At 38.1% G+C, this 71255-nt stretch overlaps 5 protein-coding genes and 1 long non-coding RNA gene across 7 annotated transcripts; 3 read left to right on the forward strand and 3 right to left on the reverse strand.

The window, feature by feature from the left end:
- Positions 1 to 5768: 5768 nt before the first annotated feature.
- LOC139192315 (uncharacterized) lies at positions 5769 to 9250 on the reverse strand. The gene is made up of 3 exons (XR_011576373.1): positions 9038 to 9250; positions 8804 to 8865; positions 5769 to 6078 (listed from the first exon to the last, which is right to left on the reverse strand). It is a non-coding gene; the product is annotated as an uncharacterized lncRNA (long non-coding RNA).
- A 1872-nt stretch (positions 9251 to 11122) lies between these two features.
- LOC103425189 (uncharacterized) lies at positions 11123 to 13829 on the reverse strand. 2 transcript variants are annotated; one of them, XM_070814269.1, is made up of 5 exons: positions 13555 to 13829; positions 12415 to 13354; positions 12248 to 12301; positions 11847 to 12031; positions 11123 to 11464 (listed from the first exon to the last, which is right to left on the reverse strand). In XM_070814269.1, exons 2-5 carry the CDS (start codon positions 13280 to 13282, stop codon positions 11375 to 11377), a joined length of 1197 nt encoding a protein of 398 aa, XP_070670370.1. In that variant the 5' UTR covers positions 13283 to 13354; positions 13555 to 13829; the 3' UTR covers positions 11123 to 11374. The 2 variants fall into 2 exon arrangements, with proteins under 2 accessions (XP_070670370.1, XP_070670371.1); XM_070814270.1 differs by having other exon boundaries at positions 12415 to 13351; positions 13555 to 13811.
- A 7876-nt stretch (positions 13830 to 21705) lies between these two features.
- On the forward strand, positions 21706 to 32644 carry LOC103411895 (G-type lectin S-receptor-like serine/threonine-protein kinase LECRK4). The gene is made up of 4 exons (XM_070812909.1): positions 21706 to 21817; positions 21908 to 22085; positions 25697 to 25784; positions 31232 to 32644. Exons 1-4 carry the CDS (start codon positions 21706 to 21708, stop codon positions 32642 to 32644), a joined length of 1791 nt encoding a protein of 596 aa, XP_070669010.1.
- Positions 32645 to 35971: 3327 nt separating this feature from the next.
- Positions 35972 to 47853, forward strand: LOC103401681 (acyl-coenzyme A oxidase 2, peroxisomal). Its single transcript, XM_008340390.3, has 7 exons — positions 35972 to 36558; positions 37908 to 38023; positions 45451 to 46331; positions 46515 to 46694; positions 46784 to 46950; positions 47033 to 47156; positions 47349 to 47853. Exons 1-7 carry the CDS (start codon positions 36110 to 36112, stop codon positions 47502 to 47504), a joined length of 2073 nt encoding a protein of 690 aa, XP_008338612.3. The 5' UTR covers positions 35972 to 36109; the 3' UTR covers positions 47505 to 47853.
- A 645-nt stretch (positions 47854 to 48498) lies between these two features.
- LOC103425192 (protein ALTERED PHOSPHATE STARVATION RESPONSE 1-like) lies at positions 48499 to 52751 on the reverse strand. The gene is made up of 6 exons (XM_070813341.1): positions 52294 to 52751; positions 50994 to 52075; positions 50799 to 50876; positions 50114 to 50328; positions 49477 to 49700; positions 48499 to 49329 (listed from the first exon to the last, which is right to left on the reverse strand). Exons 2-6 carry the CDS (start codon positions 52006 to 52008, stop codon positions 48684 to 48686), a joined length of 2178 nt encoding a protein of 725 aa, XP_070669442.1. The 5' UTR covers positions 52009 to 52075; positions 52294 to 52751; the 3' UTR covers positions 48499 to 48683.
- Positions 52752 to 54189: 1438 nt separating this feature from the next.
- On the forward strand, positions 54190 to 56229 carry LOC139191882 (cyclin-D3-3-like). The gene is made up of 3 exons (XM_070812910.1): positions 54190 to 54414; positions 54501 to 54572; positions 56149 to 56229. The coding sequence occupies exons 1-3, from the start codon at positions 54190 to 54192 to the stop codon at positions 56227 to 56229; spliced, it is 378 nt and encodes a 125-aa protein (XP_070669011.1).
- The last annotated feature ends 15026 nt before the right edge of the window (positions 56230 to 71255 follow it).

The raw sequence follows: 71255 nt of genomic DNA on the forward strand, positions 1-71255 counted from the left end.
TTTGAAAAACTACCAATTTACCCTTCAAAGTTAACTCCATACACTATTTCTTTATGAAAAACTATCAATCTACTCTCCAATGTGTATCACATGCAAGTAACATGACTTAAATTGACGGAAAATTGAATATAGTAGTTTCGAATATAATATTAGGGATGTAATTGGTAGATTTTTATAATAAAATAACTGATTTTTCTGGAAAAAAATAGTTTAGGTACCTAATTTTCATTGAGGTGATAATTTAAGGCCCTAGTTTACCCATATTAAGATATTAATGTATTTTGATATTAGTTATTTTCTTTTTGAACTTGGTTTTGTAGTTGTCTATATTTATAATATTTTAAATAAAATACATGATTTGTAAGCTTGAAAATATTAAAACATAAAAAATTCAAAATTAATAGAGAAAATCATGTTTTGCCGTAAAAACAATATGTACATATAAAAATAAGAAACATATTGTATACATACACACATATACATACATATACCCCGGTAAGATCAACAACTCAAAGATAGCATGATTGATCAGGATAATGACTCACTCAAGTGAAACGTGATGTGAAAGCTAGAAGATTACTGGTTTAACATGAGAGAGAAAAAGGGTTTGCATGGTTGCATGGCATTCTTGGTTGGATGATTTGGGCTTCCCTAAGGGCAATCACAAGGCTTCTAATGGCCGGGATTTTTAGTGGAAGGTTGTGGGTAATACTAAGGTTGTATGGATGATGATTCTTGAGGCTTAAAGGATGTTTCTGGGCTAATGGGGTCTTCTGGATATGTTTCCTAGGTGGTGCTTCTTGGTTATGTCTCTCTATTCCTCCTCCCTTTTGATTAATCACTTCTCTCCCTTTTTTGTAAGTGAAAGGTTCTTCTTTAAGCTTCAAAGGGATCTCCTTTTGTGACTTGGTCTTCTATTTCCTTTCTCCCTAGCTCTCCTACTATTTCTCTTTGGGTGTAAGGTAGCTGCACTATAGAAACCTACATTATGCTTCTTCCCGAGGTGGAACTTTCCCAGGCCAGCCTTCTGCATGAGCTACTTCAGGTACCGCGCCTCATGGCTTTCGCGTGTTGGTTATCTGTGCAAGCTAGGAAGGGAAAGTCAGCATTAAATGTCTGACTTGTTGGGTTTAGAGTGCATTTAATGTTGGAATCTAGTTTAGTCCTAAATAAGAGGGTTGGCTTGCTAGGGAAAAAGGCAAACTAAACTAGTTCTCTCTCAATGCTTGCCTGCGTGAAATGCAAAGGGTATGGGCTTAGATCCTTAGGCTCCTAAGCAGCCCAAAATCTTTCATAACCTCGATTTGACATAGGCCCAGCAACCTTCCATAACCATCCACACCACAATAATAATAATAATAATAATAATAATAATAATAATAATAATAATAATAATAATAATAATAGACATTATGCTTAAAACATGATAAATTTCTTCGAATAAATTTTACATGGACACATTCTCAACTCAAACAAAAAAGAATGTACCTTACAAAGTAGGGTTTCTTAAATAGTAATTCATGGCTACACACTCGATATAGGTACCCTATAATGTACCACTATCATTAGTAATATATATGAGTATATAAGCATGAGATAGTAATTCATGGCTACTGTCACATCCTAGTCTCGGCTCCGTCGTAACACGATATTATTCACTTTGGGCCCTGGCCCGTCCTCACAATTTTTGTTTCTAGGAACTCACACAAGAACTTCCCAGTGGATCACCCATCCTGGAAATGCTCTCGCCCGAACTCGCTTAACTTCGGAGTTCCAATAGAATCCGAAGCCAATGAGTCCCCAAAATACCTCGTGCTATATGGAGGTGGGCATGTACATATAAGACATATCATCCCCTTTCCGTTGGTCGATGTGGAATGTTACAGCTACAAACTCGATATATGTAACATGAGCAATAAAATAGGGAACGAATAATCTTTTGTAAAAGAAATTGAAATGAGATAATCTTGTTAATTAGCTAGGAATAAGTCGTTCAAAATATTTAATTTAAATTAAAAAAAATTCCCATTAACAATTTTCCAACAGCCAAGGCTATAAAATTGGGAATGAATAAATACTATTTTTAAATACCAAATAAAAATTGATGACATGTAAAATATTTATCATAAAAATATGAAGTGAAAAAAGTCAAGACACTTTGATCAAAAACTATTTTCTCCACTAAAAATTAAGAGAGCCTTACTTATAGAGACAAAAATATATATCATATTTCACACAACTCCACAACATTTAAATTTCAAGGAGGGACAAAAAACCCAATAACATAAACCCAAGCCCAACCCAATAAGAAACGGACCGACTAAATTATGGCCCGTGCGCCTCTCTATAACCATTAATAAACGGACACATTATCCACTACACAACAAAAAATCATAAAAACGAACCGGTTTCCCTTATTCATTACCGCGAACTAACGGTTTCATCTTCCCCAAACCTATCATTTCAAACGCTATCACGCAAAAAAATACTTTTGTAGGAAAAAAAAAAGAAAAAACCTAAAATCTCCATAGATTCTGACTGTTTCAAGCTGGATTTTCAGTAAGTGATATACACGTTCAGCCGGATTTCTAGAAGATCAGTGTTTCAAAGGTTTTTCTACCACTCAAAATCGTTCTTTTTACATGATTATATTTCAAACTCTGTAAAAACGAATGCATTATCAAAGTTTTGGATGCATTATCAGGTGTTTTTGCACTTGTTTTTGCAAAAGACACTTTCGGAAAGTTGTCAAAATCACATGCATTATTAAGTGTTTTTGGCACTTGATTTTACAAAAAATTTAGTGTTCCAGTTCAAGAAAACATAATTTCAGTGTTTTAGATGTTTCAGTTTCACTTTTTTAGTTTATATGTATATTGATTCTTCAACAACTTTTGGAAAAAGAATTAATATGCTTCTAAATTTTGTGAGTAAAACATTAACCGTCTAGCTTGACGTTGTACTTTGTATTGATGTTGCACTTTGTATTGACGCTGCACTTTGTAAATTAATTATGGTTCTACTTTCTGTTTGTAAATTGGTTCTACACATAAATATGTTGTAGAAAAAGAAAAAAGGAATATGCATCAAGCTTGTTTTAAAAATAATTATGTATCTACATTGCGCGTTAACAACCAATTATGCATCTACCTTGTTCGCTAATTAATACTACATATAACTTGTGCGTTAAGTGATTCTGCATCTAGCTTGTGTGCTAAGCATCTGCCCTTTGCATCTAGTTTGTCATTTATACGACTTCATATTATTTGATTATTTATTATATTCATTATCATTTCACTTTTTTATGAAGATGTCACCAAAAGTAAAACATTTTGCAACAAAAAAGAAATCACCTCAAAAATCTCATGTCGTAAGGCGTCGGGCGACACATGATAACTATGTTCAAATAAGATTGAATCACATGGCCTTTGCAAAACTATTACAAGAGCTCAAGCCAAAACTTGATGAAAAACCAAAAGTCTTGGCATACATATATAAGTCACATTTTGGCAAACTTGTGAAAGCTTACTTAAAAGGTGAATTACAAATGAAGAAATCAGACTGAGATGTCATACATGTAGCGAACTGGTATGACACTAAAAAAGGGATGTTCAAATTTAAAAATTGATATTGCAAAGTAAATGCTGATGATGTCCAACGCATATTTGGGATACCAAACCGAGGCAGAAAAGCCCTGTAGTCAACAAGAGACTCGAGAATCCCAAAGCCAAAATAAAATAAATTTGTTGATAAATACTTCTCATAAATGACAAGAATCGGTAGAAGAGAAATTGCACAAGCAATTCAAGTTGCAATTGATACTAGGACAACAGAAGGGAATCAAGATGCAGCGTGCCTTATAATTCTATATTTGCTCAACACAAATCTGCTTGGGAGCTCAGCAAGTAAACTTCCTTGGAGTTTGGCCAAGAATTGTACATCCATCAATAACATAAATCAATACAACTAGGCCAAGAAAACAGCAAGATGCTTGATGAAATCAATTGATAGAACACATAAGAGGATAATAGACAAACAACCAACCGTCAATGCGATGTTGTGCTTTTACTGGTAATCAAACAAAAACTAATAAAAAAAACTTATATAAGTAATGATGCTAAAAACTTATATAAGTAATGATGCACACAAAAAAAATATAAAAGCAATGTTGCATACTAATTCTTGTATAACTAAAATAATAAATAATAAAATTTGATTCATATTCTTGATTCTCTTATAACTAATGCTGCATGATTACTCTGCTATAAACTGAAGCTTTGTGATTATAATCCATAACTAATGCTGCATACTAAATCTTTGTATAAGTAATAATTCATACTAATTCTTGATTTTGAATACTATCAGGAGGAAGATGGTGGAGAACAAAATGAAAAAGAATATCACTTTGACACACTAGTTGATAGTCAGAGTATCTTTGACACCCAAATTCCAAATGACCAAGTCTAGGATGACCAAAATGTTGTACAAGATACTGCCTATCAAACTATTGAAAATGAAGAAAGAAATGCGAACATCATAGACATGGACGCAACTGAAATTGATAAAGTAATCAGTAATGTGATTAATTTCCATATAGAATATGTAGTACAAAAAGAGGCTAAATTCAGTAATCAGTAATGTGATTAATTGATAGTGCATATAAAGTGGTAAGTCTAAATTCAGTATCGCTTATATTTTCAATGATTTCCTAGTACATTTTTCAAATCTACACTTAATTTGTATACAGATCAAAATGATTGAAGAATAGTACAACAACAAAGACAACTTATTCCATTTGCCATTGAATGAAATGGATAGTTCAACAAATGATTACATCCGAAGGAACCTTACAAATGCAACTTTTGAGATTGATGAAGATAAACAATGTCCAATCCAGCTTGGCTCATAAGTATAATTGTGTATTTTGATTGTTTTAATTAAATTACTGTTCTTGGTTACATATTTATAGTTAAACTAATTTTTGCAATGAATAAGATAGTAAAATGATTCTGACTAAATATCAATGTTGTTCGAATTCTTAAAATTTGTTGATTATGAATAAATGTTCAATGATAAAATGATTGTACACCAATCATTAGATTCCATATAATAATAATGCTACATACTGAATGAGTCTACTATAGCTGATGTTGCATACTGAAGCTATATATTCTTCCATAACTCAAGTTGTATATTGTCTGCTTTAACTTATTTTACAGAGATGATTGTAGTGTTTTTGTGTTGTACTACATCTGAACAATAGCAAAAGACGGAAAAATGAAAAAATCTTTAACCAAGCAGGAAGTCAACTGTCTGCGCCATGATATTTCATCTCAGATAATACATTATAGATTGAGCTGGAGCTTGAAGTTTGAGGAGCAAAAATAAGCAACTAAAGTAAAGGACAAACAAAAAACATCTTGAACCGAAAAAAAAAATGAACTTCTAACATTTCAGTTGTTATGAATTTTAATGTTTAAAATTACATTGTTAGAACTCACTTTTGCAAAAAAAAAAATTACATATGTTTTTCGAATGTTACATTTCTTTTTTAATCTATCCATTTCAAATGTTACATAGATTTTTTCAATCTGTTTATTCATTTTCTCCATGATAGAAAATTTTCAAAATTGGGAATAGCAAACTTATTCCAATAACTCCTTGTTAGTTATAAAATAAAAAAATAAAAAATAAAAAACATGAACTCAATTGCTAAAATTGATTATTCATAAATTGAGGGACCAAAAATTGCAAAATACAAAAATTGATGCTGCATACAAAACATATAACATGATTTTGCATAAAATCAAAAACTTATTCTACACGAAAAATAACAAAAAACTAATCTGATAACAAACTCCCAAATACAAAAAATCCAAAACTCAAAAAATAAAAATAAAGCCTGACATGTCTGCTTGTTGTGGTGAGAAGTCTGATGACAATGACTTCATTTTACACCTCTTGTCTTATTGTTAGACTTGTAACGATAAATACGTGGTCTATCACCTTGTTTCCTTGTAAGAGAGGGCTTAACATGAGCATTTAATAGATCAAAAATGGACTTGTTCAAGTCAGAACCTGGAACAATAGGAAACTAATAGCTTAGTTTATAAGAATAAACTTTCCAGTAATCATTCACAAAATCCTCAATGTCACGATGATCATGCAGAATAACTTGCAAAGCATGAGCACAAGGAAATCATTTATGCTTCCATTGAACACACACTAGTGTTGATCCAACATAACAACAAAAGAGTTCTTATCCCCCCGAACCTCAAACACATCATCAAATGAGCTACTAACAATCCAATGACTACATTCTTGAACAAAACCTCTAAGATCATCTTCTTTTTTGGGACATAACAAAGAAAACCACTTTTTTGAAACACGGATCATGTCAGACATCATGACAATCAACCTCCCCATAATCAATTCAATCAAATCAAGAATAGGTATGCGACGCTCTTTAGAAATCATTGCGTTAAACGATTTTGCAGTTGCATTACTCATTTCACCCCACTGATTTCCCCGAAAATGTATAATAGAATAATGCTCTTTTGGGAAGATCATCTAAAAATGAATTGAAAATATATTTGCCAACACTTCTCATTTTCTCAATATTCCTATCAAAATCTTCAACATTACATGCATATGCACAATTTTTGAAATACTAACACAACTGATCATTCAAAAACTTATTACCAACACATCGCCTCTCTAAATTTTCCCTCAAATGTATAATGCAGAAATCATGAAGTAGTAGAGAAGTACTTTCGAATAGCATTCAAAAGACCATGATGTTGGTCGATAATGAACGTGATCTTCCTTCTTTGGTAATTTAATATCTGAGCCAAATGTTCAACAAACCACATCCAATTATCTTCATTTTCTATGTCAACAATACAATAATACACAAGAAAAATCTCTGTATAGAAAAAAAATTAATAATTATATTAAATGGTGCATAAAAAGAATAAATTGAGTCATTAATCAGTTTGTAAAAAATTGATGCTGCACAAATGCTAATCAAAAGTTCAAAGTCTTAGATATATATTGGTGGGAGGGGGGCCAACCCCCCACCCATAACTTGATTCATAAAACATTTACTACTTCCCAATCCATTCCACATTAATAAACAAATGATGCACTTTAATAAACAAATCTATACAAAAAGAATAACTTGATTCTCCAAAATATATAAGCATTAAAATTCAAAACAATATCACAAATCTGTAATTTATAACAATTAAAAAATAACTTACTATTATTTGCATTTTTAGCACAATAACCAAGAAGAGTACCAATATATCTTCCTTTCAAAAATGTACCATCAAGGAACAACTTTGGTCTACACCATCGGAATCCTTTTACACAAGCTCCAAAAGATATGAATAACCTTTCAAACCAATTACTATCATTATCAAGTTCTAGTGCACAAAGGAATCCATCATTGGCACGCATAAACTCATCAACATACCAAGGCAAATATCCAAAAGAGAGAGCCTCATCACCATTAACCTCATTATATGCAATCTCTTTGTCACACCAAGTTACATGGTATTTAATATCAAGGCCATAACTCTCCTTCATTTCTCTCATAAGGATGGATTCAAACGAACATTGACAACCAACAAAGAGGACAAAACAGAAGGGCCAAACCTTTTATTCTCCTTTTGACGAGTACGTCCAGTGCAAGTATGAATATTATTTAATTTTTAATGATAAAACAACTACTAGGCTCTTGCAAAATCGCATGAACACACCATTAACACCTCTCCGACATTTTCTTTGAGTAAACAACAATAACACACTTGCAATCATTCTAATGATCTTGACATCAAAACCAACCTCAATAGAGTATTGTGTAAGTTTTCTACGAAATTCAACTACACCATCTTCATAACTTTGTCACTCATTTGTTGTATAATGGTGAGGTCCATAAGAGCCATACTTACTCAAATATTAGTTCTCATCTCCAATACTGACAAACATAGAAACCTAAAAGTTAATTACCCACACAAATTTTTATAACTAATATGCAGATAAAGCGGCACAACTACTGCATAATTTTCATATACACACTTCAACACTTTAACAACGTACATGATCTACACAAAAAAAAAACATAAAGTTAAACTGATGCTGCACATAAATAATTAGATATATATATATATATATGCGTTTTAAAATATAAATATAATAATCAATAAAAACTAATGCTGCACAAAATCTTTCAAAAATGATGAAACTCTTAGAATATTTTGCAAAAATTGATGTTACACAAATGACAATAAAAAAAATGTATAAAAACTGATGCTGCAAAAATATCTGTAACACAGTGCTACACAAAATACCAAAAATGATTAAATAATCCATTAACTGGTTGCTAATCAATTGTCCTTTCAATAAACCAATGCCAAGCGATTCTTTGTGATTATATAAAACTGATGTTGCACAAGTATTACGTTGAAAATTATTAAATATTTATGGAGGGTTCCCCCCTCCCCACCCCCAAAACTTATGTCAATTGATTCTGTAAGATTCTATGAGTTGATGTTGTACAAATATTGCGTTGAAAAATATTAAATGTTTATGAGGGGATCCCCCCCCCCTCCCCCCAAAACTTATTACAACTGATTTTGCACAATTCTATAAGCTGATGTTGCATCAATATTAATAACTGTCACCAAATACTAAACTAACTCATACTACATTCCAATTCTAACAAATATACACGATAACTATACTACAAAAAAACAAAAGGAACTTCAATGAAAACAACAGTAGTACAACGAAAATTCACCTTCGCCAAACACTCTGTCAAATAAAAACTGAATCAAAATCTTCAAAACTAAAAAATTGTGCCTGCAAAAGACAATAAAATAAAATAATAATCAATGCGATCAATAAAAAAATGAAAAATAAGAAACTTGTTTCAAAATCTAAACCAAAATAAATTCAAAAACACATAGTACTTCAAAAAAACTAAATCAGAACAGATAAAATTCAGAAAGAGAAACTTGAGAGATATGCTTACCTTCGAAGAAAACTTGAATGATTCGAATAGAAATTATGGCAAGAGATAATTGAGGGAGATGACGAGAGATAAATCGGAACAGAAAAACTTTAGAAAGAAAGAAAAATAGCTGAGAAACCAAAATAAAATTTGAATGATTCAAATAGAAGAGAGTAAATTCCATCAATCACCGCCGATCGCGTTTAGCAGAAAAAAGAAGGGCAAATACATAACTTCATTTCTTACGGAAAAACAAGACATAATGTCATCTTACGCACATTTAAAAAATGTCTTTCTTTGAAATGTTCAAAAAGTGTGGTCTCAATATATAATTAAGTATTTAAAGTATACTCTAAGTGTAATTTTTCCAAAATTTTATTTATAAATAAATGGCTTCCCTATTAATAACACTGAGGCCTATTATAATAAAATTTAACACTTACTAAACTGTGTATGTGATTAAAATTTAGCAAGTGTTAAATTGACACTATATCGGCATGGTTACCAGTCGGCCGTAGATCCGACGCGTAAATCTCCATGTTGCATGATACATAACATTCAACCATCTCAACCAATTTCTATTATTAGGCCCCCAAATACAAAAGAAAATACAGTTAACCCTACGATAGTTGACATTACGATTGTCAACGTTTACTTTATCACAACCTAACACTTGATCCTGTGGCTTTTTTCTCAACACCTCGAAGAGGACCCAATTTTGATGAAATAGAACCCAACACCTTTTCGAGTGGGACATGTAAATCTTAAATATACATGTTTAAATACTTGAAATCACTATTTAATACAATAGTCTGCTAATATTTTTCTTCATTTATAAATAAGAAGTCTTAAATTCAAAACTTGTGAAAAATGAATTCAATACAAAATTAAATCATTAGTGTAAAATTTATCGATATACTCAAAATAAATAAAAAATACTTGAAATCGGAGTGCAAAAGAATTAAAATGGGCAGGAATCGGGTTATGAAGGAATCGCGTTCCTTACGAATTACGAATGTAACACCTGCATTTGTGTAGGGCTCAAAGCAAAAACCTGAAATGGCAAGCAGCATGAAGTCAAGTTCGGCCAACCCAAATATAAATTCATTGGCCAAGGTTATCATTATCTTGAATACTAGATGATTCAAAGCTTCAAAATATTCCGAAACTAAACACTTTTGATTACTAATGTTTTAACACGTTCAATCACAAAGTCTCATTAACTCATTGTCACCAAAAGAGGCCTACAAAAGAAATGTATAAATTGAATTAGTATCCCATTTAGGAACACCGACACCAATTAGCATGAATCCAACAGAGGTAAGTGATCACAGAAGATTTACATTGTACACTCAGTTACTAGAAATAAAAATTAAAAAAAAAAAAAAAAAAAAGCAGAGTACCAAGGAAACTATCTTGAATTACATAGCAGCTCAAGAAGATTTTGATTTCCTACAAGCAATAAGATCACACACACACACCTCTGTAATGGATTCATTTGCATAGAGGCAAAAACCAAGAAAACTATCTTAATAGCATTCATAAACAAATAAATCAATAATGAATCAGATAAGTATGAAATCATAAGGGTAAAACGCACCTTGAAGGGCGAGGAGAGAGAGATGAGCGGCGTAGATGACAGAGGGGACGAAGGAGATGAGAGAGAGGGCAACGAGGAGGGAGAGATGAGCGGGGGACAAGGCGTTTGAGACTTTGAGTCTGGCGGAGAGATTGAAAATTTAGGGTTTTTTATTTTTTATTTTATTTTTATTTTACATATATTAAATTAAATGGGTAAATGAATACCCGTTATAACCGCTCATTTAAATTTCATGGATAAACGATTATACCCATAACCGTTTGTTCGTCTAAACAGTTACTCATAACCGTGAACTTTAAATGGGCAGGTAACCGCGGTTACCCAAACTCATGAGTATTTTGCCCACCCCTAATAAGCACAAGTAAGAAAAAGTTACTTCAATCAATAAAAATGAAAGGCAGTGAATAAGAAAACTCACCGCCCGTAAATTCCTACAATCCATCCCCAAGGCTTGTTCAAATGAAAATTCTGTGCCAAATAAGGTTGAGTGTAGACAGATGGCAAAGTGATAATGCTTCGGGACAGGTTTGCCCAAGCAAGGAATAATCTAAATGAATATTACACGAATTTGATGAACGTTTACGGCTTATTAAGAAAAATGGTAAGACGAAGAAAACAGGCCTCCTGGGTTTTGAAATTGGGGAAGAAAACAGTCTTCAAACAACATTACATGAATACATGGGTACACATGCACAAGTAGACAAACTAAAGTGACAAACAATCTGACAATAACACAAGCACCGGAAAGTGGAAACAGGCTATTGTTTCTCGGAAGGCATTCCACTGGTAATTTCAAGTTCCGTCTTGCAGTTGTCCCTCAAATTTTTTAGTGAGACATAACAGTCTTCCTGCCAAACAGAAACCAGAGAATAAATCACATTAAGATCCCCAAAAGGAAAAGTCACTAGTTAGCAAAATAAATCTAATCTGTAATACAAAGATTTTACAAAATTAGGCTGACTACTAACACTGCTATACCACAAATTAATTAGTCGAATCCAGGTTTTCCTCCACTGCCTTATGGCCAGCAATAGGATGTGGGACTTCATGTTACAGACTAAAGTTTCATTAATTAAGGTTCATTGATCAAAAGGCTATGGATCATTAACATAAAACTGAAATAGAGGCAAATGTGAAAGATTTCTCCAAGATAGGTAAAATAAAAACGATAAGAAAGTTTCTTCCCAAAGAAAGTGCAAGCCAGGCCATAGTAAACAAAGTTATACTCACAAGATGGTTGCTTTCATGAACAAGCACATCCTTCATGTTAAGAAAGAGTGATCTCCACTGACTCGAGAGATCATATTCACTTTTTGACGCTTTGTTTGGGTGTAGTTGGCCCTTAGTATTAATCTCCTTCCCCCTGACACTTTTCTCAACCAATACGCTCGCTTCTTTTTTACTCCTCTTCAATGCTAAAGATAAAATGTAAAATTAACGAACAATAAACTATTTCAAAGTAAACGAAAAAAACAATGTCTACTCTACGTAAACTTACCGTCAAATGAAAGGCAAAAATCGAATTAATGAATAGTAAAAGTATTGCAGAAAGGAAAGAAAAAGCAACTTCAAAAAACAAGTTAAGATGTTTCACAATAGCATCATTTCCTACACATTCTGCACAAACTCACCAGCAATTCGACCCTTGATATCCTGGTATTGGAGATCCGACAAGATGTGAGCAGCTGATTGTCAGATTGCAAAAGAACCAAACTTATTTCAGTCAACATTTGAACTTCCACCTCACAAGCAAGCAGGTATAAAAACTAACATAACAAGGAGTTGTAAATTGTCATACCTTTCAAGCAAAACGAACAAGAGCAATCTTTGAGCAAGTCATCACCTACATTCAAATCAGCACTGCCACCACCTTTAAGAGTCGTGCATCTTTCCAACTTTTTGAATTCGTGGGATTTTGAGCAACTTTGCGACCTAGGCAACCTCGACCACTCATTAGAATCATATTTGGTTGTTGCCACTTTACCACCTCCAAGATCCTTTTCGTTATTACCGCGAACAACAGTGACTAATCCTTCATATAGAGGACCGCTTTGATTAACTTCTGAAATGTGTCCGGGTTTATCATATTGACATTTCCCCCCACCACCACAACAGTCTTTCTTACTCATTCCTGAGCATTTTGAAATTGAAGCAATGGACGAGCAATTATCCATCAATGCATCACTGACTTCTAGAGCACTGCCCGCATTAGCTCCACTGTCACTGGACCTTTCCCCCATATCATTTGACATAGTCAAGGTAACAGAATCGCTGTTGTCATTCGACGAATCATCAATGTCACTATAAGTAGGCGAAAACACTGATTCCTGTGTGCCCTTAGGCGAAGACAAAGCTTCAGGGTTACAATCTGCTCCAGTTTTGGTCTTGCATTTCTCTCCTACTAAATCCTCAACCCCTAAAGACAATTGCTTTGCAAATTTCGAACCCCTATTTTCCAAATCAACAATTTTACCAAACTCATCTCGAGATTTAGCACCCGAAGCAGCTGAAACCATCGAAAGCCCCCTTTTTATGGGCCGGTTGGTCAAATCACTGAGAACCCGTCGGGATTTGCAAGACCCATCGGTTGAATTATCACTACTCATAGTGCAATTCGGTTGCAAAAGGATAAACAAAATCGAAATATAATCAAGCCAATTAAGCATTCAACCTCAAAATCTTGAAACCCTAAAAACCCCAATTCTCCTGCACGCCAAAAACAATGGATTCTCCAACTTCTGATCCAAAGGAAACAAAAAAGGAAAATCCGAAAAGCAAATTAGTCAATTACAAAGCGGAAACACCATAAATTTGAAAGAAAAAAAAAAGCTGCATATTAGTGAAAAATTAGGAAATCCCAACTGGAGATTAAACACTAGATATGAAAAAACAAAATGGAAAGTAGAAAACGTGATTAGGGGATAAACAAATTACTGACCTTTCTTTAATCTGGGAAATGTTTGGTGATTGAGATGGAAGAAATCTGAGTGAGGATCTGGAAATGGACAAGTGTGGGCGGGTTTTTAAATTAAAGAAGAGTAAGGGGAATTAAACTAAAACTCAAAATTTGTTGAGGCGGGAGTCGATTCAGCCTGACCCGGACCCGCCCTCCTAAGTTTGAAAACTTCAGCAAAGTGTCGCCCAACGCCACTACTAAATGGGGCATCTCTCTCTCCCCCCTTTTAAATTTTGAAAATTGAAAAAAAAAACAATCGATATGATATTATATATAATTCATCTTCTCACCTTGGAATGTCATTCTAACAACGTCAAGTTTTCCATCCAACAATATCATACAAGTTATTTCTAAAAATGAGTCATGTGATTATTGGACGACAAGCTTCAAAATGTTAGAGTGAGTTAATAGATCATGATTTTGAATCAAGGTGATGTATGTGTGTCTCTAAGGTGACAAAATAAAGTTAGCGTATAAGTGACATATCAAACTATTGTTGGAATTAACCCTAATAGCTAATAGTAAACCCTAGAACACAACGCATCAAGATTAGTGAAACCTTACCTGAAGAGCCCACGAACACGATGTAAAGAGACTCTTCTACTCACTTGGAGACCTGTATATTCTTATGGTGATAGTCCCAAATGAAGAATAGTTTCTCTGTGAGCAGAGAATCCTTTTTTAAATAAAGCAAGGTTACCCACATTCCATCCATCGTAGAGGTTGGTTATAGAGCCGTTGCTTTTAGTTCCAATTGTGGAGGAAGTAGTTCTAATACATGCTTCAAAATGCAAAGCACAATGGATGTAACTCCTCAATTATAGGACATGGTTTTACACGTATACAAAATCCTAACTGATTTATAATTTCAAACATGTTGACACACCTTTATCACTACTAGTTGAGTCCAATTATGATTCTTGCATTCTTCCACTTGGACGTTGACTAGTTGTGGTTTGAAACAACATGTTCATAATAAATCATTCCTAAGTGATCACCATGAGTTTCACGCAATCCATATCCTATACACATCTACCAGTAACCATTTGAAAATCGAACTCCATAATACAATGCATGTATCAATACTGCATGCACCCATGAAATCACGATATTAAGAATCGCACTGTATGATGTCAATGACATATGCATATATGTACAATCCATACTTCAGTAATCACTACAATTATCACACCTTTTCCTTACACACTCATCTATCCAGTGCACTTTAATCAGGCTTATCTTTAGAGCTTTTCATCCTTAAACACTGGACTTCGAGTTGATTTTCTAGCTTCCTGCACAAAACAAACTTATCCAATATGTTCTTTGGAACAATCATTGGCCACATTAAGTGCTTTAAATAAGTCTGAATCAATAACCATAGTGTCAATTGAATATAAGCTTGAATGAAACAACAAAACACAAACTCGCAGCAATACTAATACATAGTTATAATTCATGCAGTAGCACGTTTTACTCCCACATTCCTACATAATCAAAACTATCATGCACACCCATGTTTGCTACATGTTCTTTGAACACTCCCACTAATCTCGCATATCGAAACTAATAATAAAGATTTACGATAGTGGTACGTTTCTAGAAAATTGTATGCAACAAATCTTTCCAGAGACATATCAACTATTCCTTATGTGAATGTGCAATAGCCGTATAGATCCTTATTTGATTAGTCATAATCTCCATCCTTACATTCGCAAGTTGATCTCCTGTATCACCGTCAAACAGTCCTCCTTTTACTTTAAAAATTGAGGTCATGCACAAGTCCAAAAAACTTTCACAAAGTAGTACAATTAGCCATTATTCTAACTAGTTAGCCACTAAGTTTATTTATTGCACGGATTCTTTTAATCAAACCAGAAAGGATCCTTACGACGAAAGAGTACAATACAGAATAATTTGCAAGACGTAAGGCAAAACAAATATTATCACTCCTATTAATTTAAATAAGGAAAAATTAGTATCCGGTCTTTAGTTACTAATGTTTATTGAATAAAACCTTATTACTTTTCAGATTTTGATCCAAGTCCCTAGCATTAATGTAATGAATTTACATGTCAGTTACATAATGTTTTAAAATAAAAACTAATAATTGATTTAGGATTTTAATACTCACACCTTTATTAAACTCCTAACTAATTTTTAAGCCAAAACATTTCCAAAATAAATAAAAAATTAGAATAAGTTTGTACCCATTAGCTTTTTAGAAAATGTTTTCAATTTTTTAATCTTATATGTACCTATTCATGTAATTTTTTTCAAATTTTTAATCTTAAAATGTACCCATTCTTAAATATACCAATTTGTTATATGTAAAATGTACCATTTTTTTTATATAAAATCTATTCAATTTTTCTTCTAATTCATTTTTAATCTTATATGGGTACATTCTTTTTCTTTGATTTGAGAATGATTTCATGTAAAATTTTATCAAAGAAATTTACTAAAGTTATTAAGCCTAATATCTTCTTCTTCTTTTTTTGTCTGTGTGGTTTTGAAGAATGTACCCATGTTTTGGTACAATAATTTGTTTTGTTAATTTTGATGAATGCACCCATGTTTATACACACACACACACACATAGATACATAGAATAGTATAATTTATATTTTAATATTTTTAATCCCACAAATTATGAGTTTTTATTTAAAATCTCATTAACATAAAGAACTATGAATTTTTATTTTTATTTTAAAAAATATATTAACATAAATTGACACACCCCAACTGGAGTCGAGAAGTGATGGCCGTCACGTAAGAGTGATATAGCCAAGTGCACAACAAAAGTGATAAAAGAGACGTGAATAATTCAAAACCAAAACTAATCTTATTTAACTAGAGATACCATGTAAGTGTGTGAAAGTGATCAAATATAAGATACACGTATATCAGAGCATAGGTAAAACGAAAGTGCAGTCGAACTAACTAATTACTAATTATACAAACAGGGAGAAGATCCCTACTTTTATTTATGGAAATGTCAGAACCGCCGTGTAGTCCTCGTGAGCCACCAAAGACGAGCAGCTACCTAGAACCTGAAGGGGTGCAAAACAAAAGGGTGAGTGGGCAAAAACAAAACTTTAGAAAAACACATTTATCTTTGTGAACATATAACCCCTCTCCGTAAAACCCGTATAATATCCAAGAAATAGTAATATGCACATATATAAAAACAATGTTCAAGAGCAGTGAAAACATAATTATGCCATGTCATAACATTCAACACTAAAATATGTAAGTCAGGTGAAACATCGATATAAATTAGCATGCCAGCCGGAGTCACCTAACATAACCTATACGACTGAACCTATAACTCATCAACATATGTCTGCACACGAGTCGGAGTCAGCTAATGTGACTTGTACGACAGGCTGGGTGTAAATAAGTACGCTCAAGTGCTACGATCATGTGAAAGCTGTGCAATAAATCGCGGGTCACCTACGAGTCGGAACCACCTATTATGGTATGTATGACATGTCATCACCAAAACTTGGATCCAAGGTGAGCGTGCGGTGCGTGAGGTGAACAATCACGTGAAAGTTGTGCCCTGGCCTCGGGCGGGAGCATTAACACCAAGGTGCAGCATAATAAGCTCTAAATGCATAAATGCATAGCAATATGCAATGAAATAAGATCAATCACATGCCAACTCACCTGAAGCTTACCTGAACCTTCGCAACATCAAATAGTATAATTCACAATTCATACTAATGCAACAGTATAGTAGTAAGTGGAATAGACATGGCATACAAGGCATAAATTCATTTAAAAATGTTTTTGGAAATCGAAAAGTAGTTATATATATAGAGAGAGAAAACAAATGCCCACTCACTGATTAGTAGCAGGATTGTAGCCCCTAGCCTCGCTTGTCCACGCTCGTCTTCGAGGTACGTCTCACCTTCTTCTTCTCCGGTCACTCGCCAGTTTCTATTAGAAGTCCAAAATCAAATAAAAAATGGTCAAAAAGTCCCTGGACAGCTTTGGCCAAAACTGGAGTTCCTAGAAACCGTGTGATCCGACGTCAACGCAACCTCAAACCTACTCTAGAGTGTTAGGGAAGTTAGCGTGGGAACCTTTCCAAATCCTAAAACCTCTTAATCTTATCGGGATCACGTCGGAGAAACTTTGCTCCATGTCGAATCTCACGAGTTAACGGGTTACAACTCACCAACTCGAAAACTAAGGGTACCACTAGGTTTGTGAAGTCGAAAGGATAGTGATGGTGGTGATTTCCAGTTCGATCCGTGTTGATTCGAGGTGTAAGTCAGCGAGGGTGTCTCGAGTGCAAGAAGAAGAAGAAAGAGGAAGTCTCAAGAAGGAGAGAGAGAAGGGAGAGTGTGGGTGTGTATGTTCCGATTGGGTAGAAGAAAGAGATATATTTTAATTGGTCCAAATGAAATAAAAGCCCAAATAGCTAATGGAGGCCAAGGAAATAGGAATTAATATGATTGGTTCTTTATTTTGGCCCGTTACGCACTCTATATATATTCGTAACCATTTCATTATGCTTCCCATTCAAGTCTAACTCGCGTCATCACACCCGTGACGTTTGGTACGATTTAATTACAATGATAGAAATAATAATTTAGAACTGGATATGTACATCCACGTCACTTAGCCAACGAGGGCATATTCATCATTTTACACACTCGAGGAGAAAATATATATAATAATTTAGGGCGGGTCGTCATAGTCTACCCCCATAAGAAAATTTCGTGCCCGAAATTCCTACACATAAACAACACATCAATAACCATAAAATAGACGTGGATACAAGTCTCGCATACGCTCTTCAGTTTCCCAGGTGTCCTCATTGACTAAATGGTTCCTTCACAAAATTTTCACCATACGAACGGTATTGTTCCGAAGAACCTTATCTTTCCAATCTAAGATTGTCACTGGTTCCTCTCGTAGGTCAAATCCAAGTTAATCTCCAATGGCTGAGGAGGAATTACATGCGATGGATCATAGACATAGTGACAAACCATAGACACATGGAAAACGTCATGTACCTTTGATAACTCTAGAGGTAGCTCAAGCCTGTAGGAAACTTCACCAACTCGCTCGGTGATCTAATACGGTCCAATATACCGAGGACTTAATTTACCTTTCTTACCAAACCGTACCACACCTTTCCACGGAGATAACTTTAAAAATACCCATTCTCCAACTTTATATACTCTGTCAATGGTATGTTTATCGGTGATACTCTTATGTTGATCCTGGGCTGCTTTCAGGCTAGCTTTAATCACTTGAATATTCTGCGTGGTCTCATCCACAATCTCAGGGCCCACTAGCACTCTCTCACCAACTTCAGACCAACATAACAGGGTATGTCATGGTTTACCATAAAGCGCCTGAAAATGTGACATGCCAATGTTAGAATGATAACTGTTATTATAAGAAAACTCAATCAAAGCTAAAAGCTTATGCCAAGCATTGCCTGCAAAACTGAGGATCTCAGCATATCTTCTGGTGTCTGAATGGTTCTCTCAGATTGTCCATCCGTCTATGGGTGATAAGCCGTGCTGTAGAGCAATCTCGAACTAAGGGCTTCTTGGAAAGCTACCCAAAATTTAGAAGTGAACCTGGGATCCCGATCATAAATGATACTCACTGGAACACCATGATATTTGACAATTTTTGAAATGAACCATTCTGCCAACTGACTCAACGAGTAATTTTCTTGAACGGGTATGAAGTATGCTGACTTGGTGAGTCGATCAACTATCACCCAAATACCATCATAACCATTCCACGTACGAGGTAACTTGTACACGAAATCCATGGTAATATCTTCCCATTTCCACTGAGGTACATGAAGTGGCTGTAATAACCCAAAAGGTTTCTTCCTCTCTGCCTTGACTTGTTGACAAACTGCACAACGACTCACATACGTAGCAATCTCTCTTTTCATACCAGGCCAATAATATAAAGGTCGAATGGTGTGATACATCTTGGTACTCCCAGGATGCATTGCATATGCCGAAATATGTGCTTCATCAAGTATATCTTTCTTTAATTCTGCTATGTCTGGTACATACATCCGATCACCCTGCATAACCATACCATCGGGTCTCCGAATCCTGAGGTCTTTCTTTTTCCCTCTAGACACTGCTTGTATTAACTCCTGAGATTCAGGATCATTCGCCTGAGCTTTGAGTACACGATCCAGCAAAATTGGCCTAACTTGAAAATTAGCAAGTAGAGCTCATTGGTAATCTTCCCCTAATGTGACTCTAATAGATTGCAACTCCGTCAAGAGTGGAACATTGTGTGCATAAAGTGTGTTGAGTCGACCCTGGGATTTCCTGCTTGAAGCATCTGTTACAGAATTTGCATAACCAGAATGATACTCAATCATAATCACTGAGCAACTCAACCCATCTCCGTTGCCTGAGATTAAGATCTTTCTGAGTAAAAATATATTTAAGACTTTTATGGTCGATGAAGATCAGACATGTTTCCCCGTACAAATAATGCCTCTAGATTTTCAATGCAAAGATAATAGCGACTAACTCGAGATCATGAGTGGGATAATTCATTTCGTGGGGCTTTAATTGTCACAAGGCATACACGATCACTCTACCATGCTGTCTTAGTACACAACCCAAGCCATTCAAAGAACCATCGCTATAAATCTCAAGTTCCCACTGTCATCTAGAAGTGCCAACATAGGTGCATAAGTGAGACAATACTTTAGTTGCTAAAGACTTCGCTCACAATCATCACTCCACTCAAATTTAACTCCCTTCCGAGTTAACCTCGTCAATGGCAGAGTAATAGCTGAGAAATCCTTCACAAAAAGTCGATAATAGCCGGTTAGACCAAGAAAACTCAGTACTTCTATGGCAGTACAAGGATGTTCCCAATTCTCTACTGCAGCTACCTCCTAAGGGTCTATAAGAATACCCTGGGTTGATATCACATGTCCTAAGAACGACACTTGATCCAACCAAAATTGACATTTACTAAATTTTGCATATAGTTGATTTCCCTTAACTAGTATGCTCCGCCTTAGATTTAGAATATACCAAAATATCATCAATGAAGATAATAACAAAGTTGTCGAGATACAATCGAAATACCTGATTCATTAGGTCTATAAAGGCTGCTGGAGCATTAGTTAACCCGAATGGCATCACCAGAAACTCGTAATGACCATAACGAGTTTGAAATATTGTCTTCAAGACATTCTCACTCCTGATCTTCAGCTGATAATACCCAGATCTCATATCAATCTTTGAAACCACACATGCACCCCGAAACTGGTAAAAAAGATCATCAATACGAAGTAACGGATAATGGTTTTTAATCGTTACCCGGTTCAACTATCAATAATCAATACATAAGATTAGAGTCCCGTCGATCTTGAGTCCCAATAACCATAATCAATTGTCTTCGATCCCGGATGCACCACCACCACGTCGTCTCCCTGATCGCGTCAACCGAGGTATTCCTAAACTTACTTATGAAGCCGACCCTAGATGCAAAACTAGGTATCCGGTGAGTAAGCCCAACCCTGAGTCTAATGTGTTATACCCGTTAAGTAATTATGTGTCTACCAGTCACCTGTCAGAATCAAATAAGTCGTTTGTGCATCAATTATCTACTGTATCTATTCCTAACAATGTGCATGAGGCTTTAACTGATCCACGTTGGCAAGTAGCAATTAATGAAGAGTTAAAGTCTTTGAAGAAGAATGCTACCTGGGAGATCATAGATTTGCCAACTGCCAAGAAACCTGTGGGATGCAAATGGGTCTATACTGTGAAATACAAAGCAGATGGGACGGTGGATCGTTTCAAGGCAAGACTGGTAGCAAAAGGATACACTAAAAAATATGGAATCGACTACACAGATACATTTGCACCTGTAGCGAAGATCAACACAGTTCGTGTTTTGTTGTCCTTGGCTGCAAATCTTAATTGGCCCTTACAACAGTTTGATGTGAAGAATGCCTTCTTGCATGGAGACTTGACAGAAGAGATTTATATGGATCTTCCACCGGGATGTAATGCTCCAGATAAATAGAAAAGAAAAGTGTGCAGGTTGAAGAAATCCTTGTATGGCTTGAAGCAGTCCCCTCGAGCATGATTCGGAAGATTCACAAAATCTATGAGAGCATTTGGTTATAGACAAAGTAACTTTGATCATACTTTGTTCTTGAAAAGACAGAATGGGAAGCTTACTGCACTTATTGTGTATGTAGACGATATGGTGGTAACAGGTAATGATCTGGAAAAACGTGCGGCCTTGCAAAGATACCTGTCTACAGAATTTGAAATGAATGACCTTGGATCCCTGAAATATTTTTTAGGGATTGAGGTGTCGAGAAGCAGTTCTGGAATTTTTTTGTCTCAGAGGAAGTATATTATTGATTTGTTGCACGAAACTGGCATGTCAGCTTGTCAGCCAGTAGCTACACCATTAGAAGAAGGATTGAAGCTTAATGTTGATCCTAATCAAGTACCAGTTGACAAAGGAAGATACCAAAGGTTAGTAAGCCGTTTGATGTATTTGGCACACACAAGACCGGACCTTACTTATGCCTTGAGTGTAGTGAGTCAATACATGCATGATCCTGAAGAACAACATATGAATGTCTTGATGAGAATATTGCGATATTTGAAGGGAAGTCCGGGCAAAGGAATTTTGTTTAAGAAGAATAATCACTTTAGTGTTGAAGGTTATACTGATGCAGACTGGGCAGGTTCCATTGATGATAGACGTTTAACATCAAGTTACTTTACGTTTGTTGGGGGTAACTTGGTTACATGGAGAAGTAAGAAACAGAATGTGGTTGCCCATTCCAGTGCAGAAGCATAATACAGAGGTATGGCTTTGGGGATTTGTGAAATTTTGTGGATTAAGCTTCTGTTAAGTGATTTGGGTATACAACATGATTAGCCCATGAAATTATTTTGTGATAATAAAGCTGCTCATGACATTGCACATAATCTGGTACAACATGATAGAACAAAGCATGTTGAAGTTGATCGGTTCTTCATCAAAGAAAAATTGGAAGGGAAAATAATTGAAGTACCGGCGATAAGAACAGAAGATCAGTTGGCAGATATCCTCATAAAAGCTGTTTCGAGTCACAAGTTTTCAAGTTTCTTAACAAGTTGGGCATGAGCGACATATATGCACCAACTTGAGGGGGAGTGTTGACTTTTGTATTTTAGGTAGGATCCCTAATTGATATGTAATCCCATGTAATCACTTGTAATTAGTTTTCTTTCCTTTTATGTTAGGGTTGTGCACCTATAAGTTCCTCTTATAGAGAAGAATATATCATCATTCAAAGCATTCTCTTCTTAAAATACATAACCAATGATCACGAAAATGTGCATTGTAAGAGAAGACACATGTACATACTATATATCAAAAAATCAAGCATTTTCGCGGTCCATATATGTGCCATTGATTAAGCTTTATTCAAGACATAATTTGCCAATCAATTTATGTGCATCGACATCTCTCATGAAGAGCAAAATATATAACAACATGATTTTCCCACGCTTAAAAAAAAAAATAATAATTCTATGACATGGCAAAAAACAATTTCTATCTCATGCTTTCATAAAATTGGTCCCTTACATACCTATAATGAGGCTCATAGCAGAAGCATTCGTAAATAAAAACAAAGAACTTTACCTCTTGATCACGCATTACATAGGTTACCTCATGAAAAACTTTCAACACCCTTGGGCAAAACTTTCACAAACTTTAATGAAATAAATTCATACAATGCCATCCTAATTGAACCAAAAATAATGATCTACACCTTTGGACAAGGAGACCATCGATCCCTTTTTTATAATTAAGATGCAAGTTTGATCAAAGAACCTTGAAATCACTAGTCCTAATATCAACCAATGTCAATGTGTCAATATATATATATATATCAACATGTATAATAGTGTAGTCAAGAAGACATTACCTATATGCAAAGAGTGTACCAACAAACAACATATTGGAAGTGTAAAATGATGAATGATTACCTACCTGGAGAAGTCATTGATGAAACCAACGAATAGCTTATACTCCGCAAACCCTGATGTGAAACAACTTCAAATATTAAACACAGATTTATGTTAAACCATTGGGCAAGAAAAATAAACTGTCAAATATGCATTATGCATCCTTATTTGTATAGCTATTTCACAAAATTCACATTCCAACATGAATCACATCTTTGGACAAAAGACTAAAGTTGCCTTATGGAATCATGAAATACTATACACTGAGTCACAATTTGAATCAATCATTTTTTCTTTCTTTGGAAAGATTAGTCTCATGTTATAAACTGTTAGTCACAAATTTATGTAAAAATTACCCTGAACAAAATTTGTTCAAGAATACTTTATCATGGTTATTGCTCCTGCAAAAAGCCTTTGGTTTCAATAACCTTGGAGATGAGTTATCTTTATCATGATGCCTTTCAACCAGTGTCTTAAAAACTTTATACACATGAACCATTAATAATGACAACCATAAACCACAATTAAGTTTTTGTCATATAAAATTCCTAATAATCCCACTTTTTCGTGAAGATTATTTGTTTGGAGTCTTTAACAAGATGAATCAAAACTGTTAGCGACATAACACTATAGCTTTGCAATTGTCCAATTCATTAGCAAGCCATTAATTACCTATACATATATGTTGTTTTGGAAGGAGAGTTTAATAACAAGTTTACTTGTATATGAAACTTGCTAGCAACACCACAAGATTAAAAGTACGTAAATACTACCTGAAGAAGCTATGGATGACCACACAAGAGAGAACTTCTACTCCCACTAATTAACTCAGTTTACCTTTATTGATCAAGATTGAATGATCTATTTTCAATCTCTAGACTCCAATATTTCAAGCTACCTTCATGTCAGACTTAACCAATATATTCTTGCAAGATAAGAATTAGCCATTTAAATCAATCAAACACATATAACAAGTTTGAAGGACAACAAGTTCTAATGCTACCATTTAACAACTTCAAATGGCAAGAAACACAGGCTTGAAATAGCATACATATATATCAATATACACTCCAGTTTCATTAAGTTTGGAAAAATAAAGAATTATATATATTAGGTTTTCCCAGCAAATATGAATCTAATCATTATCAGAGTGATTGGAAATAATGCATTGGATCTAGGGCCTGTTATACCAAATATTGGAATTAACCCTAAAAGCTAACGGTAAACCCTAGAACACAATGCAACAAGATTAGTGAAACCTTACCTGAAGAGGCCACAAACACGATGCAAAGAGACTCTTCTACTCACTTGAAGACCTGTATATTCTTATGGTGATAGTCCCAAATGAAGAATAGTTTCTCTATGAGCAGGGAATCCTTTTTTTAAATAAAGCAAGGTTACGCAACTTCCATCTATCGTGGAGGTTGTTATAGAGTCGTTGCTTTCAGTTCCAATACTGGATGAAGTAGTTCTAATACGTGCTTCAAAATGCAAAGCACGATGGATGTAACTCCTCAATTATAGGACATGGTTTTACACACCCTAATTGAAACAGGTTGACACACCTTTATCACTACTAGTTGAGTCCAATCTTACACCAATTTCCTTAAAATTGAAAATGAAACTCTATAAAATAATTGCTTTCGGTTTGATCCAATCGTTGTATTTGATTTGGTCTTGAACCCATTAAGTGTTTTTTTGTTAGGCTTGCCTCTTTATGCCCGTTTGATAGGTTGGATGCGACAGGTTATATTCAATTAAAATGGCTATGAGTCCAGTCTATTTTTTATTGTGTCAACATGTGAGATGGTCAGGACTGGATAATATGAGTTATGAATCTAAAATAAGGCGGGTTATGTAACCCCCCTTACACACGGGTTACAAGTCCAATCTGTCGCGGACGATGCAAGATGCCTCCTCCATTTAGTCATCACCTTTCCTCTACTGTCAGTCTCATTGTCTCTTTCCATCATCGAGCGGTCATTGAAGCAGTGTTGCGGTGTCGTCCCAAGCATTGTTGCGTTGTCGTCCCAAACATCGTCATAGAGTCATCACAAGTATCGTTGTAAGGTTGTTGTTGCGTTAGAGGATCTTTTTTCTCAAATTCTCATATCTGATTGCAGGTGGAAACCGCACACTTCATTTCTCATAATCTCAATTGCAAATGGAAGTCGCGGGTTTGTGAGCGGCGTTGTGGATTATGGTGGGTTGGTGGGTTGCGATTTTTTAGCGTCGATCTAAATGCATGAAGAGGTTGTGGGTCGTGAACTTCATTAGGGTTGATCGTCGGTGGATGGGTGGCGTCGCGAGTTGGTGAGTAGGCAGGTGGCGTCGCGAGTTGGTGGGTGGGCGATTGCGCGAGTTTGTGAGTGGGCGGCGTCGTATACAGTCATCGATCTTCGTTGTGGTCACGACTTGTTTAAGTGCTATTTCACGTTTCATTCTAATCCCAATCCAATGGAGTTAGACTACACCAAACAGTAGACAAAAAGCTCACCCTATCCAATCCAATCTCAACCTAACCGGTCCAAAATACGAAATCCTATCATGTTTGGTCCACCAAACATGCCCTTAGTACTTGAGCTCAAGCTAAATTCAATTGACCCACAAGAATCCCCTTGTTCATATCGAATAACTGACCCCCACCCTCTATGTGCACCCTCCCTTCGCATTGCCCCATCATCATTAATTTTGTAACATTCATCTGGAGGAGGCCGCCAATGAACCACCTCACAATTCAGCATATCCCACCTTCATCGTAGAACAAACTTCATAGAATCTATCAAAATTAATTATAACTTTATCAAACTCTATAGTTTTGAAATCCCTTAAATTCGTCCAAAATCTCATTTGAATACACCATTCCCCTCCCTTTTAATTGAATTTCAGAGATTTCAAGTATATTTTTAGTGGAATCCTTCAAAGTTTCAGTGGGAAAGGTGAAATTCATGAATTTTTTGGAGTACACATCCACTTAGTACTATGGTCTAGTGGTATTCCTCTTCACTTGTAAGTGAGAGGTCTGAGGTTCGATTCTTGCCGAAGACGAAATTGAATCACATTATTAAGACAAACCCTAAATGTAGATACTATCGTTTGTTTAAAAAAAAATGCATTACGAAATTTCTTTAATTTCCTTGAAATTCTTCTTTTTAAAATGAAATCCTAATTTAATACACGTGGACTTTATAAACTCTTTCAAAATCCTGATTGAATAACCCTAAAGTTTTAGAAAATCACTCAAAATCTCAATTGAATACCTATGTTAAAATCCCTCAAAATCGCAATTCAATACCCCTTCCTCCGTAAAATGTGATGAACATCAAAAAAAATTTCGTTGAAATAAGAAACTATTTGTATCATTCTAGATAGACTAGTGCAGCATAGTAAAAATTTCTACCACAACTTGTTGACAAAATTAAAGCTCTATGAATCTTGAAATCAACTATTCTTTCCCTTTCATGCCCTAAACATGATTGAGCCCACACATACACAAGGTCTGCTCCAACACATTCTCGAAGAGCATGCATAACATTCTCCCATTTCTCCAAACTTTTCCCACAAATAGGCCAATTTACAGTCTTTCGCTCTGCTAAAATTAAGCTACAAGGCGTAAAATCTCACATATGGTGATGTATGAAAACATCACCACACAAAAAACAACATGCATTTGGTGTCTTGAGTAACTTATTGTTGTCCAAAAGAATGTTACCGACCAAAAAGATAAACGACGTGAAGTTGTATCTTATTTGCAATCAATTCCAAGAGTTGGTTTTCGAGCACATATGACTTGTCTACTTTAAAAGAATGAAAAGTTGAAGGTTGTATTAATTGAGGAAGGTCATAATCATGCTTTGGTTGCAACACCAATGAAGCATATGCTTAAGATCAATAGAAATATGTAAAAGGCTCAAAAAGCACATGTTGATCATGCAGAAAAAGATAGGATTACCTCTTAAAGCAACTGTGGAGCTAATGAGCATACAAGTCGGAGGGCGTGACAATCTTGGATTTTTAGATACAGATTATAAGAATTATATGCATAGTAAGCAAAAGAATAAAATGAAAAAGGGAGATGCTAGTGCTATATTGCAATATATCCAAAAATGCACTCGAATAACTCCTCATATTTTTATGCAGCAAATAAGCAAGGTGTAGTATTTGGTTCAGTTTTGTTGTATGATGAAACCAACTTCTTTAATGTGGCTGTTTAATATTTTATTTCAGCAATGTCTAAAATAACAATGTTACGAATTAATCAGGTGTAATGGCAATGGCAATATTTCAAGTCTTTCCTGAATCTTGTCATCATTTATGTGTTTGACACTTTATCAAAACACTGCCAAGAATGAGGCATGTTTTTCAAAGATCAGTAGAACTTGGTCATGATTTCAGCACGTGTATGTGATTATAAGGATGAAAATGAATAGCATCTAGCATGGAATAATATGCTTGAGAAGTATAGCTTTCAAGAGAACGATTGGTTGTGTTGCATATTTAAATTACGAGAAAAATAGGCTTTGGTGTAATGGCTACATACTTTCACTACTGGCACGAAGAGTGAACAATGTCTTAAAAAAATATATGAAGCCAAAACGTAATTTTCTATGATTCTTTGAACATTATGAGAGAGTGTTGGCTGATCAAAGATATCTAGAATTATTTGCTGATTTCAAGATGATGGAGACAATCCTATTATTAGCAAATGTAAAGATGTGGTAGCAAGCAGTGGAGGTTTATACCCGAAAGTTATTTTAACTTTTCCCAAAAGAGTATACATGCTTTCTTAGTTGTAGCGTTCTCTGCTACCACATCGTCTTCAACATTTTGATTCACAAAGTTGATATGTCTAAGATGACTATGGAGTAGAAAGTATTATGTGCTAGCTAGTAAACGTCAATAAAACTTGTTTAAATTTGAGGCTTAAACTTAGATAGTTGATTGTACTTGTATGAAACTCACTTTTGTAGGGATTTTTATGTGCTCATGCAATTAAAGTGCTTGATAAAAAGAATATGAAAAAATTTCATCTCATTACATATTAAATCGATGGAAGAGAGAGGCAAAGACTAGAAATATGAAGGATTACCATGGAATGAATGCTCATGACAATTCTAAAGAGTCTATGAAAAAACGCTATAACCATTTGTGTCGTAATTTTTGTAAAATTGCTTCCTTTTTTGCTTAACATGAGAAGTTAACTAAATAAGTACATTAACGTTCAATTGAGATGCTCAAAGACTTAAAAGAAATAAAGAAAAACCTTGGTGAAAAAATAGATTGCACAAGTGTTCAAAATCTAAAAGACAAGGCTGATTTAAGTGGTAAAGAACATGTTGAGATATGTCAGTGTTGAGCTTGAGAATTCTAATTTACTTTTTTAAACATAAATGTTGGGATATGTCAATGTTGGTTTTGAAACAGAACAACATTTTCAAGCTATACAAAGGATTCAATGCACCAATTTATTGCCTTACTTTGAAATAATTCTTAGTTTTTCAATTTCATTTATCTCAGTATCTTCATTTTCAAACATATCAACTTCAACTCTCATTTTCCTTATGCCTCTTACGTAATATAGCAAATGGAACTAAGTTTTCATTTCCAACTTCTAAAAGTTTTAGACAAGATGACAAGTTGAACATTTTGACAAGCTGACAACAAAATGTTCCTTTCACTCAATTACCGAATGTGAATATAATAAATAAATATACAACTACAAATACATACAAACAAGTACATATGTGTATTCGATGTCCTAAATACTAATCATATTACTATATTTACCCGTTTAACTTGCTGTTTGTAAGAATCAACAACAAACTTTAATGCTTTTTCACAAGATGAAGGAGTTTGGAAACTAATCAAAACTTTCTTTTGTAGATTTTTAGCAAAATGGATAATTAGAGGTGTGCACATGTGGAAAAAATGGAAGTATATTATTTCTGTTGTAGATCTTTTGCAAAAAAGAAAAATTGGAGATGCGGAGACCACCCATGATATGTTGGCGTTGTGCAACATGAAGAAAAATTGGGAAAATGTCTCTCATTTTTTTGGCAAATTTTGTGCAATATAGAAATTTGAATTGGAGGTTGTGCACTATTTTCTTTTTTAATTGTACTATCTTAATGTTATTGGAAAAACATGGTGAAGGTTCATTATTTACTATTGTTTCATTTTCCTTTTTGTTGTAATACAGAATGACAAACAAACATAGCATAAGAATAAAAACAATAAAATGCGATGGATTTCCTTATAAAAAAAGGAAGATGGCTTTGCTAGAGAAGACAATGAGCGAGTTATTTTTTCTACAAAATAAGCAAGGAGTGAAGGATACTAGTAAGTGAGGGTATTTTAGTATTTTAGATAGGTATTTTTCATATTGAACAATTTTTAGAAAACAAAAAAAGGTAAATTCATATTAACTATCAAGTTGGGCAAATGTTGGGAGAAAACAATACCATATTTAAAGAAAAATATCATGCCCAACTAAGTATTTTAGGAAAAATATCGTCCCAATGAATTGTGACTAAATGTGAGTAAATATTATCCTCAAACTTATTTCTTTTAGAGTTTTATAAAGTTTTTTTTAGAGCTCACGGTTGACTTTGAAGGTTTAGGTTCGTTAATGTTTGGGGTTGATGATTTCAGGTTTAGAATTTTAAGGCTTTTTAATCAAAACAGTCCCTAAGATTTGCATAACTCTTCACTTTAATCCTTGAGATTTGAAATAGATAGAATTGGTCCTTGAGTTTGTCTACAATCAATCATTTTGGTCATTCCATGAAAGATCTCCATGAAATAAGAATAAAATGACAAAAATACTCTCAATTTTGGTCATATCATTTTGGCTTATTGTTTATTAAATTGAGGTCATCCATGTCGAAATTTTGCTTTGCCAACGATGTTCGGTGGAGCAAAATCAATCTCACATATTGACTACTAGAATGGTACTCCTCAACAACATTGGTAGGGGCACGAACAGGTGCATAACCAATGATCTATTCCATCAAGACGGGAGTAGATTCTTGCAAGGTTGAGGTTCGAGAATATTATCCCTTATTCTTGAAGTTTTAGGTCTTATGTACCAAGGATTATGCTTCGGGCATAATGCCACACCTTGGCAGGCCCTGATTATACAATATGTTTGTGAACACAAACTCGAAATTGTATTGTGAAAGAATATGCCATTCAATGTATCCCTGCCGAAGCAGTGCATCACCATTTGGTTTGGTTTTGACAGAACTGGGTCGAGCCATTCGGTAGACTCCAGCCGAACTGGGTCCATACCTTTCTCTCACGTTTGTGGTAGTAATCAGATCCGAGAATTTGATAAACTTCCGCTATCTACACTGCTGCTTCAAAGGCGAGTTAGAAACAAGGAAGGACGAGAAAAGTATTCTCCAGTCAAAATTCGATCGGATTTATAAACTTCAGAATTGTTCTTATTAGGGGTGGGCACTTGGAACCGAAAACCGAAACCGAAACACGAATCGAATCAAACCGCACCAAACGGTTTGGTTTTGCGGTTTTGAAACGGTTTCGGTTTCAAAATCGAACCGCGGCACACAAAACGGTTTGGTTTCGGTTTTGGGTTTTCAAAACCGCACCGAAACCGAAACCGCACTTTTTTATTTTTATTTAGTTCATTCAACTAGGTTATACTTATACATTTGGTTTTGCGGTTCTGGGTTTGCACCGAGTGGGTGAGGGACAGCTACATAAGGGCAACCCTTGATTTTGATGGGATTTTCATGCTATACTCTTACCCGAAAAATTTCACTGGAATCGCAAGCTGGAGTAGTCCTCTGTGGTATCAGCCGGTTGATATTTGCCAAGCACTTATGGAAGACATGGGCGTTGGTGTTTGCGGATACAACAGTGTCTGTAAGATGAATCAAGATCATAGGCCAACCTGCGAATGCCCAAGAGGGTTTTCTTTTCTTGATCCCAAGGACTTGTACCGAGGCTGTAAACCTGATTTTAGACAAGGCTGTGAAGGAGATGAGGTACAAAGTCCCAGAAAAGATTTGTATGATGTCGAATTGCAGACAAATACTGATTGGCCAACCCCAGATTATGTGCGGCTAAAACCTTTTACAGCGGAGAAGTGCAAAGAGTCTTGCTTTCAAGATTGTTTGTGCGCTGTTGCTGTTTTCCGGTCTGAAACCTGCTGGAAAAAGAAGTTACCTCTCTCAAACGGGAGAGTGCAGTTCAATCTTAATTCACAGACCTTCATCAAAGTCCGAAAGGATAATGTAACTCCGCAGTTTCCTCCAATGCCAATTCCAGATGATAAAGAGAAGAGCAAGACCACTGTTGTACGTGTGGGATCAGCACTATTAGGTACCTCCATATTTGTTAATGTTGCTGCTCTCTGTCTCGGTTTTTTCTTCATATTCCGGAAGAAACCGGTAAGATCTAGTACCGATATTGTTTTGGACTCGAATTTGCACTCTTTTAGCTATGAAGAGCTACAAGAAGCTACAAATGGATTCAAGGAAGAATTAGGAAAGGGTGCTTTTGGAGTGGTTTTCAAAGGGGCGATGCAAATTGGTTCTGGTGTCAAAGTGGCGGTGAAGAAGCTACGCTATGTTATGCAAGATGTCGAGAAGGAGTTTAAAACAGAACTGAATGTAATTGGTAAGACGCATCATAAGAATCTGGTTCGTCTTTTCGGATATTGTGATGAGGGGCAACAGAAATTGCTAGTTTATGAGTTCTTGAGCAATGGCACATTGGCAAGCTTTCTTTTTTCTGATATCAAACCAAGTTGGAAACAGCGAATTGAAATCGCTTATGGCATTGCGAAAGGGCTTTTGTACTTGCATGAAGAGTGCAGCACGCAGATTATCCATTGTGACATAAAGCCACATAACATACTTCTCGATGATTATTACACTCCTCGGAAGAGTGCAGCACGCAGATTATCCATTGTGGCAAAACTTTTGATGATGAATCAGAGCCAGACTCATACCGCTATCCGAGGAACAAAAGGTTATGCTGCACCTGAGTGGTTTTGCGGTTCTGGGTTTGCACCGAGTGGTGCAATTTTGGTGCATATTCATTAATTAATATACAAGGAAAATAAGACCATCTTATGCATAAATATGTGTATATTTTAAATTGTACATTTTTTTCTCAAAAACCAAACCGAAACCGTTTGAAACCGCACCGAACCGAACCAAACGGTTTGGTTTCATTTCGGTTTTGGCTTCAAAACCGCACCGCACCGCACCGCAAAAAGTTTCGATTTCGGTTGTGGTTTCACTCGAAACCGCACCAAACCGCACCGCGCCCACCCCTAGTTCTCATTCATGGACGTAATCATGGTTTGCTTTGGGCAATATCTTTCATGATTAGACGGTCCGTAGAAGCGAGTCAAAGAGCCATGGAATCCTCGTTCGGGAGGTACTTCCATTTGTAATGCTTTGAGCATAAGTCTTCGAATGAAGATCATGGCAGGGGCTTATTCAGCTCTTCCATGCCATTGTTGGCTTCAATGATTTCTTAGCTTCTTAATAGTCATGTGGAGATTCACATCTTGTACCCTACATAAAGTGGTTTCTATTAGAAACGTCCAATTCAGGAAAATCAAACTTGTGACGATTCGACAATTCATTGAATTTGAGGGAACAAGATTGTGATTGGTGTTATGGGAATGAATCATCCATAAGCATCAAAGTTAGAAAATTTGAGTTCTAAGACATGGTTTTCATGAAAAACGTCGGGTTTTCATGGGTGTATTGTTTTATGAAAACTTCTGGTTTCAAAGGCACTAAATTCGAAACTACAGGTTTGATTTAGTTTATGAACATTTAGTTCATAAAAGAGAGGTTCCTGCAAGAAACTTAGAATGCAATATAGTAAATTAGTGTAGTGGATTTGAGTTGTCTTCGGGAACTCAAGTGTGAGAGCTTCGTTACTACGAAAGTATATGACGGTTCAAAGAAGAGAAATAAATTATTGAATCGTTAATGTCCAAAAGTGATCTTAAGGTCAATAATTTTGGATTCATTATCAGATTAATGAACTGTAGGTCACTTTTAATTAATTCAATAAATCGGGTCATACAGGGTCGATTGTAGAAGCTAAATAATATTAACATATGGGTTAAATTATTTTAGAATGCTAGAATAATAGCTTGTGGGCTGAAAAATGCCCCAAAATAATTTGGCCATGGGTACCGTGAAAAAAAAAGGAAGGCACGGGGTGCCTTGAGTAAAAACGGCAAGGCCCAAAAGGGCCTCGGGGTATGGCTGCAGGCTATCGGGGAGGGAACGAAACCCCAGTCGTAGTTGGGTATCGGTTTTGGGCTATGGGGAGTTCACGGGCAGGTTCAGCTCATGCTGGCCTATGGGTTGTCATGGGGATCCCAACGAAGGCTGGCTGCGTGAAAGCAGCTCCATAATGACTGCAGGTCACGGGCTTGGGTATGGGTGGCTCAAGGACAAGCCTAGCATATGCTGGCTATATGTATGCGGGCCAGAGCAACAAAACCCAGCAACCAAAAAGGTTGCAGCGTGTGTATGTGAGGACAACCCAGACAATTGGGCAGGTTGGATGGCTGCGGGCCAAGGCCAGTGTGCATAGGCTCAGGGCTACAGGCCCTACCGAGGTAAAATCCAGGCCTAGGCCTGGTGATTATTTGCACAATGATGGTGCGGTGGTGTGCCGCACCATGTCCTTATTCCCCTATTTTTTTTTTCAAATCCTTTAGGGTTTAGGAAAACCCTAATATGCTTCTAATTTCTTTCGATTCTTTGACTCACAAATTCCACATAGCAATTATTGCGTAATGCATGAAACAAATATATATATTGACAAATATATGAAACATATACAATATATATATATATATATATATATCGGAAGGTAAATATAAATGTAGGGGGTTCATGCATCATGAGAAATATTTTCATGCTTCATGGGTCGTTTCAAATATCTTCCTTTATTTTAAGCGTACATGAGTAGCAGAAAACGAATAAGTCTTTGAATTTGTAGAAGATTCTTCTCCGAAAGCCGAAATTGCATCTCCAATTCGTTGTATCACGTTCAACATAGAAAAATTAAATTGAATCAATAGCATGTAGATCAATTCAATAAAATAATTAAATTAATCATGAAAAGAATGATTAAAGACATAATACTCCCCAGATTGAAGATCAAACTCTCTTGTCAGCGCAGCGTCAAGAGCGTACTGATAAAGTGTTGTAGGCATAATTTACTGAACAATTATGGAGGCTTTAGAGAGAGAGAGGGGGTGCGGCAATAGAGAGAAGAATAGAGAGATGTGTAATTGTGGGTGTGTGTTATCTCACCCCATTGTGCCTTTATTTATAATAGTAGGAAGGGTAAAACCTTTCCCTTTAGGATTACAATATTTAATAGGTAATCTAATCCTAATAGGAATATAAGATACATTCTCATATTTCCTAGGATTTACACAATCACATTCCTATTCTAAATAGGACTGCAACAAAATTCATATTAAATATCAAGTTGGGCATATGTTTGGAGAAAACAATACCATATTTAAAGAAAAACATCATGCCCAACTAAGTATTTTAGGAAAAATATCGTCCCAATGAATTGTGACTAAATGTGAGTAAATATTATCCTCAAACTTATTTCTTTAAGAGTTTTATAAAGTTTTTTTTTAGAGCTCAGGGTTGACTTTGAAGGTTTAGGTTTGTTAATGTTTGGGGTTGATGATTTCAGGTTTAGAATTTTAAGGCTTTTTAACCAAAATAATCCTTGAGATTTGCATAACTCATCACTTTAATCCTTGAGATTTGAAATAGATAGAATTGGTCTCTGATTTTGTCCATAATCAATCATTCTGGTCATTCCATGAAAGATCTTCATAAAATAAGAATAAAATAACAAAAATACCCTCAATTTTGATCATATCATTTTGGCTTATTGTTTATTAAATTTAAGGTTATTTTATTATTTTGATCCTTATTTAACATAATTTTTCATTCAAAGATCAAAATGATTGATTGTGGACAATCTCAATAACCATTTTAGCTAAAAAGTCGAATTTTAAAGTATCTCTAGGAGGAATTTGAAGCATAGGATATAGGCCTCGGATTTTGGACGTAATGCACAATTCATGAATTAGGCACCACGCTCTAAGCGATTAATGTAGCGAGATTTTTTTTCCCTCTAAAAACAAATATCACGGATGCAAAGTTATTTACAATTTATTGGAACGATTTATGACATATATGGCGTTATGATGGTTGGGTTAGACATTATTACCAGTTCAACTAGCAAATTAGTTTAGCGTGTCAGCAAGTGCGTAAATTTTGTTGGAAAAAAACAAATAAGTACGTAAATTTAAAAAAAAAAAAAAATATATATATATATATATATTTATATATTTGAAATGCGGGCCAATACCAACCGCCAACTTCCCGTACAAGTAACCTTTCTCCACGTCATCACCTATTGCCGTATTAGTAAACGAACCAGCCAACCTCCTCCTCCTAATTTCTCCGTCTCCGAAATCAATAAAAAAAAAGAAAAAGATGCAGAGTCCACAACCAGATCCAACGGCGGAGGACGAATCCCAGGCCGTCAGCCGCCGCATCCAACGGCTGTCTTTACACCTGACACCTAATCACCGAAATCTCCAAAACGACACCGCTCAGCAGCTTAGGCTGGTGGAGTGCGCCAAGGCGGCGAAGCTGACGGTGGACACGAGCAGCCTCTCAAACTACATGAGAGGAAAACACCGGGAAATCCAGGACAGAGTGTTGGATTACTTCAACAAGCGGCCGGAGCTTCAGACGCCGGTGGAGATTTTGAAGGACGACCATCGGGAGCTTTGTATGAAGCAGCTCGTTGGGTTGGTGAGAGAGGCCGGGATCAGGCCTTTCAGGTACGTCGTTGATGAACCGGCTAAGTACTTCGCTATTTTGGAGGCCGTTGGCAGCGTCGACATGTCTCTCGGGATTAAGATGGGGGTGCAGTACAGGTGATTGATTACCACTACTACAGTACTACTCTCATCTTTTTTCATTGATTTTTGTGGCATTTTTGGCTGCTGATCGCTTTGTGTATTAAGTTTGGGTGGGAATTTTGGGGAATTGAGGGTGTTTTTGACGCTGGTTTTGTGTTGTTTGATTGTTTGATTTCACGAAATCATTTAACCCTTGAATCGAATGGCTTTGGTTCTTTGTAGATTATATCATTATATATGGTGTATATGTGTTGTAAATTGTAATTGCTTATGATTTGATGGGTACTGCACTAATTAATATGTTACTGCTCCGTAAGACGGGCCTTAAATATGTGCATACAGACGCATTCACACTGCGGTAGAAAGATATGAGCATTAGAGATGTAAATAGATACAGAATTGTTGCTGTGTAGATGTTCATGTTTCGGTGTACTCTTACAATTGTATACGCACCACTGACGAATGCAGTTACATCATGAAAATTTTAGTATAAAGGGCACCGAATTTGTATGATCGGTAACCCCATTCGTTGCCCCTTGTTAGGTGTTGTGTTTAGTTAATGGCTTGTCACCAAATGTGAAATCCCTTTAAATTGATGGTTCCAACAAAAGGAGGAAGAGTTTGACAAGGATTTCGACCAATAAATTGGAGTTGGATGAGTTAGTTTGTTATTTTGAAGTGCTATGCCATGTCTATGAACAAAACTGTTGGACTAAAACGAGAGTGTTGGACCACACTAAAAATTCTTATAATTTGGGGCCGTGATTACCCAACAAAAAATTTCATGCTGGGGAGAGGAAGTCTGGTGCTCAAATTTTCCTATTGCTCTGTCTTTCCCTATTTATTACATATAGTTCACATGTTGGATGCCCTTTCTGAGGGAGGGTGCTTAAAATATAAGTTAATAGAACGGGCTTAAGGTGGACTGGGTCAAGATTGGGAATATAACAGAAAAATAAAATTTAAAGAACAATTTGAAACCATACAGAAAGATCGTGAACAAGGGGCAATTGTGCAATTATAACGTTCTGAGATGGGGAAGGTTACAGAAAAATTGGGAGGTAGAAATTCTATTATAATTTTGGCTTTGAATACGAGAACTGCAATGGATTTTGAAAGGCAGAAAGTTCCATTAAAGTGGAAGGCCTGCAGAGTTCGTCATTGTTCAAAGATCACATGCTTTATTGCTGATATTTGGTGCTTGGATTCAAATGATGTGATTACATGGCTCTTAAATTGACAAGGACTTGTTATGGGGCCTCTTTTCTCCAGTGCTTGTATGCCTGAAACGCAGCATGATGCCTAATTGCACTAGCTTTACATCATGTATCTTGTCGTGACTGATTTTTTTATTAATTTTGCAGCCTTTGGGGAGGTTCTGTACTTAACTTAGGAACTAAAAAGCACAAGGATATGTATTTTGATGGTATCGATAATCTGGAGTATCCAGGTTGTTTTGCTATGACTGAACTGCATCATGGTGAGCTATTCTGCTACTCCCATTCTTTTACTTGTTTCCTTCCTTTTGCCTAAGCTGATATTACAGCGATGCTTAATGCTGGGACATTATAAGTTTATCCATACATTCATTGTGTGATTTTGTGGAATGGTTGGTGTGCCCCACACACATATATATAGACATTTAAAAGCATCTACTTTTTACAGTTTTTATTTTCGTGAAACCACAGATTGTAATTCTTAATTAGTAGTATTATCATGAGAAGGTCGAATCATGTTCAATAAACCATCCAATGAGAAAACTTTTATTAGGCATGATTATGAAGATAGTTTTCCAAGATTTATCTTGATAACTTGTTAGTTACTTTGTTTGGAGTGTTAGAGTTGATATAGACAGGGTGCTAAAATATTTATAACAACCAACGCCCATCCACTTTTGAATCTTTGATTTATTGGTGATAGTTATCCATTTTAATTTGGGTGGTGCACTGGTGCTACCCGTACAACCTTTTTTTACCTCCCACACATCCCCTGTAAATTTTTGCCCCTTGATCCTCTTCAATTCATTCAATCCGATGGACGAAAATTGAGAGGTGTGTGTGAAAGGTAAAAAGGGGTGTGCAGAGTTGTAAAAACAAGCCTTGAGGCGTGCCTAGGCAGCGCAGTGAAGAAAATGCCTCTGCCCAGTGGGAGTAGGCTTAAACTTGCCTAGGTGTGGTCAAGGCGTTAGCTGGGGCTTTTTTCATTTAAGGTTAAGGTTTCTCACCTGCAGTGAAGAAATTATTTTATTGATTGTTGGAGATAGGCAACTATGGAGGTTTTCATGGTGGCCATGGTTTTGGGGAGAGAAACGAGGATGGGGAAGCTATCTTGGATTTTGCAATGGCATATGATCTCTTCTTAGCCAACACCTTCTTTAAGAAGAGAGAAGAACATGTGATCACCTACAAGAGTGGGTCGTCAAAAACACAAATAGATTTTCTTCTAATGAGGAAAGGGGATCGTATAACTTGTAAGGATTGCAAAGTTATACCAGGAGAGAGCGTGGCTAATCAACATCGCTTGTTGGTGATGGATGCACATATCAAAAGAGTGAGAAAAAAGAACAAGACTTGGAAGTGCCCAAGGACTAGATGGTGGAATCTAAAAGAAGAAAAACAAGTCATTTTTAAAGAGAAAGTAATCACCCAGTGTGTGTGAGATAGAGAGGGGGAAGCTAGCCAAATGTGGGATTCCATGGCTAGTTGTATCCGAAAAGTAGCAAAAGAGGTATTAGGAGAGTCCAAGGGCTTTGCCACACACCAAAAGGAATCTTGGTGGTGGAATGAGGAGGTACAAACAAAGGTGAAGGCTAAGAAGGAATGTTGTAAAGCCTTATACAAGGATAGGACCGATGAAAATGGTGAAAGGTATAGAAAAACGAAGCAATAGGCGAAGAAAGCTGTGAGAGAAGCTAAGTTAGCGGCTTATGACGATATGTATAAGCGACTAGATACCAAAGAAGGAGAGTTGGATATTCTATAAACTAGCTAGAGCAAGGGAAAAGAAGACAAGGGACCTAAACCAAGTGAGGTGCATTAAGGATGAGGATGGAAAGGTTCTTGCTACAGAGAACGCGGTTAAAGATAGATGGAGAGGTTATTTTCATAATCTTTTCAATGAAGGACATGAAATGAGTGCCTCTTTAGGGGAGTTGAGTAACTCAGAAGAGTGTAGAAACTACTCTTTTTATCGTCGAATCCGGAAGGAAGAAGTGGTTGTAGCTTTGAAGAAGATGAAGCATAGAAAAGCAGTAGGCCCAGACGATATACCAATCGAAGTGTGGAAAGTTTTGGGAGAGACAGGTATAACATGGCTCACTGACCTTTTCAATAGGATTTTGAAAACGAAGAAGATGCCAAATGAGTGGCGAACGAGCACTTTGGTGCCTATCTACAAGAATAAGGGCGACGTACAAAATTGCATGAACTATAGGGGTATTAAGTTAATGAGTCATACAATGAAGCTCTGGGAGAGAGTCATTGAGCATAGATTGAGGCAAGAGACACGGGTTTCGGACAACCAATTCGGGTTCATGCCAGGGCACTCAACCATGGAGGCAATCTATCTCTTACGAAGATTGATGGAAAAATATAGAGATGGGAAAAAGGATTTACACATGGTCTTTATAGATTTGGAAAAAGCGTATGATAGGGTCCCAAGAGACATTCTTTGGAGGATTTTAGAGAAGAAAGGAGTACGAGTAGCATATATCCAAGCTATAAAGGATATGTATGAAGGAGCAAATACTGCCGTAAGAACTCATGAAGGACAAACCGAAAGCTTTCCCATAACTGTAGGATTACATCAAGGCTTATCCTTAAGTCCTTACCTTTTTGCGTTGGTAATGGATGAGTTAACAGGACATATTCAAGATGATATTCCTTGGTGTATGCTTTTCGCAGACGATATAGTGTTGATAGATGAAACTCAGGAAGGGGTAAATGCAAAGCTTAACCTTTGGAGAGAAGTGTTGGAATCTAAAGGTCTTCGCCTAAGCCGATCAAAGACATAATATATGGAGTGCAAGTTCAGTGCAAATGGAGGCCAAAACGAGTTAGGGGTGAGGATCGGAGATCAAGAAATACCAAAGAGCGATCGTTTTCGTTACCTAGGATCTATCTTGCAAAAGAACGGAGAATTAGATGGAGATCTCAACCATAGAATACAAGCTGGATGGATGAAGTGGAAGAGTGCATCCGGCGTGTTGTGTGACCGCCGTATGCCACTGAAGCTCAAGGGAAAATTTTATAGGACGGCAATAAGGCCGGCGATGCTGTATGGCACAGAATGTTGGGCGGTGAAGCATCAACACGTACACAAAATGGGTGTAGCGGAGATGAGGATGCTTCGTTGGATGTGTGGGCACACAAGAAAGGATAAGATTAGGAATGAGGATATCCGGGGTAAAGTAGGAGTAGCCGAAATTGAAGGAAAGATGAGAGAAAATCGGTTACGGTGGTTTGGACATGTGCAAAGAAGGCCTACTGACGCTCCGATTAGAAGATGCGACTATGGGACAGAGGTTCAGGGCCGAAGGGGTAGAGGAAGACCTAGGAAAACTTTGGAAGAGACTCTAAGAAAAGACTTAGAGTACTTGGATCTAACGGAGGACATGACACAGGACCGAGCACAATGGCGTTCAAAGATTCATATAGCCGATCCCACTCAGTGACTTGGATTTTCCAAGTCTCCAACCGAGAAGTTTTCCTCACTCGGGAAATTAAAGGAATACTACCTCAACCTACATGCTCCACTCACAAAGCTTCAACATACAAGCTTCAACAAAAGAAAATTCAGAGAACTTAGCGAAGAAGGCTTTGGTGTATTTAACACAATACTTTGAAATGAAGGAAAGCTATTTATTGATATCCCCGATAAGTCACAAATATGTACATATACATGAGTCAAAATAAACAAACAAGAGGGAACCTTCACAAAGGTTGCTTAGGAGAAGTCTCAGCAGTCGGTAGAGCCCCAGAAAGAGCAGGCACTGGAGGGGGATCATTTGGAGTCTCAGTACTGGACAGAACCCTAGAAGGAGGAGGCAGCAGAGGTTGATCAGTTGGAGCTTCATTACGCGGTACAGCCCCAGAAGACGAAGGCAATAAATGCCTTTGGAACAAACCCACAAATCTCTGATGATCAAGTAAAACCTGACCATCAGATTCCTTCATCTGGTCAAGCTTCCTCTTCATGTTTGTAGCATAGTCATGTGCGAGCCGGTGCAACTGTTTATTCTCATGCTTGAGCCCTCTAATCTCCTGTTTGAGACTCATCACTTCAGCCGCCAATGATTCAACTTGGCGGGTTCGAGCAAATAGGCGTTGGGCCATGTTAGACACAGAACCTGCACACTGAACACTGAGAGCCAGAGAATCCTTAACAGCCAATTCATCAGACCGTTTGGAAAGTAGTCTGTTATCTTTGGGAGTGAGAAGGTTCCTGGCCACTACCGCAGCGGTCATATCATTTTTCATCACGGAATCCCCAACGGTAAAAGGACCAGTAGGGGAGACGAAGGATGGGCGCCATATGTTGTCTGGAGAAGGCGTGGCTGCCTCTTCAACAAGGTTCAAGTCAAAACGACGGTCGGAGGGGCCAGACATTTTCAAAGGTGTTGAAGAGAGAAGAGGTCGGACAAATCAAGATCTTAGAAGTGCAAGAATGGAGCTTCTACTGGTGGAGATTCAAGTGTGCCTTGGAACTTAATGCCAGCCTCTATAAAAATCTGCACTCGACGGAGCTTCAGAAATCGAAGAGGCGTTTGCTTTCTCAAAAGCTGGGCTGCTCAGAGACCACGAGACGTTTGCTTTCTCAAAAGTTGGGCTGCTCAAAGACCACGAAGGCCGATCTCAGAAATCGAAGAGGCGCTTGCTTTCTCAAAAGCTGGGCTGCTCAGAGACCACGAGGGCCGATCTCAGAAATCGAAGAGGCACCTACTTTTCCAGCCTTGTCAGCACCTGTCAGCTTTGCGGAAATTATGGGCATTATGTCGAAGATTTCTGGTGAAGTAGAAAGCACATGAATCTTACTGTTCAATCACCCATTTCCCACACGCAACATTAGCTCATGGGTACCACAGATAACTTTGCCAAAGTTCTCTGACAAAGTTGAGACACGTGAAGCTTGCAGCTCCCACTACACCGCTCTGACCAAGAAGGGTAAAAGAATAGCAAAGAAACAGCACTAACAAAGTTTAGACACATAAATTTTGAAGGTCTAGCTACCATATTATTACCCACAAGGGTAAAGGAACAGTGCCACTGCTGGATAATTGGAAAGTCTCTGTGTGTCAACCTCTGTGCTTCGTGGCAAGATAGACTAGCAAACATGCCCAACCTTTTCTCACATTCGAGAAAACACTCCCAACAAGATTGCTTGCTCCAAAATCGAAGAGGCACCGCCCTCCGAATCTCGAGAGCCAGACTCCCAACATGATTACTTTCTCAAAAATCGAAGAGACACCGCTCTCCGAATCTTGAGAGCCAGACCCCTAGCAGGATTGCTTTCTCAAAAATCAAAAAGGCATCGTTCTCCGAATCTCGAGAGCCAGATCTCCGACAGGATTGCTTGTTCGAAAACCGAAGAGGCACCACTTTCCCAACTTCAAGAGCCGGATCTCCTTGGATAAAGCTTGTCTGTAATCTTTACACGCAACATCAGCTTTCCAGATACCACAGACCACTTTTTCAAAGTGCTCTGACAGAGTTAAAACATGTGAAGCTGGCAGCTCCCACTACCGTGTTATGACCAAGCAGGGTAAAGGAATAGCATTACTACTTGTTGTTAGGGAGACTCCTATATATGTTGACCTCCATCCGCAACAGACAGGCAGACCTGCAAAAATGCTCAACCCTTCCTCATATTTGAGAGGGCACTCCCAAAGAAGCCTTTCGAAATATTCAGCTTTCTTTCTCCCCGATAATACCTCTGCAAACAAGCTATACTAGAGCAAGAATATCTCATATCATCAGGGTTAAAAGCAAGAGTATCCCATATCATGTTTTTTTCCTGTCTTTTCCTTTGGCCTTGTTCTTACCTGCAAGACAAGGAGAAAGAGAGCAATCAGTCAACACTTGGAATCAAGCTTCCAGTCAGGAACTGACTGCCTGGAACCCCTTACTTGATTACTTACCTGGCATTGCTCTCGAGTACTCATCTTCAACATCTTATGCTTCCAGGGAAGATACCGCATCTGCCTGAGGAACATATAGGGCAAGTGAGAAGGATACAAGGAAGCATATGGAGACAAGCGTAACAGCACACGTGCCGATACATCCACTACTCTGTCAAAAGCAAAAGTATCCCATATCAGCAGGGTCGAACATACTATAGATTTGATGGACTTGTTTTGACCCTCAAATTCTTTAGTCGGCCTTATACTCTGGAGGAAACCAGAAAACCCTCCAGCCCAGTTCAAGAATAAGCCTGTGGAAAGTTACTTCTTCAAAAGCAAAAGTATCCCATATCATCTCTTCTCATTTTTCTTCTCTTTATCCTTCATGCTGCCTGCAAGATAGGGAGAATGTGAACAATCAGCCGGAACTCGAAATCAAAGTTCTGATCTGGGACTGATTGCTTGGAGCTCTGATTGCTTACCTTGTCTGTCACCTCTTTCAGCAGATCCCCTAGCTCGGCGACTTGGAGGACTCCTACTACATGGTTTGTATCGCGCTTGACCAAGCCTGAAACTACAAGTAAGCTTCAAGTGAAATTGATACATTACCTTGTGCATCTCCACCAGTTAAAGATACCACCCCTGGATGGAGGAAGAGTACTTCCAGAGAAGATGCCACATCTACCTACGAGACAGATAAGGCAAGTCAAGACGATACCACACTCCGGAACTTAGAAGTTTCGTGATTACGAGATCATTCTCCCACAATATTTCCTAATGTCATTTGTATTAAATCATTCACTTGTACTCACTAAAAGAGAGCTTGAACCTATGTACTTGTGTAAACCCTTCACAATTAATGAGAACTCTTCTATTTCGTGGACGTAGCCAATATGGGTGAACCACGTACATCTGGTGTTTGCTTTCCTATCTCTATCCATTTATATACTTATCCACACTAATGACCGGAGCAATCTAGCGAAGATCACAAAAAGCGACCGTTTTCGCTACCTAGGATCTATCTTGCAAGAGAACGGAGAATTAGATGGAGATCTCAACCATAGAATACAAGCTGGATGGATGAAGTGTAAGAGTGCATCCGGCGTGTTGTGTGACCGTCGTAGGTCACTGAAGCTCAAGGGAAAATTTTATAGGACGGCAATAAGGCCAGCGATGTTGTATGGCACAGAATGTTGGGCGGTGAAGCATCAACATGTACACAAAATGGGTGTAGCGGAGATAAGGATGCTTCGTGGGATGTGTGGGCACACGAGAAAGGATAAGATTGTGAATGAGGATATCCGAGGTAAAGTAGGAGTAGCCGAAGTTGAAGGAAAGATGAGAGAAAATCGGTTACGGTGGTTTGGACATGTGCAAAGAAGGCCTATTGACGCTCCGGTTCGAAGATGTGACTACGGAACAGAGGTTCGGGGCCGAAGGGGTAGAGGAAGACCTAGGAAAACTTTGGAAGAGACCCTAAGAAAAGACTTAGAGTACTTGGATCTAACGGAGGACATGACACAAAACCGAGCACAATGGCGTTCTAGGATTCATATAGCCGACCCCACTTAGTGGGAAAAGGCTTTGTTGTTGTTGTTGTTGGTGGATACCACTACCCTTTAACTTTTTTAAGAAGAGACTGGTTCATTGTGATTCTCTATCATCTTTTGATTCAGATTTTCTTTGTTGTTTTTCATTTTATGCTTTTTATTTCTCAGGTACTGTTGTGTATTACTAAATCTAGAATTCAAATCTTAACTGTTTTCATTATTCCTTTTTCTGTGCCTAAGGCTCAAATGTTCAAGGTCTTCAAACAGTGGCAACTTTTGATCCAATCACAGATGAATTTATAATCGACACACCCAATGATGGGGCAATCAAATGGTGGATTGGCAATGCTGCCGTTCATGGAAAGTTTGCTACTGTTTTTGCTAAGCTGATGTTGCCGACTCATGACACAAAAGGTTTTACTGATATGGGTGTCCATGGCTTCATTGTGCCAATAAGAGATTTCAAGACCCACCAAACTCTTCCAGGGATTGAGATACAGGATTGTGGCCACAAGGTGGGTCTGAATGGGGTAGACAATGGAGCATTAAGATTCCGGTCAGTGAGAATCCCTCGTGATAATCTTCTTAATCGATTCGGAGATGTCTCCCGGGATGGGAAATACACAAGTAGCTTACCATCTATAAATAAAAGATTTGCTGCCACTCTAGGGGAACTTGTAGGTGGGAGGGTCGGTCTTGCATATTCTTCAGTTAGTGTCCTCAAGGTCGCCGCCACAATTGCAATCCGATACTCTCTACTGCGACAGCAGTTTGGTCCTTCCAAGCAACCTGAAGTCAGTATTCTTGATTATCAGTCCCAACAACACAAGTTAATGCCAATGCTGGCTTCAACTTATGCATTGCATTTTGCCACGTCGCATTTGGTGGAGAAATATTCAGAGATGAAAAAGTCTCATGATGAACAATTGGTGGGTGACGTCCATTCCCTTTCAGCAGGGCTCAAGGCTTATGTGACAGCATATACAGCAAAGTCATTGAGTATCTGCAGGGAAGCTTGCGGAGGCCATGGGTATGCTTCTGTCAACCGCTTTGGTAGCTTGAGGAATGACCATGACATTTTTCAGACGTTTGAAGGGGACAATACAGTGCTCCTACAACAGGTTCTGAACAAATCACATTCTTTACACCCTCGCTTGGAATTTTCTATTTTATTTTATGATCTGGAATTTTTCATAGGATAGAACATTATGGGTGCCCAAACCATTTGAGCATGAAGTGTTAGAACAAGAGATGACATACATTTGCCATAAGCAATTACACACTAGTTTTCACTGGTGACACAGGTTGCTGGTGATCTGTTGAAGCAATATAAGGAGAAATTTCAAGGCGGGACACTCACAGTCACATGGAGCTACCTCAGAGAGTCCATGAACTCATATCTGTCCCAGCCAAATCCAGTGACTGCTCGATGGGAAAGTGAAGACCATTTGCGAGATCCTAAGTTCCAGTTGGATGCTTTCAGAGTGAGTTTTTACTTGGTTTTATGATCAAAATCCTGTCTTAGTGTATATAACAAAACTGAAACTCTTGTCACATAATTGTCCTCTGGCAGTACCGAACTTCTCGATTACTTCAAAGTGTTGCAGTAAGACTGCGCAAGCATTCCAAAACTCTTGGCAGTTTTGGTGCATGGAATAGATGCTTAAATCACCTTTTGACTCTTGCAGAGTCCCACATTGAGTCTGTCATCCTTGCCAAGTTTGTTGAAGCTGTCCAGAAGTAATTCTTAGATCTCTGTTACTTTCATTCGTTTCTTTCCATTATGATTTTGAGTTTCTAAAATGGGTTATTTATTTGCCAGGTGTCCAGATCCAAGTTCTCGAGCTGCTCTGAAACTCGTCTGTGATCTTTATGCCTTGGAGCGCATTTGGAAAGACATAGGAACCTATCGTAATGTTGATTATGTCGCACCAAACAAAGCTAAGGTATTCCTATGAAGCATGAAAAGAAGAAATATTTCCTGTAATTCTACGGTTTATGCTATCACTTTGATGCAGGATTATGGAAAATGTATTTAAGCCCGAATACGATAGAAGTAACATTGAATGCATCCTGCATGTCTTTGAGGAAATGCCGTAAAAATTCAAATTCGACTGAATTCTTTTCTGTTTGCGCAGGCAATTCACAAACTGATGGAGTACCTGAGTTTTCAGGTGAGAAATATAGCAAAGGAACTTGTAGACGCATTTGACATTCCAGATTATGTTACAAGAGCCCCGATTGCAATGCAGTCAGGTGCCTACTCACACTACACGCACTATGTCGGATTTTGATTCCCACCGATTTTGTTCCTTTTTAAGAAAAAAGAAAGCAGGAAAGGGAGTTCATGTTTTTCTTACTGTAAGTTTCGAAAATATTATTTGCTTTAAAAAAAATCGTATTTAGGCAGAACCGAGCGCAATGACGTTGATTCGTATAGCTGACCCTCTTAGTGGGATAAGGTTTTTTTGTTGTTATACAAAAATCGAAGGGTGCGAGTTGGTAGGGAAAAAGGTGGATGATAGCTCTCACAATGCAGGTATATATTGTTGTAGTAGTTTTGTAAAATTATCAAACAGCATGTCTTATTCAAAAGGCAATTGGTTCGTGATGTAAATATTATGCCGTCTCTGTGTGCTAAAATATGTCCTGTAAATCGTGAATTCATTAACTTGCGAAGTAGCCCTTTTGCAAACCCACTCTTTTTTGGCAAAAATATTCTCAAGTTAATATATTATCGACACGACACAGTATTAATACATTTTCAACATGATATTGATAGATTATTGACACAATATTAATACATTACGGACACTATTTTTTAGTAAGAGATTTTAAACTTGAGGGTATTTTCATCAAAGAGGGCTAATAGGGATTGCGTTATGAGAGCATGACTAATTTTGGTTGGTGTATTTGTAAAACGGCTAGTAAGCCCAATTTCCCATAACTTCAGCAAAAGAACTCACTCTTAGTCACTCAACAGTTTTTTCCCTTTTCGGGTTCTTTTGGATTTGGCTGTGGTTTTTGATACCCCATAAAGAGGTCCAAAATGACAAAAATGCTCTCTTGATCACATAGCGACCAAGAAATTCATGTTCTCTTGGATTTGAGATCAAGGGTAAAGAATGAGTGAATGTACTTTAATGTTTAAATCACACCCCTTGACATAAAATTCAAGGTTGAGCGACCATGAATCGAGATTCTTAAGTCACCTAGTGATCAAGAGAATGGGAGTCCAAAAAATGGAAGTATCATCAGAGACTAGATGGTATACTAATAAAACCAATCGCCGAGAAAAACATACTTGTTAAATATTGGCTGAAAACTCGTGCTAATTCAGTTGTAAAATTGAACGCACTGCCCAAAAACTTGGTACTTTTTCCTCCCCAAAGCTATTTGCAACAATTCAACTTTACAAACCTGTATCCAGTCGCAAATTCAAGAGATGATTATATGTTTATAATTACATAAACTCAGTATCTAACAGGCCTGAAGTTGAGATATGCAATTTGAGCTGCTTCGCTTTTGTATCTGATATCTTCATACATCTTCAGCGATGCCTCCGAAAATTTGATGAGTCCATCGAGAACCCTTGCCAAGCTTGCATGCATGCAGCTCAAGTTTGGAGATGATTCTTCACTGTTTTCTGCTTTGTTCTCTGCTTCTCCGTTGTTTGCATCAGCTGTCCCGTGGTTTTTCTGTGTGACTGCTTGTTTTTCCATCAAATGACGCAGATCTGATAAGAAGGTTCTGATTGCATCAGTAAGTTCGTTAGAAGGCAATGCTCTGATCCCAGCTGCCCAATCTCGAAAGAGAACAAATATAGGTGGGGCTACAGCTCGACGAGGGGAAAATGGCCTTCTGCTTTTGGTGCGCTCCCGTGGTTGCATGATGCAGTTTTGCAGCCAACCATTGAGAGCTTCCACATATGACGTATGGCTGTTGATCCAATTTGCAAAGCTTAGGCCGAAACATTCAATCTCATCCAAAAGTTGAGCCATTATCTGCCTACGGGAATCTCCTTGGGACGACGTTGAGCTCTTTGAATGATATGCCAGTGAGATGGTTATATATTGCGCATGATGGCATTCAAGCATGGCCTTCCACATTCCTGTCAATCTACACAAAAACACCGTTCATCAATCCAAGGTTAGTGATGCTTTGAAACAAATAATATGAATTTCAAGAGTTGGAAGATAATCTTGTGGTTATTGGAGTTTTTTTTTTCCAACGTCTCAGTTACGAGAACAACATGATCCTACTTACCCCTGAGTAAGTTCCAAGAGTTGTGGATACAATTCTTCATCTCTCATTTTCTCAATCCGCTTCGATATTGAATCAACAGCATGAATTGCCACTCTTATTCGTGAATGTAGATCCTTCACTATCGCCCGGGTTTTATCAATAACTTGACTGCTACAATCCTTTGCAAATTGATTCCTAAGCTGATCACACTTCCGGTCATACACCTTCCTGATAGATTCACTTGCCTACAAGAACCAAAATAAAAATGATGAGATGATTCAACAAAAACGCTATAAAACCAAATGCATAATACACAAACTTTATCACTATCTTTTCTCCTGTACTTAATGTTAGAGAGAAATACGGTTCACAAAATACAATTACAAATTGATGTTTCCCGCAATACCTACTCCATATCCCCATGACTAGAAGCTTGCAGTTTATATTCATGGTTTTATAACTACGAGGTTATAGGTCAAATTCATGAGCATTCAAAGGCACATAAGAAGATTATCTGATGCTTGAATAAGGGTAAGCAGATCACAAGGAAGTTCGTCTAAAAGAATGCGACAATAGATATAGAAATCAATAGATACAAGAAAACATGTATCTATACAAAAAAAAAAAAAAAAAAACTGCAGGGCTTCAACAAAAGTACCTTTACTTCGTCATAGAGTTTTCTTTCCCAGGCATATAGTCTCTCCAGAGTGGAGGAATGACTTCCGGCAATCATGCAAAACTCTTCAATAAAATCACTGCCACTGTCGTCAGCATCATCTTTTGATGCTGTGGCAAGAGGATTCCTTGATGAGGATGACTTCGAAGATGTTGACCGCTTCCAAGTAATAATTTTTGTTCCATGTTGAGCAGCATCTACAAAACATTACGATCACAGATCTTATGGTCAGAAAGGGAGATTCTAATCAATCTGGGAAAGAGTAGTACTCAGTTGAGTGCGGCTTCATTTGTGATGCAAACGATGCATGTAACTAAAGTGAGCCAGCTGATTACACAATAAATGCCACAGAACAAATTTGAATGCTTTCACACAGAATACATATATCACAAAATTAAATGGATGAACTGTGTTTATCTGATCATTGTGCTAGAGATACAACTTCTAGCCTTAACATAAAAGACGTTCGACCGATCAAAGGATTACTAGGACTCAACAAAACCAAAAAGTGACGAGTCAAGGGAAAAGACCTTAACCTACAAAGTTACATAAGTCGGTATAGGAAAAAGGAAATTCTTGCAATTGTTAAAGATGTATCCATGTCCAAAACCTAAATTACTTACTGGACTGGTAATTAGGTTGCGATTCACCAATTGCAACAACTTACCATGAGAAACAAGTGCAGTCTTTCCCGGGCAGAAAACGAGCTGGAAAGCCACGAAAAAAGCCGAAGCAGATGATGTGCCTACAATACAACAATCAATAGTCATAGAGTTTATCAAGCACAAACAAGAAAAAAAATGGGACAACTAAAATTATCAATAGACATGCAACATTCTTCAACCAACATAAAAAAGTTTACCTTTCGCCTCCGAATACCCAACCCTTATTTTGTTTGACTCAAGCATCCTGGAGACCTCTCTTCCTGATTCTGCAGCTCTAAAAAAGCGGTGCTCGATATCCTTTATGCTCGAAAGAAAATCTTTAGCTCTGTGAGTAATAAACTCTGAAGGGTCCTCTCTTTCTGCACAAAAGTTCTTCTCCCTCTTTGAACCAGACGGTCCAGACTGTTCAACTCCAACTTTGCCTGTCAAACTTCGAGCTCCGCCGTTGGCATTACGTCCCTCGACTGACCGTCTCCCTTCACCATTGCCTGTTTGCAGAGACCCATCAACTCCCGAGTTTAGCGAATTCGCGTTACCATCCACACTACTATCGTTTCGACTCACTGACTTACCAGAAACTTCATAATGTTCATTACTTCCATCTATTCCAACCTTTGCCCATCTACCCCTCTCCTCCACACTATGACTAGCTTCTTCACTCCTCCCCTGTCTCCACCCTTTGATATCATCAAAATTCACATCCACTCCACTATTTCCCACAAACCTAAAGCTCTCACTCTCATCAACAGGATCAAAATAATCCCAAGACGAATCTTCATCCGGCAGAGGAGGAGGAGGCGGCGGCAATGAAATATCCTCATCCACATAACTACTGCTAACCGGATTGAACCTTACAGTCACAGCTGCACCACCCCCTGACGTCATATAGCTCAACCTCACCGCAGGAGGCAAAACCAGCATCTCATTGCGCATAGGCGAGTCCGAAGCGTCGGCCAAAGGCGAAGGCGAGGGAGAGGGGTAGGAGGAGTGCGAAGGGGTCTTGTCTGAGGTGGAGAGGGACGACTCTATCAACACCTCAGCCTCGGCGTGACGGCGGAGGGCAATGCCAATGTTTCTAAGAGAGTTAGTGTAAGATACATGAGAAGCTGCTAATGCATACCTCGAATCGATTGCTTGCTTGATGAATCTCTTACGCTCTCTGCACAGCCGCAGAGCTTCGTCCTTCTCGATTTTAGAGTTGGTAGCACCCATTTTTGACGGAAAATTTGGGGACCCAGTTCACGAAAGAACGCTCATTTTCTCAGCAACCAAACAAGACCTTTTAAAAGGAAAGAGAATCCATTACACCGGAAGCACAAAGAGCTCAACTTTTGAATAAAATCTGTGAATAAACAGAGAAAAACCCTCCCTTTAAACCCCAAAACCCAAAAGAAAATGTGGGTTTTGCAGTAAATGAAAAACCCAGTTGGGGAAAATCGCTGAGAGTGAAAAGCGCAGAGAGGTGTCAGAGGAGGAGAGGAGTAGTTGTTTTCTTACAAGGAAAGGAAAGGAAGGAAGAGAGCAGCGGCAACGTGTTGGAGTGATTGGGGTTCATCAAAGAGAAGCCATTAACGGAAAACTTCAAAACCCAACTGCTTGAATGCAATGAATGCCAAAGGCTCACTCCTCCACACATATACACACAGAAATTAAGAAAAAAATAAAGGAAAAATAGAAACTGCACGTCTCAGAGGGCTTTTACGGGTGGAGGGTCCTCTGAACGAATGGACAAAGGTGAAGAAAATGTGAAAAGGTGAAGAAAATGTGAAAAAGAGAAGAGAGAGAGAGAGAGAGAGGGGAATCTGGCGACTGGTGCAGTACAGTGTAGTTGGCCACAGAGGAGAAGAGGTGAGCAAGCGAGCAAAGGCCCTCGTAGTGTGTGTCTGATTTCTTGTAACCTATGGGAAAAACCCTCCCAACTTTTTCTGTTTTTTTTTTTTTTTTTTTTTTTTAGCATTTTTCTTATTACTGTTGTATGCTCTCTCTATAGAGAAAGTTTCTAGTATGACTGAAACACGAGTAATACATTACGTGTTTTTATATAAGTGATGAAAAATTTTATTTTTTAAGTTATTAATTTTTTAACAGACATATACCACCATTTGTATAGTAATATATAGTTTACCACTGTATATTTCAGTCACACTAAAAAATCTCTCATTTCCATGCACCTAATTATCTGTTACGTGTTCTTTTATCTAACTTTAGTTAACTTTCATATTAAGTGTATGGTAAGCATACATCAAAATTCAACTGTCTGAATCCCAAACTAAGTGGATTTAGTGGAAAGGGATCATTTTCCATAGAAATGGTGGTTTAGATGCTTAAAATCCGCTTATCGGGAAAATTACGTTCTTTTTCTTTTTGCATACAAAAAAGAAAAACATATGTGAGGAAATTATGGATACTTTTATTTATGAGTTAACTACATTTTACAATCTTTAAATTTTGAATAAATATCATATTACATTTTAAGGTATTGAAATTTTTTTTAGCACACGATATATTTTACACTAGAGTGAGGGAAGAGTTCGGCTAAGCCACACAATGAGAAACCTAATTTGGTATCAAATTAGTTATCCACGAGATTCGAACCTAAAATTTCTTACTTACAAGTAAAGATGAATGCTAGTATTGAATGGCAAAGTATTAGAATTGTATCAACTAATATCTATAGTTTAATTAATTGCTTGATAATTCATTAAATGGATGATACGGTGAGCTTGAGGTCCTTGTATGGGCTAATGTGTAAGCCATATTTAAATTCATACGACCTAAAAATCTCATAGATGAGAAAATTAAAACCACATTAACCATTTTAAAAATCAGCTCAAACTTAAAAGGCGTAAATGGAATAAGCCTTTTATTTATTTATAGGCCAACTCGGATAAATGATTCATGTGGTCATAAGGTATTCGAAAGATAGCCCCTGTGCTAAAAAACTCGGGTTTAAATCCCTGTTATGTACTCCGTTGGCAAATTTAGTCCAAAAGTGATTTTTTTCCGTTAACTATACTTTAAAAATGATTTTTCAAGCACTCTCTCTCCTAAAAAAGTAAAGAGAGAGAAAGGAACAGACTCAGAGATGGATATGGGCATGAGCTCAACCCTTTCTCTTTCCCTTGTTCTTTTTGTGCAATGACCAAAGCTTTTCTTCTCTTCTTCTCCAAAGAAGATGGTTCTACAAGAAGAACCCCAAGAGCTCCAAAACCCTCCAATGGAGTTCGATCCTTTATTATTCTGCAAAGAAGGATTTGAGGAAGATTTGGGAGACATCATCTGATTTTCCTGGAAAGTGATATGTTCTAGGAAAATGATGAACTTTCCTCTCTAATCTCCAAAGAGGAACAAACCCATTTGTGTTTCAGTGGAGAAATCTCATATGGGTCTTTGATGGCGGCTTGGAAGGAGGTGGTTGAGTGGATTCTGAGTGTAAGGGCACACTATGGCTTTTCCTCTTTGACCGTCATTCTGGCTGTGAACTACTTTGATAGGTTCATTGCCAGCCGGCCGTTTCAAAGAGGCAAGCAGTGGATGAGTCAACTCGCCGTCATCGCCTGCATCTTGTTGGCCGCCAAAGTGGAGGAGACCCATGTGCCCCTTTTCTTAGATTTGCAAGTATGTGTAAATTTTCATTTGTAATTTGAGTGTTTGTGAAATTGTTGGACTGTTGTGTTTATTGGATTTCTCGTGATTGTGATTAGGTGGAGGAAACAAAGTATGTTTTCGGAATGGAGCTTTTGGTGCTATCGACTCTCAGGTGGCGGATGAATCCAGTGACCCCAAATTAAATTTGCTAACGGAGTACATCAAAGGGGTTTAAATCCAAGTTTTTTTTAGCATAGAGGCTATCTTCCAAATATCTTATGTTGATGCACAAAATTAATAAGGACTTTGGTACAACAGAAAGTGTTAAGTTTGTAACTTTCACTAGATTGCTCCAGCACTAGTGTGGATAAGTATGTAAATGGATAGAGACAAGAAAGCAAACACAAGATGTACGTGGTTCACCCAGATTGGCTACGTCCACGGAGTAGATGAGTTCTCATTAATTGTGAAGGGTTTACACAAGTACATAGGTTCAAGCTCTCCTTTTGGGAGTACTAGTGAATGATTTAGTACAAATGACATTCAGAAATATTGTGAGAGAATGATCTCAATTTATAGAAGAGAGTTTCTAGTTTCATTCTGACATTGACACGTGTCGTGTTGTGATTGGCTTCTGATGTTGACACGTGTTGCGTTATGATTAGCTTCTGATGTCGACACGTGTCACGCTGTGATTGGCCTCTTGGTTGGAGGGAAACTCTTCTGGGTCCTTGATGGTATAATGTTGACTGGTGCTCAGTAGTTTCGAGATTGGTCAAGTATGGTACAAACAGTGCTCCCCTAAGTTCCCGAGTGAGGGAAGCTCCCCGGTTGGGACTTGCAAAATCCAAGCTATTGAGTAATCATGAAACTTCTAAGTACCGAAGTGTGGTATCATTTTCACTTGCCTTATCTGTCTCATATGTAGATGTGTCATCTTCTCTGGAAGTACTTTTCCTCCATCCATAGGTGGTATCTTTAACCGATGAAGATGCATAAGGTAATGTATCAATTTCACTTGAAGTTTACTTGTAGTTTCGGGCATGGTCAAGTGCGATACAAACCCTATAGTAGGAGTCCCCCAAGTTGTCGAGCTAGGAGATTTGCCGAATGAGGTAACAGACAAGGTAAGCAATCAGACTTCCAAGCAAGCAACCTGGATTGGAGGTTCGACTTCGGCTTCCAGTTAATTGTTCTTCTTCTTCTTGTGTCATAAACGGCAACAAGGATAAGGAGAAGTAAATGGAGAAGAGATGATATGAGATACTTTTGCTTTTGAATAAGTAACTTTCCACAGGCTTATTCTTGAACTAGGCTGGAGGGTTTTCTGGTTTCCTCCAGAGTATAAGGCCAACTCAAGAATTTGAGGGTCAAAACAAGTCCATCAAATCTAGAGTACGTTCGACCCTGATGATATGAGATACTTTTGATGTTAACAAAGTAATGGATGTATCGGCACATGTTCTATTACGCTTGTCTCCACATACTTCCTTGTATCATTCTCACCTGCTCTATCTGTTCCTCAGGTAGATGTGGTATCTTCTCTGGAAGCATAAGATGTTGAAGATGAGTACTCGAGAGCAGTGCCAGGTAAGTAATCAAGCAAGAGGTTCCAGGCAGTCAGTTCCTAACTGGAAGCTTAATTCCAAGTGCTGACTGATTGCTCTCTTTCTCATTGTCTTGCAGGAAAGAACAAGGCCAAAGGAAAAGACAGGGAAAAAGCATGATATGGGATACTCTTGCTCTGGTGTGGCTTGTTTGCAGACGTATTATGAGGAGGAAAAGAAGCTGAGTATTTCGAGAGACTCTGCTGAAAGTGCCCTCTCGGATGTGAAGAAAAGTTGAGCATTTTTTTTATTTACAGGTCTGCCTGGCTGTGAAGGATGGAGGTCGACATATATAGGAGTCTCCCTAACAACAAGTAGTAGTGCTATTCCTTTACCTTTCTTGGTCATAGCAATGTAGTGAGAGTTGCAAGCTTCACGTGTTTTAACTTTGTCAGAGCACTTTGAAAAAATGGTATGTGGTATCTGGAAAGCTGATGTTGCGTGTGAAGATTGCAGACAAGCTTTATCCAAGGAAATCTGGCTCTCGAAGTTCAGAGAGTGGTGCCTCTTCGGATTTCGAGCAAGCAATCTTGTCGGGGATCTGCCTTTCGAGATTCAGATAACGGTGCCTCTTCGATTTTTGAAAAAGCAATCCTGTTGGGAGTTTGACTCTTTTGATTCGGAGAGTAGTGTCTCTTCGATTTTTGAGAAAGTAATCATGTTAAGAGTCTAGCTCTTGAGATTCGGAGGACGGTGCCTCTTCGATTTTTGAGCACGTAATCCTATTGAGAGTTTGGCTCTCGAGATTCGGAGAGCGGTGCCTCTTCGATTTTTCAGAAAGCAATCTTGTTGGGAGTTTGACTCTTGAGATTCAGGGAGTAGTGTCTCTTCGATTTTTGAGAAAGTAATCCTGTAGGGAGTCTGGCTCTCGAGATTTGGAAATCGGTGTCCCTTCGATTTTTTAGAAAGCATTCCTGTTGGGAGTCTGACTTTTGAGATTCAGAGAGCAGTGTCTCTTCGATTTTTGAGAAAGTAATCATGTTGGGAATCTGGCTCTCGAGATTCGGAGGGAGGTGCCTTTTCGATTTTTGAGCACGTAATCCTGTTGAGAGTCTGGCTCTCGAGATTCGGAGAGCTGTGCCTCTTCGATTTTTGAGCAAGCAATCTTGTTGGGAGTGTTTTCTCGAATCTGAGTAAAGGTTAGGGATTTTTGCCAGTCTGCCTTGCCATAGAGCACGGAGGTTGACACACATTGGGACTTTCTAGTTATCAAGCAGTGGTGCTGTTCCTTTACCCTTGTGGGTAATAGTAGGGTAGCTGGACCTTCAAAATTTATGTGTCTAACCTTTGTCAGAGATCTTTAGCAAAGTTATCTGTGGTACCCGAGGAGCTGATGTTGCGTGTGGAAAGTGGTGCCTCTTCAGAATCTGGAGAGTGGTGCCTCTTTGATTTTTTAACCAACGGCCATGTTGCCCTTTCTTTTATAAGGGCACCAATTGTGTGCAAGAAATACATTCAGAGAGTTATTGCTTGTAAGAATTTTCCCTTTACTTCATAGATTTATTGCACCTCATTTCTCCTTCATCATTTCTGAGAATGTCTGGCCCATCCGACCGTCGTTTTGACTTGAACTTTGGTGAAGAGGTAGCCATGCCTTCTTAAGACAACATATGGCACCCATCATTCTTATCCCATACTGGTCCTCTTACCGTTGGGGACTCTGTGACGAAGAATGATATGACCGCTGCGGTGGTGGCCAAGAACCTTCTCACTCCCAAAGATAACAGACTACTTTCCAAACGGTCTGACGAGTTGGCTGTTAAGGATTATCTGGCTCTCAGTGTTCAGTGTGCAGGTTTTGTGTCTAATATGGCCTAACGCCTATTTGCTCGAACCTGCCAAGTTGAATCATTGGTGGCTGAAGTGATAAGTCTCAAACAGGAGATCAGAGGGCTCAAGCATGAGAATAAACAGTTGCACAGGCTCGCACATAACTATGCTACAAACATGAAGAGGAAGCTCGACCAGCTGCAGGAATCTGATGGTCAGATTTTACTTGATCATCAGAGGGTTGTGGGTTTGTTCCAAAGGCATTTATTGCCTTCGTCTTCTGGGGCTGTACTGCGTAATGAAGCTCCAAATGATCAACCTTCGGTGCCTCTTTCTTCTGAGGTTCTACCTAATATTGAGGCTCCGAATAATCAGCCTCTGGTGCCTCCTCTTTCTGGGGCTCTGCCGACTGCTGAGACTTCTCCTGAGCAACCTTTGTGAAGGCCCCCTCTTGTTTGTTTATTTTAATTCATGTATATGTACATATTTGTAACTTATCAGAGATATCAATAAACAAGCTTTGCTTCATTTCAACATATTGTGTTCAATACACCAAGACATTCTTCACTAAGTTCTTTGAATTTTTCCTTTTGTTGAAGCTTGTATGTTGAAGTTTTATGAGTGAAGCATGTAGGTTGAGGTAGTGCTCCCTTAATTTCCCAAGTGAGGAAAACTTCTCGTTTGGAGGCTTGAAAAATCCAAGTCACTAAGTGGTCGTGAGACTTCCGAGTATCAAGGTGCAGTAGCATATGGTAGGAGTCCCCCAAGTCTCCGATCAAAGGAGTTGACGAATGAGGCATTTCCTTTCTAAGTGGTAGCCCAAAACTCCTTCTTCATACATATTTGTTATGAAAGTTGTTAGGCTCAAATTTCCTAAAAATATATATATATATATACATATATATATATATATATTTTAAAGCTTTGTAGGTGAAGCTTTGATGTTGAAGCTTTGTAGGTGAAGTTTTGAGGTTGAAGCTTTGTTGGGTACTATAAATTGATTTTGCTTCACACTATCTTGATCAAGATAGTGTGAAGCTTTTGTAGGTGAAGCTTTTGTGTTGAAGCGTTGTAGGTAAAGCTTTTATGTTGAAGCTTTGTAGGTGAAACTTTGTGTTGAAACTTTGTAGGTGAAGCTTTTGTGGGTGAAGCTTTTGTGGTGGGTGAAGCTTTTGTTGGTGAAGCTTTTATGGGTGAAGCTTTTGTGGGTGAAGCTTTTGTGGTGGGGAAGCTTTTGTGGGTGAAGCTTTTATGGGTGAAGCTTTTGTAGGTGAAGCTTTTGTGGTGAGTGAAGCTTTTGTGGGTGAAGCTTTTGTTGGTGAGCTTTTGTTGGTGAAGCTTTGTAGGTGAAGCTTTTGTGTTGAAGCTATTGTGGGGGAGGCTTTTGTGGGTGAAGCTTTTGTAGGTAAAGCTTTTATGTTGAAGCTTTGTAGGTGAAGCTTTATGTTGAAACTTTGTAGGTGAAAATTTTGTGGGTGAAGCTTTTGTGGTGGGTGAAGCTTTTGTTGGTGAAGCTTTTATGGGTGAAGCTTTTGTTGGTGAAGCTTTTATGGGTGAAGCTTTTGTGGGTGAAGCTTTTGTGGTGGGGAAGCTTTTGTGGGTGAAGCTTTTATGGGTGAAGCTTTTGTAGGTGAAGCTTTTGTGGTGAGTGAAGCTTTTGTGGGTGAAGCTTTTGTTGGTGAGCTTTTGTTGGTAAAGCTTTGTAGGTGAAGCTTTTGTGTTGAAGCTATTGTGGGGGAAGCTTTTGTGGGTGAAGCTTTTGTAGGTAAAGTTTTTATGTTGAAGCTTTGTAGGTGAAGCTTTATGTTGAAACTTTGTAGGTGAAAATTTTTTGGGTGAAACTTTTGTGGTGGGTGAAGCTTTTGTTGGTGAAGCTTTTATGGGTTAAGCTTTTGTGGGTGAAGCTTTTGTGGTGGGGGAAGCTTTTGTGGGTAAAGCTTTTGTGGTGGGGAAGCTTTTGTGGGTGAAGCTTTTGTTAGTGAAGCTTTTATGGGTGAAGCTTTTGTAAGTGAAGTTTTTGTGATTGGTGAAGCTTTTGTGGGTGAAGCTTTTGTTGGTGAAGCTTTTATGGGTGAAGCTTTTGTAGGTGAAGCTTTTGTGGTTGGTGAAGCTTTTGTGTGGATGAAGCTTTTGTTGGTGAGCTTTTGTTGGTGAAGCTTTTATGGGTGAAGCTTTTGTAGTTGAAGCTATTGTGGGGGAAGCTTTTGTGGGTGAAGCTTTTATGGGTGAAGCTTTTATGGGTGAAGCTTTTGTAGGTGAAGCTTTTGTGATGGGTGAAGCTTTTGTGAGTGAAGCTTTTGTTGGTGAAGCTTTTAAGGGTGAAGCTTTTATAGGTAAAGCTATTGTGGGTGAAGCTTTTGTAAGTGAAGCTTTGGAGTGGAAGCTTTTGTTGGGTACCATGAATTGATTTTGCTTCACACTATCTTGATCAAGATAGTGTGAAGCTTTTGAGAATTTGTAGTTGTGCTCCATTGATGAAGCTTTTGTTGGTGAAGCTTTGGAGTTGAAGCTTTTGTTGGGTACCATGAATTGATTTTCCTTCACACTATCTTGATCAAGATAGTGAAGCTTTTTAGAATTTGTAGTTGTTCTCCATTGATGAAGCTTTTGTTGGTGAAGCTTTTGTGGTGAAGCTTTGTTGGGTACCACAAATTGATTTTGCTTCACATTATCTTGATCAATATAGTGTGAAGCTTTTGAGAATTTGTAGTTGTCCTCCATTGATGAAGATTTGTTGAATTTCCCTTTTTTTTTTTTTTTTTGGGAAACTAGAAATTTGAAAATGTGGGAGAGACAATATATACAAATTTTGCTTCCACACTGTTGAGCAAGAGATTGTGATGCAAGTCACACATTGTAGTAGTCGAAGGTTTGAATGAACCATATAAATTGAATTTGCTTCGAACAGTCTTGAATTTGCTTCGAAGGTTTGAGAATTGTAATTGCCCTCCATTGATGAAACTTTTGTTGGCACCATAAATTGGTTTTGCTTCACACTGTCTTGATCAAGAGTGTGTGAAGCTTTAGAGAATTGTGGTTAAACTCTTTTGATGAAGCTTTTGTTAGCACCATAAATTGGTTTTGCTTCACACTGTCTTGATCAAAAGTGTGTGAAGCTTTTGAGAATTGTGGTTAAACTGCTTTGATGAACCTCTTGTTGGCACCATAAATTGGTTTTGCTTCACACTATCTTGATCAAGAGTGTGTGAAGCTTTTGAGAATTGCGGTTACCCTCCATTGATGAAGCTCTTGTTGGCACCATAAATTGGTTTTGCATCACACTATCTTAATCAAGAGTGTGTGAAGCTTTTAAGAATTGTAGTGTTTGCATTGTTACAGAGGGGAAATGTCTGAAGTAGATGCAAGAGGGCTGAATAGCTTGATCTTCGTATGCCATGCACTGAAGTTGTTGTTGGCTTGCAATAAGACTTTGTTGGTGACTATAACTCTTGTTGGGTATAAGTGCTCCCCTAGTTGAGTTGTCAAGCTTGAGGGTTTTTTATTATTTGTGAATGCTAGGAGTTCACATGTACAAGTTATTCCACTCGTCTTCTGGTAGGTGGAATGAATGGTGAGTTGTTTTCATCACTTGGTTGGTGGTACGAAGATGAGTTCCTTCTTCACCTGGTTGGTGGCATGAGTGGCAAGTTGCCAAATGATATTAGAGTACAGGTTGTACATTTCATCACCTGGTTTGTGGCATAAAGGAGAGTACGGGTTGTACATTTCATCACCTGGTTGGTGGCACGAAGATGAGTTCCTTCTTCACCTGGTTGGTGGCATGAGTGGCAAGTTGCCAAATGATATTAGAGTACGGGTTGTACATTTCATCACCTGGTTGGTGGCTTGAAGGAGAGTACGGGTTGTACATTTCATCACCTGGTTGGTGGGATGAAGATGAGTTCCTTCTTCACTTGGTTGGTGGCACGAAGATGAGTTCATTCTTCACTTGGTTGGTGGCATGAATGGCAAGTGGCCAAATGATATTAAAATACAGGTTGTACATTTCATCAGCTGGTTGGTGGCATGAAGATGAGTTCCTTCTGCACTTGGTTGGTGGCAAGTTGCCAAATGATATTAGAGTACGCGTTGTACATTTCATCATCTGGTTGGTGGCATGAAAGAGAGTACAGGTTGTACATTTCATCACCTGGTTGGTGAGAATAAGGGCAAAGTGTCTAGGCACATTGTAGCAAGTGTCGAATGACACAAAGTATGTTGAACCCTTTCAAAGCACAATTGGCTTATGTATGAATGTGTTGGAATGTATGATTGAACGAATATACTGTGAAGCTGTTCGTTTATTTGTGTAGTCTTGTTGACATATACTTAGACTTTGTTTCATGTTGGAAGCATTCATGTTGAAGCTTTGAACCCGAGTGTTTCATAGCTAGGAATGTAAGAGGATTATGACCGAGTTGTCTAAATCACCTCTTTATTGAATTCATGCTAAACAGTCTTTGTTACATAGGATGCCAAACGGCTGAAGCTTAACACTTGTACAATGTGAGTTTACTTGTAATAATACTTCAAGTGATCAGCGTTTCATGGATGGCCAAGGGTCTTGCCATTGGAGTTTCTAAGCTTGTAGGAGCCAGGGCGACTGATGCTAACAACTTCAAACGGTCCATCCCAGTTTGGACTAAGTGTTCCTTCACTCGAGACTCTGTCGCAGAGTAATCTTTTCTTCAATACCCAGTCCCCCACTTTGAAAGAACGAGGTTTGACCCTTGAGTCATAGTAGTTAGAGATGCGCTGCTTGTAGGCGACATTCCTCAAGTGAGCCTGGTTTTTGTGTTCCTCGACTAGATCTAAGTTGAGGGTAAGTTGTTTGTCATTTTCACTTTGCACATAGTTCTGGACTTAGAACGTTGCTTGCTCAAGCTCAATTGGGACAACTGCCTCTGTACAAAAGGCAAGTGAGAATGGGGTTTCTCCTGTTGATGTTCGATACGAAGTGCAGTATAACCAAAGAACTTGAGGTAGAAATTCTGGCCAACAACCTTTTGGCTTGTCCAAGCTGGTTTTCAAAGTTCGCTTGATTATTTTGTTGATGGCTTTAACTTGTCCATTAGACTGGGGATGAGCTGGGGAGGCAAAATATAAGTTGATGTTGAACTTAGAGCAGAACATCCTGAAATTATTGTTGTCGAACTATCGTCCGTTGTCAGTGACTATCGCATTGGGAATGCCAAATCTGTAAAAGGTGCTCTTCCATACGAAGTCTTCTATTTTTTGCCTCAGTAATGGTTGCCAAGGGTTCTACTTTGGCCCACTTTGTGAAGTAGTCAACTGTAACGATTGCATAGCAAACCTTGCCCTTCCCTGCAGGCATTGAGCCGATCAAATCAAGTCCTCATTGGGCGAAGGGCCAAGGGCTGATCATAGGAGTGAGCGGCTTGGGAGGGGAATGAGGAATAGTTGTGTAGCGTTGACACTTATCACATGAGCGGGATATTATGATGGCATCTTGGTGGAGTGTTGGCCAGTAATATCCTTGGCAAAAAGCCTTGTGTGCTAGGGATCTAGATCCAGCATGATCTCTGCAGACTCATTCATGTATTTCCTGAATGACAGTTTCCGCCTCTGCGGGCGTAAGGAATCTTAGGTATGGTAGGTTAAAACCCCACTTGTAGAGTTGGTCATTAATGATCAAGTAACGGGTAGCCTTGTAACGAATCTGCTTAGCTTGGACTTTGTCATTTGGAAGGGTATCATAAGCAAGGAATCTATAAATCAGGGTAATCCAACTATCCACCTGTTGTAAGTTGTACACTTCCGTAGCCATGGTGCTTGGTGCTTCCAACATGAATAAAAAGGGTTTGTCTGGTCCTCTTCCAAGTTGGCTTCGTCTGGGCTGATCTTTATGACTTGGTCATGTATAGAAAGGGTTTCCTTGGGCACAGGCAGGTGTTGTTGCTTGACCGAAGTGTTGTAACATGATCGTGCACTAAGTTGAGCTCCTCTAATGTAACCACTGCCATAGGGGGTTGGAAATTTCATCAACAACATATGTGTGGATACCATAGCCTTGAGATTATTGATGCCTGTGCGTCCGAAGATGACATTATATGCCATTGAGCAATCAACCACCAGAAAGTTAGTGGTAATGGTAGCTGTGTAAGGGCCTGTACCAATGGTGAAAGGTATGTGTATGCTCCCTAAATGTTGCACGATATCGCCGGAGAAGCTTATCAGATGGGAAATCGAACGATCGAGCAAGTGTTCAGCTACATTAAGTGCCCTGAAAGCTTCAGCAAACATGATATTGACCGAAGCCCCCGTGTCTACCAAGATTCATCGTATTTCAAAGTTGGCTATGTGAGCTTTCACGATTAGTGGGTTATTGTGAGGGTAGATGATACCTCTTTCTTCCTCAGGGTAGAAACATATTGGATCCCAATTAGGCTTTCGATACTTACCTCCCCTGATATCTTCCATGTGAAACACTTGGTGGCCAGACCTTAAAGCTCATTCACTATTTTTCATGGCCCTGTTGGAAGATTTAGATATGGGTGTGCCACCACTTATGGAATATATCACATTTACCTGGCGTTGGTTACGGTTACCCCTTGGAGGGTGAAGAAGGAATTTATCAATTTTTCATTCACGTGTCAAAGCTTCAATATGATCACGAAAGGTGATACACTTCTCGTCGTCTCATGGCTGTTATGCTCGTGGTAGTAGCAAAACGTGCCCGTGTTTTTCGTGGGCTTGTAATCCGGGTGCCTTGGTTTTGGCTTCGGTATCAAGTGTGCTATGCTGGGGTAAATGGCCACGCATGTGGCGTTCAAAGGTGTGTATGCCTCATACATCGGGGTAGGGGCTGTCCTGACACGTGTTTGACACACTGTGTTAACTGCCTGGGGTCGAAGATTATCATGGCGATACCCTTAGTTATCGCGGTAGTGTCCCTTACTCCTTTTATTAAAATGAGACTGGTGAGGATGGAAATCTTTCCTTTTGCCCTGAGATTGATATGTCTGTTGACTTGGCAAAGTATTAAGTAAGGCAGGGGGAGGCATCGTTGCCGTTTGGAAGGTCAAGGTCTTCTCATTTGGTTGGATCTGGCTTCCACTCCCTACTTGCTGATAAGGGATGGCTGTGGGGGTTTTCCCTTTATATGTTCTTGCCTTGGCAGAGGCATGGTTGTAAGCCTGTGCCATCACCTCAGAGTAAGAAAGTCTTCCAAGTGTTGACATTGATCATGTACTTGAAGAAACAGTCACGTAAACCTACCGTGAAGGCTTTGAGGGCAATCTTGTCATCTGCCTCGGCACAACGGGAATACTCATGGCTGAAGCGGCCAACATACATACGTAATGACTCGTCTGGCTTCTGGCGAATAGTGTACAAGTCATCCGCAGAGTGCAAGCGATCGGTCTGGAAAATGTGTTGAGAAACAAACAGTTTCCTCAATTCCTTAAATGAGTCTACCGTCTCAGGTGGGAGACGGCAATACCAGTTTAGAGCTCCACCAAAGAGGGTAGAGGGGAAGAGAAGACATCGTTTTTCGTCGGTGTGCATCCTGTATGCTATGGTAGACTAAAAAAGGTTAAGATGTTCAATTGGGTTCTCCTTTCCAGTATAGAGTTGCAAGCTAAGCTTCTGCTTTGTCTTTGCTTGGAGGGGGTGTCGAGGATCCTCCTTGTAAGAGGGCCAGGCCTAGGTTGGTTCCAATCAAGTATCTCAGCTTGTCGTTCGGCCTTCAACTTGTTTACTTCATTAAAAAGTTGTAGGACAAGAGGGTCCTGAGTGGAGTCATGTACCACTAGAGCTTTCTTTCGTAAATCTCCATCTTGTCTTGGAAGTATGAAGGTTTGATCAAGAGCATGTGATTTTTCCTTGGACTCGTCGTACTGACTTCCAAGGTATGTCTGTCGGAACATCTCTGAGTCCCCTATACCTTTGCGTTTCTCTAGGACTTGTTGCCCCTTCCTCAAATTGGTAGCCGGCTTGGGACATAGGAGGGGACCGAGTCTTTCAAAGACCCTTGGGTCATTGATCTTCGAGTTTACATGGATGGGATTGTCTCGACGTTGCTTTAGGAAATCTCGACAGTCGCGAAAGACGGCTTTCGATCCTTCCACTCCTTCTGTAAGGATGTGTCTTCCTCCATTTCTCCTTCTTTGGTTCGAAGCAGCTAGGTTGAGAGAAGTCTTATGTTGATCAATGTTTTGATGATTAGCTCGCTCCTCATCAGGGATACCCATGTCGAAGGAAGGTGACCCTCCGTGTTGGGGGGCACCCAGATGATGGTTGATGTCCACAGGGGTAACGAGCTCGCGTGTTTGAGTACGCCTAGTTTCGTGGAGCGTCTCAAAGAGCTTCTCATACTGCTCATGGAAGACCTCATTCTTCATTATTATCTTATTGTTCTGAATTTCTAGTTCATCGACTTTAGCTTGAAGAGCAACCCTCTTTCCTTCCTTCTTTCGTTGCCTCGCACCAAGTGCAAGAGGGGTGTCATTCTGCGTGCTGTGGTTTCCTTTGCTCCCCATGTTGAAGAGGGATGCCTGGTCAAAAGAGAGTGTACGAATGGTGGAAACCAGCTTAACAAAGCTGAAGAGAGTGGGAATAAGTGTCGTTCCCACAGACGGTGCCAAATATTGATGCACAAAATCAGTTAGGATTTTGGTACAACAGAAAGTGTTAAATTTGTGACATTCGCTAGATTGCTCAAGTCACTAGTGTGGATAAGTATGTAAATGGATAGAGACATGGAAGTAAACACAAGATGTACTTGGTTCACCCAGATTGGCTACGTCCACGGAGTAGAGGAGTTCTCATTAATTGTGAAGGGTTTACACAAGTACATAGGTTCAAGCTCTCCTTTTGTAAGTACTAGTGAATGATTTAATACAAATGACATTCATAAATATTGTGAGAGAATGATCTGTATTTATAGAAAAGAGTTTCTAGTTTCATTCTGACATTGACACGTGTCGTGTTGTGATTGGCTTCTGTGTGATTGGCCTTCTGGTTGGAGGGAAACTCTTCTGGGTCCTTGACGGTATAACGTTGACCGGTGCTCAGTAGTTTCGGGATTGGTCAAGTATGGTACAAACACCTTATAACCACATAGATCATTTATCCGATTTGGCCTTATTTATATTTCTCAAAATTAAAGTTTGTGTGTATAAAAATCTATGGAGTTGGAGGAGGGAGGAATGTGAAGAGCTTGAAGGAGAACATGCAAGGGCACTCAGTGGAATATTCTTTATCTTCTTTATCTCTTTTTTGTGTTCTGACTAGGCATGCTATGGATATTCATGGATGAATTTCTGAAATATTCCAGCATATACAAAATCTATAAAGTAATTAAATATTAATCTTTCAAAAGGGTATGATATTGAATACTAATCTATTTATTTATTTATTTTTATATGTAGTAAATCTATTTATTATTCTTTATGAATATTGAATAGTAATCTGTTTATAGTGAATTGTCTTGTTAAAAGGGCATGATAGCTGTAGTGGTACTTTAGCATGCCCAAAGATACAAAGTGGACATAATTTGCATGAAAATGTGCATCGCCAGTGTTCATACCAGAAGCCAGAAACAGATCAAAGGTGATAATGGGGTTATTTTTATTTAACCCTTGAAGATAAGGTAGGGTTGTTTGACAATTTTGGATAAGGATTTATATGGTATGGAGCACACCTTCAGCATCCTGTTTCGTGTTAATAATATAACGACATATGTAAGTTTCTTTCCCCATAATATTGTATTAACTTGAATTAACCGTGTATCTATGCCATGAAAACTGGAATTAACTTGACTCTTTTATGGTTTTGGAGGAGTTCCTCCTTAATAGTGATTGATTTACGGAACTTTATGCTTATGATTAAAATCATTCATATTATAAACACTTTGTAAAGATTATCTCTACAAAAAAAAAAAAAAAAAAAATTCAACAAAGTATAAGATCGTTTAGTGATTAAATGATATAAAATAAAATGGATGGATTCGATAAACGTATTAAGAACTGTTTATCTATCTGCTAAAGTTGCTGGTGTAAATTACTCTCCTTTTTGTTGGCTAAAATATCCATCTGTTTACAGATGAGTCTATTTTGAGGTACATAGTACAACGAGGCCCTTCATGCAGTCCTCACTCATGGCGCTTTAGTCTTTGAACAAAGATAAAGGCAAAAAGAAAAAATAAAAAGAAGCAAAGTTTAGCAAAAATGTTCTTGTTTGTTTAGTAAACACTACAATGTAGATGCCAAAGCATTCTTTCCATCTTTAAGAAATTAGAAAATAACAATTGGTACATTTTGCAACTGCTTTTAATTCCTTTATAATCTTTTCATGGCAACCTTTTGACGTCACTCTATACTTGGCGCCTGTATTATTAAAAGCTTTTATTGCAATCTGTCTTCGCTTTCCATTGCTTACCGATGCGATTTTTCTTAAGGAAAACTAATGAAAAGGGTTTGAAAACTTTGAGTTTTAATGATAAGAACAAAATAAAGGGTAAAATGAATAGTATCAGGTTTGACTTTTTAGTGTAAAAATATGGTTTTTCGTTAAAGTAAACAGTACCGCGGGCTTTTCGTTAAAACTTCATTTTTCTTATATATAGATAATGGATGTGCCATAATTGGCCCAAGATTGACAATGATTTCTAGAATGTGAGAACACTGAAAAGAATATTATGCACGAGTAAATGCTATATTGATGGTTTTTTTTAGTTAAAATTGTCATTCAAATGACATAACTCTTAACATTGGTTCTTAAACTTTGAAATTAATAAAAATGGTCTCTGAATTTATCCATCATCAATCATTTTAGTCATTCCGTGAAAATTTTGTTAAATAAGGACTAAAATGACAAAAAGTCCTTAATTTAATAAACGATGAGTCAAAATGATTTGTAAAAAAATAAGGGTAATTTTATTGCTAGTGCATGTTCTTAATGAATATTTTTCTTGCTAGTGCCAGGGCATTTTTCTTGCACGAATGAAGCCAAGACCCTCACTCGGTGCATGTTTCTTTCCAGTGGCATCCAATCTGGTTTATCGAATCTCAGTGAATAATGCTACCAATAAGGGATTTGTTTCCTTATGAGTCTGCTTTAACCCTCGTGGTATTGATTTGTTATATCTTGTTTGAGACTAAGGGCTGGTTTGGTGTTATTGTGCTATGAAAAAAAGCTGATTCTACTGTGCTATGAGAATAAGCAACTGTGAAATAAAATAGTAGAGTGTTTGGTAATTTTTTTTGTAAAAGTGCTTTTGGAAAAAAAAAAAGCAGTATGATAGTGTTTAGTAAACTTTTATGTAAAACAACTGTGATTGTGTGAAATGACCTTTTATAATACTAGATGTGTTATGATAAGCCACAACGTCGTTCGCTTTTTCATCACACCACCGTGAAACCCTCACAACTTCCACCATGAATATGCTGAAACCTAAGAACCAAACACTTAATGCAACTCAAACAATAAGATGACGACGATGACGCGAATAGCGACTCTGAACCTGTTGCTGCTGCGTACAATTTCGTTCCTCTGTGCGCAAGTCCACCACCTACGCATGGGCCTTAGGCTTGCGGTCCAGAGCGACAGGGCATGGTGTAGTTAGGCAAGTGAGTCAACTCGACTGGAGAGTCCATTGTCTTCGGTGGAGAGGTCCCCGCTGAGAGGCCGTGCGTGAAAGAGCCGCCGAAGTACCCTCGCTGGGACGACCCTGACTACTGAAAGTGGAAGGATAAGGAACGAGAGATTTTAAACAACATCGAGCTCGCTTTTTAGTTGGCCAAGGAGATTCTGCAGTCTGATACATATATGGATGGTGAGCAGCTAACGGAGGAAGATGAAAAGATTATGGTGGAAAGGCTTCTTGCTTATCATTCATACTCTGAGGATAAAATTGGCTGCATAATTGATTCTATCATGCTCAATGATTGCGCTCGTGGACCACCAGTCTTTCCTTCAGTAAGTTGCTCCCGACAGCTCCACCACCAATGGAATCGGGGGACTCGGACTCAACCCGTGCGACATCGGCGCTGCAGGCTTGCTGGAGGCAGCTCCTCTGAAATTTCTGGCCACGCCGTACATGTCGTCTGGCCACGACGTTATTCTTCCTCCTAAGAGGAATTAGGAGAAATAAGAAAGGAGAAAGGAGAGCAATATTGGTAACTTCCACAATAAGCCATTTTTTGAAGCTGTTTTTTGCAGCTTCCACTTTTTAGCTTTTTTTTTCATCTGAAACTTTGAAAAAAAAGCTAATTTAGGGTGTTTACCAAACACCAAAAACTCTACCAGCTGTTTTTAAAACACCTCAACCCCAAACCATACCTAAGTAGACCAAGCTCATGTTCCAATGTAAGTTCAAGATGTCTGGTGTGTTCGGCGAGCCTAGGCCGAATAAAGGTTTTAGGAAGTACATTCGAGGCCTCATTTTCCTCATTGTTGTCTTCCTTGACCATCCCTTCTGGAGGTCCAAAATTGGTACGCTTAGTAGTCATTGCGATAGCTATCGCAGTTAATTTCTGGTTGCCAAGATTTATTTTCACCTTTTGGCATGCCGCAAATCTAGCGTGACGGAAGTAGGAAGATCATGTGCTAGTTCTACGCTATATGGCACATTTCCAGGTTATAGATGTCTGATTTGTTGATGTTTTCCCCGTCATTGTTTTCTTCTTAATAGAGCGAGTTTCATGGTCATGGACTTTGTCATTTTTTAGCACTTGATCCCACTAGCGTGTCAAAATGATGATCTTAGAAATTATAAAGCCTGCGTAGTGTGCACGTTGAGTAACTACTGAGCTAACTACGTCGTTTGATTTATGTGGATGTTCTAACTCGTTACTGAGCTCGGTCAAGGCAACAAGATAAGTGTGGTGGTGTGGTGGCGAAACGTGCTATTGACTTCTCCACCAAGCAACTGCGACCGAGGAAGGAACATTTTTAGGCTAGTATTTTAGAACATGAAGACAAGGTTATGCAATTCATTACTAAGTTCAAGATCTTCTACACCAGGTTTGGCAACTTCTACTGTATTTGTGAAAATATATGTACACCGAATCATTATGAGGTTGTAGGGAGAAAAATACTAAAAGAAAATGAGTGTATTCATTGTGAATGTTGTTCGGCCTATTAATGTCGAAATCTGAAGTGCACATGGCAGTAACCAATTATAGAACACCTCACTTTGCTAGAAAGTTGATGAAATGAGCTTGTTCGGTGAAAAAATCAAATACCCTTTGCGAGTAACCGACCAAACTTGAAGTAGTGTTGTTAATCCAAACAAACGATACTTCTCAACCAACTGATTCTACATATCCAATGATGTTAATCCAAACTGATGTCACTAGTTACCAACACAATGCTATTTATCCAAACTGAATGTATGTTGACATGGGGCTATGACCATTAGTATTTTTCTCAGGGTATGATAAGGTTTCATGTAGAGCGAGGATTTCGTGTAAAGCGTTGAGTTGAAGGTTCTCTGTACATTGCAGAACTACTTCTATTTATAAGGGTGAA

This window comes from Malus domestica, chromosome 15, assembly GCF_042453785.1.
Source record: "Malus domestica chromosome 15, GDT2T_hap1".
In the NCBI taxonomy this organism is placed as follows: Eukaryota; Viridiplantae; Streptophyta; class Magnoliopsida; order Rosales; family Rosaceae; genus Malus; species Malus domestica.

What these genes read in the sequence shown, in the direction of transcription:
- LOC103425189 (XM_070814269.1), bottom strand. Translation starts at nt 13,282, where the DNA reads ATGCTTAATTGGCTTGATTATATTTCGATTTTGTTTATCCTTTTGCAA. An exon ending in TTGTTCGTTTTGCTTGAAAG is followed by an intron (nt 12,302 to 12,414) that starts GTATGACAATTT and finishes TCTGACAATCAG; the next exon opens with CTGCTCACATCTTGTCGGAT. An exon ending in TTCATGAAAGCAACCATCTT is followed by an intron (nt 11,465 to 11,846) that starts GTGAGTATAACT and finishes TCTGTTTGGCAG; the next exon opens with GAAGACTGTTATGTCTCACT.
- LOC103411895 (XM_070812909.1), top strand. Translation starts at nt 21,706, where the DNA reads ATGAGAGCATTTGGTTATAGACAAAGTAACTTTGATCATACTTTGTTC. An exon ending in AGACGATATGGTGGTAACAG is followed by an intron (nt 21,818 to 21,907) that starts GTAATGATCTGG and finishes AATATTTTTTAG; the next exon opens with GGATTGAGGTGTCGAGAAGC. An exon ending in TTGTGGATTATGGTGGGTTG is followed by an intron (nt 25,785 to 31,231) that starts GTGGGTTGCGAT and finishes TCATTCAACTAG; the next exon opens with GTTATACTTATACATTTGGT.
- LOC103401681 (XM_008340390.3), top strand. Translation starts at nt 36,110, where the DNA reads ATGCAGAGTCCACAACCAGATCCAACGGCGGAGGACGAATCCCAGGCC. An exon ending in TTTGTTGAAGCTGTCCAGAA is followed by an intron (nt 46,951 to 47,032) that starts GTAATTCTTAGA and finishes TTTATTTGCCAG; the next exon opens with GTGTCCAGATCCAAGTTCTC. An exon ending in TCGCACCAAACAAAGCTAAG is followed by an intron (nt 47,157 to 47,348) that starts GTATTCCTATGA and finishes CTGTTTGCGCAG; the next exon opens with GCAATTCACAAACTGATGGA.
- LOC103425192 (XM_070813341.1), bottom strand. Translation starts at nt 52,008, where the DNA reads ATGGGTGCTACCAACTCTAAAATCGAGAAGGACGAAGCTCTGCGGCTG. An exon ending in TGGGTATTCGGAGGCGAAAG is followed by an intron (nt 50,877 to 50,993) that starts GTAAACTTTTTT and finishes GTTGTATTGTAG; the next exon opens with GCACATCATCTGCTTCGGCT. An exon ending in CTCTTGGAACTTACTCAGGG is followed by an intron (nt 49,330 to 49,476) that starts GTAAGTAGGATC and finishes GTTTTTGTGTAG; the next exon opens with ATTGACAGGAATGTGGAAGG.
- LOC139191882 (XM_070812910.1), top strand. Translation starts at nt 54,190, where the DNA reads ATGGCGGCTTGGAAGGAGGTGGTTGAGTGGATTCTGAGTGTAAGGGCA. An exon ending in CCCTTTTCTTAGATTTGCAA is followed by an intron (nt 54,415 to 54,500) that starts GTATGTGTAAAT and finishes GATTGTGATTAG; the next exon opens with GTGGAGGAAACAAAGTATGT. An exon ending in TCAGGTGGCGGATGAATCCA is followed by an intron (nt 54,573 to 56,148) that starts GTGACCCCAAAT and finishes GCTTGTTTGCAG; the next exon opens with ACGTATTATGAGGAGGAAAA.